Source organism: Sorghum bicolor, chromosome 2 (genome assembly GCF_000003195.3).
Source record: "Sorghum bicolor cultivar BTx623 chromosome 2, Sorghum_bicolor_NCBIv3, whole genome shotgun sequence".
NCBI lineage: Eukaryota > Viridiplantae > Streptophyta > Magnoliopsida > Poales > Poaceae > Sorghum > Sorghum bicolor.
Genome location: NC_012871.2, coordinates 2,117,399 through 2,189,204, shown reverse-complemented (window position 1 = coordinate 2,189,204; position 71,806 = coordinate 2,117,399). Strand labels below are relative to the sequence as shown.

Below are 71,806 nucleotides of genomic sequence, written 5' to 3'. Positions count from 1 at the left end.
TTAGCTCAGTATGGAGACCTTTTCTAGCTTGTTAGAGGTTACCCGAAAGGGCGGAGGGGCTGAACCGTTTTGGGTATAGTGTGGCCTCTGTCTGTATGTGTATAGGCTGCGAGTCATTGTGCCATCGGAAGGGGGGCTCTATATCTGCGCGCAAAGGAAACCTTGCGGCCCTAACATGTTAGACGAACTTTTGAAAGGCTTCATAGTGATCCCTGCCGACCTTCCTTGGAAGTGGGTTAAGAGGCTGATCACCTCGGGCGAAAGGGTAAATCATGACTCATGGGTAAAGATGTGCAACCTCTGCAGAGTGTTAAAAACTGGTATACTAGCCGTGCTCACGGTCAAGAGCGGCCTTGGGGATTCTTGCATCGACGATGATGATTCTTGTGTTATATATGTTCATTATTTATTATTTAATGCTCTACATTATTTATGTCACATTGATCATGAGATTGTGGGAGCTATATAATCTAGTTGCTATACTTGTGGAGTTCGACATGGACTCACTCTTGCTATTTCCCCCACACCTCAGGAGAAGTTTAGGCTTGTGATCAACCAGTCAGTTGGATCCTGTAGAGAGAAGTTAATACCCGAAGTTTGGAGTTGTCTATCCGCTGTTTGCTATCACAGGTTATAACTTTTATACTAAGTACGTTATATATTTATGCATTGTCTTTTGATATTACCCCTTATTTGTAGCTATATGTGGGATTTGACTTCTAAAACTCACATATGGTGCGTATCTGATTTGTCCTTAAAATCGGGTATTACATCCCGCCAAGGAATAACTTTATCGCTTCTCCTTCGTCACAAAATATTTAGCGTTTTAGGTTTGGTCACAGGGGAATAAAAAGTTGTGATGCACAAAGGGGAAAAAACAAACAGAGAGATAGAGATATATAGATGTATTGGGGGAAAATGTTTTAAGAGAAGAGAAATGTGCATTAGAACATAAGTAGGTCGAATAATTGGGACAATTTGAATCCTATATAAGATTGTCTCCAACAGTGTGAGCTTGCACTTGCTCTAATATGATAAATATAGAATAGAGACAGACTCTGTGCGGTGAGAGAGGATGTGTCATGAAATGTATAAGATTATCTCTTTGAGCCTATGCTAGTCTCTTGCCTTTTACACTATTGACTTCGTTAATCTCGAGATCTGTCCGTCCAAGTTGATTCTTTGAATGTGCTCATTGTAGTAGGGTGTGCGTACGTATTTTCATAGGGGTGAGTGTACGCTTGTATATATGAGCGTTTGCGTCTATAACTGAATCTCGCAAAAGAAAACTTCTTCATCTGTTTATAAACTAGATTATTGGAGAGACGCTGTAAGATCAAGTATTTTGAGAAGAAGGGAGTATACGTATTGGCCTGGAGTTAAAAGAAAAGATGAACGACACTTGACCACCAAAACAGCGTAGCATTGCAGAGAGAATGCTAGGTTAACACGACAAGCTAGGTAGTAGGAAGGAAGGTGATGAAAAAAAGCAAGGTGAAGTAGTTTCTTTTGCTCGTGATCGATCATGGATGCGACGTGACGGTATGATCGATATCTGATTTGCACGACGAATGAAGACACAACGACGATGATACGGTGTGGTACTAGCCGTAACCGGCGCTATAGGAGCATGCATTTGGGCAAGCGTGCTGACTTTATCCCTAGTACTAGGCCTTGTGTAGTTCCAAAAAATTCTGCAATTTTTTTTCATATGACGCTATATTAGGGTTGTGGTATAGTATTTCTCGTCACATCGAATCTTGCGGCACATGAATAAAACATTAAATATAAATAAAAATAACTAATTATACAGTTTATCTATAATTTGTGAGACAGATCTTGTGAGTTTATTTAATTCATGATTGGACAATATTTATCAAATACAAATGAAAGTACTATATTGTCTATTTTATAAAAAAAAATTTGAACTAAAGAAAGCCTATATAATAATGTCCTCCTATATTCAACGGCTAGTCCGCTACTGCTACCGCGTGCCCGGTGGTCGTAGCGAAAAAAAGTACCACTAGCAGTACAAGCAAGTCGGTTTTCAGGCTTTGTAGTCAAAATTTTTCAAGATTCTCAGTCACATCGAATCTTGCGGTATATGTATAAAGTATTAAATATATATAAAAATAAAAATTAATTATACAGTTTGTCTGTAAATCGCGAGATGAATCTTTTGAACCTAGTTAGTCTATAATTAGATAATATTTGTCAAATAAAAATAAAAATGTTACAATGTCTCAAAACAAAATTTTTTGAGAACTAAACAAGCAATTGTACGGCAATATCTTAAGAACAGAGATATTACCGGTTGCTAGCTGCTACCAGATCTGCAGATGCATCGGTGTCAAAAGTTTCGTGAAGAAGAAAAAAAAAAACACGCGGTATATGAGTAGACTATGGAAAAAAATTAGAAAACAATATTTTCAGTCATAATTTTTTAGAGACTTTAAAAAGTCATGTGTCATATATGTCGTATTTTTTCTACAAACCAATAACATTTTTCTAAAACAATAAATCAGCGAAATAATATTTTTAGCTATAACTTTTTAGATAAATGAACAAGCTTAAATTAGAGTTTAATGCATGTAGATTGCCATACAGTTCATACGAATCCATTACAACGATAGCAATGCATGCCTAGCTAGCTTTTGTTTCACAAAGCTACTGTATGTAATAAGAACAATAACTGAGGCGATAACAAAACACCGCTTGAACAAAAATCGTCCATGCTCAATGGCTCAATGAGCAAACGTACTGTACGCAGTACGAGAGAGAGAATTCGGAAATAGCCTAGGGGTTTGCATGTAAAAATAACACCCCCTCTCCCTGAGGCCTGAGCTACAGTGGTGAGGGGTGGGCCAGCATGGACGGACGCGGGCCCCGCTGGCTGTCAACTCGAACGTCCCTTCTGTCCCCTCTTAAACTCGGTCAGTACTGCAACTCTTTACCCTTCTCTCTCGTCTGGTTTCTTATAGCTTTTCTTTTTTTTTCCCCTTTAATTACTCTCTTTTTTCCTTCTTATTTATTATTATTATAATGGGTGGTATTGGTTGGTATACAAATACAAATGAATAAAATAAAAACACATACACATACCATGAAAAAGATGGGTTGAGGATGGAGCCACGTATTCTCTCTCTGAATCGGATTCCGGGCCGGCCATGAGAGATGTCGATTTCATCTTCCGGCTGCGATGCATGCAATGCATAGAGTCACCTCGAAAATCAAAAAGTTTTTAAGATTTCCTATTATATTAAATCTTTCGCAACATGCATAAAGCATTAAATATAAACAAAAATAAAAATTAATTGCACAGTTTACTTGTAAATCGTGAGACGAATCTTTTGATCCTAATTACTCCATAATTAAACAATAGTTGTCACAAACAAACGAAAGTGCTATAGTAGCGAAATCCAAAATTTTTTCGCATCTAAACACGGCCCAAGTTGAGAGGATGACCGAAGCATTTTCGTTTATATTTATCAATTGTTATTATTTTATTAATTAACTAGATTTAAAAAATTTATCTCGTAAACTATAGATAAAATATATAATTAATTTTATTTTTATCTATATTTAATACTACATATATACGTTTAAATATTTAATATGGTAAATAATCTTAAAAAAATTAGATTTTGGATGGAACTAAACAAGCCTGATGCCATGCATGAGGAGATATCAGATCCCACCTGAGATTGGACACCATGGTGGCCTAGCTTCCACCTGTCAACCTACAAGTGGCTGTTCAGCAGTGATGCATAAGGCCTTTTTAGTTAGCGAATTTTTTAAATTTGGCTACTATTTTATTTTCATTTTATTTGGTAATTAGTGTTAAATTATAAACTAATTAGGTTCAAAAGATTCCTATCATAAATTACATATAGATTATATAATTAGTTATTTTTTATATTTAATATTTTATACATATATTTAAAAATTCGATGTGATAGAATAAAAATAAAATTTTTAGAACTAAACAGGGCCTAACTGAGTGCTGAGTGTGGCGCACTCAAAAAAATTGAGCTAGCAGCCTTACAAGTAGCAGCACCAGTAGTGGCCAAGTTTTTTTTGGGGTGGGGTCTACAATATTCTCTGCAATGGAATGAAAGTCTCCGTGCACTTTTTTGTTCTTTTATTTATACAATATCCACAAAGAAGAATTCATGTCCATGCGACCATGCACCTTTTTTTTCTGGAGAATTGAAACTTGAGAGGGCATGAGGACATTCAAAACCAAGGCCCAACGGGCGAGACGGAGGCCCATCCCATCCAGGCCCCGCTTCTGCTAAAGCCCACAACATTTCCAAGCGTGCTTTGTTCGGCACGGCCCATTAAGCGGGCCATCCAGAAATTCGAGAGGCATGGACGATTAAGCAGCACGTCACACAGTTGCGCTGCTGGGCCCATTTTACTTTAGGGCTTTTATTTTTTCCCCTCCAGAATTAAGTTTTCTTCCTTTTGTTATTTTATTACATTAGCATCGTTTTAATAAACATTTCAAATAAGTTTTTAGTTTGTTTTTTCTAATTTCCTTTAATTACTCAGTCATTTTCTCTTCGTATTTCATTGTTCACCTGAGATTTATCTCAGAGAAGGATCACTACTACAAAAATGATCACACTGAGACATGGTCTTTTAATTAACGGAGACGCACATAAAGTGCTCTCATTTCCTAAAATATCGAGAGATTTCTGAAGGTAGTTAGATCATTTATGGAGACACAATAAATATAACTGTCTTTATAAATCAATTTACAAGCGACTTCTCTCTGAAAATAGTGGCTATTTTTAAAAGCAAACCTCTTAAGAGGTATAGATGGGCAACAGGCTGGCCTAGCCCCGCCCGGGGGTCAGGCCAACAAGGCATGCCGTGCCTGGCCTTCGGCCTTGGGACACTTTTCGTGCCGGGCCGGCACCCGATGAGTATGATTTAGTAGACCAGGCCCACCCAAGGCCCACCAAATACGAGGAGAGAGCGGGGAGGGCGAGAGGAGGCGCAACCAGTGCGGGAGGTCGTCGCGGCCACCCCGCTGCCGCGCTCGCAAGTCGCCCCAAGGCGCTCAGGGCCGGATCCGCCACCTTCCATAAAGATGCCACCGTTCTTGAGACGTAGGGTGCCGCGCTCGTCGAAGATTTGGCCGTAGGAGGCGGTGGCCGACCACCAGTCCACTGCTGCTGCTGCTCGAGGCGTGCTGGGGAGTGGGGTGGCTAAGTGGATTAGGCCTTTAGGTTAGGAAATGAAAGATACAATATATAAGTGAATATGTGATCTCTCAACAGGCCACTACCGGGCCTTCCTTCTTTTACCGGGCCGTGCCGTGCTAGCCCACGGGCCTGAGGTGTGGCCCAGGCATGGTCTGTTGCCTCCGGGCTGGGCGAAAATACCGAGGCCTTGTTTAGTTCCGAAAAGATTTTGGATTTCGGTACTGTAGCACTTTCGTTTGTTTGTGACAAATATTATCCAATTGTGGACTAACTAGGATCAAAAGATTCGTCTCGCGATTTCCAACTAAACTGTGTAATTAGTTTTTGCTTTCATCTATATTTAATGCTTCATGCATGTGCCGCAAGATTCGATGTGACAGGGAATCTTGAAAACTTTTTATTTTTTGGATGAACTAAACAAGGCCCGAGCCTCGTGCCGGGCTCATGGGCCTGAGCTGCATGTCCAAGTATATTAAGAGGCTAGTCAAAAAATGAGGGGAACAATAGCAGCCTTGCAAGCAGTAGCCAAGTATTGTTTTTTCTAGGTATACAGTAGTCTCGGCGACTAAATTCGTGTCTCCCTACACTTTTTATAATCCTTTTTATATGTTTTTGTTTTTATATCTAGACAAGAATAATGTGTGTGTATACACATGAAACTTGAGACCACATGAGGACATCCAAACCCATGGCCCAATAGGCGGGACAGGTCCATTGAGGTCAAGTTTACGCTAAAGCCCACAACGTATATACTATATGCCACTCTTATCCATACCACGCAAAGAAAAATCATATCCGTTTAAAAACCCATACCTGCCAATCTATACCTATCTATAAAGAGTCAAAATTTCAGTCTGCCAATAGATTTCTTCCGTCACCATGTCCGAGCCATGTCTGTTCTGTACGCAACCAATCCAAGATTGAATCAAAATCAGCAAATCAATCCAAATCCAAATCAACTAGCAGACTAACTCTAGACAAACAACAACTTATTCTGCCTACCTCCACGACAATCACTAGGAAATCAACAGAAATCGATTTCTTCTCTAAAATCAACAAAATCACGTAGGGTGGGCTTGGGGCTTGGGAGCTCACCGGCTTGGCCTCGGCGGCGGCGTCGAGGCTGAGGGCGAGGGGGAAGGGGTGGTCCCAGCCGGCACCTGCGCCCGCGTGTCCCCTGGCAGCGGCGGAGGCTGTGGAGGGGAAGGCGAAGAAGTGCTCGAGGAAGTCGTCCTGAGAGCCTCCGGGCGGCAGCGACTGCCCCGCCATGGTCGGCGACATGGGGGTGGAGACGGGCCCCACGCATCACAGCCTGAAGCGTCGGGCGGCTCGCGACAAGCGGCAGTAGCGGCCGTCCACCATCGGGATCTCAGAGCTGAGGATCAGGACGAGTGGTAGTGGAGGCGTGGAGCCCTGAGATCTCTCCCTCCCGTCTCTGCTTGCTCCTGCCGTCCAACGAGTGGATGGGATTTTGTCTCCGTTTACTTGGCCGGTCGGGATGAGATTTCGTCTCCGTTTACTTGGCCGGTTGGGCTCGGGGTGGGAGGAAAATTTCTGTTTCCGCCTGTCGCTGGAATCCCCTACTTCAACGTTGTTGGAGGAGGAAAAATAAAATAAAAGCTTTTTTAGGGTTCCCAATGCAAAATCGTTTGACAACATCATGAGATGTTGAAAATAAGGCAAATACATCGGTTTATGTGCAAAATGTTTATCCTATTAGTTTACTTTTATTTTATTCTTTAAATCAGCTGAAAATTGATAAATGCTTAGTAATTTATAGAAAAAACTAAAAATTACAACATAAATTTTGTTCAGCTCCACATATGTAGATCCATGCAGTAAACAAAAAATATCATAAATTTTAGTTCATTTTTTTACTGGAGATGTTTGTCTATGCTTTTTAGTGTAAAATTAAAATTATAGTTATCTTGCTCCAATTATTATGAAAATTTTATGGTTGCCTATTTAATGTGATGCTTGATTTGTGGTAAAAGTTTTAGCACAATTCCTACATATCTCACTGATTTACTAATTTACCTAGATTTATGCTTTAGTTTACAATCAATTTAAGTATGTAAAAATAAAAAGAGATGCTTCCACTATCTTTGCACGATGTGTTGTTATGTCATATGAACACATCATAAGCCTATATGTTCATAATCTACACACATTTAACTGATATATTATATTTCATCGGAATCGTAATCTAAATAAAAAAATAAAGCTAGCAACAAACTTCTCATGTTTTAATATAATACTAAGGTATATTAAGAAATAATATTAGAGTAAGATCAGGTTTGCAAAATTTATATTTTTAATATTAAATAAATATGTCTCCAAGCTATATATTATTGTAAATATTAACTATCTAATACCATAGATGTCATGGTTATCAATAAAATAAATTATGGACTTTAAATTTTATAAAAAGAATAAATATACACACATTTAACTGATATATTAATATTTCATAGGAATCGTAATCTAAATAAAAAATAAAGCTAGCAACAAACTTCTCATGTTTTAATATAATACTAAGGTATATTAAGAAATAATATTAGAGTAAGATTAGGTTTACAAAATTTATATTTTTAATATTAAATAAATATGTCTCCAAGCTATATATTATTGTAAATATTAACTATCTAATATCATAGATGTCATGGTTATCAATAAAATAAATTATGGACTTTAAATTTTATAAAAAAATAAATATAAATAGATATGTAACATTATATCATCACACTTATTATGGTCATTTGATGTTTTTCTCCCGTTGCAAGGGCATATTTGCTAGACGCTCATACCCTTGTTTAAGTGGGTAACTGGTACCCGCGGATTGCGCGTGCTCGATAAACCGCGGCTTCATCACTGTGTAGCACAAGTGTTTTGCCTTGGTTTTATAGAGTATGCACAGCTGCAGCTACGCTGACCCAGCGAGGTGGGACTAATGTGCTTGCTACTAGTGAAGCACTAGCAGTAGGGCCTTAAGAGCAAACAATTAGGCCCAAGAGCCAAGCCGGCCCATAATAGGATCGGATGCTTAGACCAGTTCGGCCTCCAAGATGAGAGTCGGCTTGTCCTTTCTATTAATTGATTTCTCTACATTGTTGAATATTTCTCAAATTCTATATATATTTAGATATAAAATTATTTGGTAATACAAAATCTAAAAATTAAAGGATTTATTCTATGATGGAACGGGTTTAAAAAACCCATAGGTTTCCAGGTTTGGATACTGCTCGCTCAGACACATGTCCACAAATCCACTAGGTCTGGCTTTTTGCCCGTTGGGTAGAGAAATTAACCCAAGCTCATGCTGTAATGGGGTAAAAACTCATCGGGTTTTAGGTCTCGGGTACCCATTGCCATATTTAGTTATATGGATATCTGGATCGTTCCGAGCAAAGCATGCATACATAGAGTCATGGACGATTAAGCATGCCACACAGAATGTGCTCGAGACCTTAGCCGCATATGACATATTACGATACTGGCCCGATTTCACTTTAGGGCTTTAAATTTTTCCTAAGTTTTCTTTTGTTGTTTTACATCGACGCATCTATTTGTTTGTGTTAATTTCCACTAATTATTAAGTTACTCTTTTCATGTTATTGAGATCTGTATAAAGTTCTACGGAGTACTATATATTTTAGTATGATATGTACAAATAAGCGTATAAGAGTATAATCTCTCCATCCCACAATACAAGACGTTGTAGGACCAGACACCGATACTAGAATGTTGGCAAAAGATATGTATGCCCCTACTCCACTACTTCCTCTGCATATTATCTCTCTATTCCTCTGCATGGACAATGCCGGGGAGCTGGAGTGGGCAAGTAGGCCTCTTCCCCGTTGGTGTGCAGGAGTGGGTCTGCGATGCTATAGGGACGCCATGCCTGCGGGTTGGGCCATGCCGCAGCCAGGGCCCATCATGCCTACACATCTGGTCATGCCTACGTCAGAGACCACATGGCTGCGCGATCGTTGTGCTCGCAATCCGCCTGAGTGGAAGGTGCCGCCATTGGGGAAGGTCTCGGCGCGGGGGGACCACGTGCTATGGAAGGTGCCATGGCCACCGGCGGGAATGTGGCTACCGCAGCCACTACTGGTGGTGGGGGAAGGGGCCGCCTCCGCTGCTGGTGGTGGTGGCAGAAGGGGCCGCCTCCACTGCTGGTGGTGGTGGCAGAAGGGGCTGCTGCGGGTGAAGGAAGAGGCCAACATGCGTGCCGCAAGCATGTCATTCCTAGGTGCACCGCTGCGATGGGAGGGGTAGGTGCGGTGGAGGAGGAGGCCATTGGAGGGGAGGTGGGAGGTGTAGTGGAGAAGGAGGCAAAGGGAGATGGAGGTGTCGTGGAGGCAGGAAGGGGAACTCACTAACTACCGGTCTGAGATGGGTAGAGCCACGAGCTCCATGAGAAGGTTGAAAGGAAAGGATAAGCCTCCTCCCACTGTATGTTTTTATTTATTTTTTCTTTGTGTGATAGTGGACGATAGGGAGCTAGGGTGGTGAAGGATGGATCGGTGTTGTACAAACAATAGAGTGAGACCCACACCTATAGAAGCTAAAATGTCCTTTCTAGTACATTTTTTGAATCGCAAAAGGTCCTCTATTGAGGGACGGAGGGAGTACCCATCAACAATGATATGGTGGTCTCAAAATGTCCTCCAGCATTTTGCAGATTTCCTTAGAAAGTTGTTAAGGTGGTTGAAGGTGTAACAATGCTCTTATGGTTTGTTAGATCAGTCAAGTCGCCTTTCTGCTTGGCCCTTGAAGGAGATCTCTTTAATTTATTTTCAAGTGGAGTGACTAAAAAGAGAACCCTTGGCGGGCCTGTGCACACCAAACCATTTGATTTCAATAGAATCGTGCATACAATGTTGTTGACCACAGTGCCAGAATGCACAGATCACATAACAATGAACCCTCAGTAGAGTCGTTAGAGAGTTTGAGTACATCACAAACCAACCTTAAAACTGACAAATCTAACAAAGAGAGTGAAATCCATCTCAGACTCGACCTTGGCAGCCCATACCAAATCATCCGGTGCGTGCGGTCCATGCAGGGCTTTCAATTTTGACTATGAACACATTCTAATACTAAACGTAGCCTAATAAGTAAGGATGATATGCTTTCCCAAAAAAAGTACCGAATATGTGCCCAAACTTGATGGAAAAATTAGGGCTATAACACTAATCGAAAGAAGCATTAACTAAATATAACATTCCATATATATTATTTTTCACTATAAAAGTTTTTTTCTTCCTTGGACAGAACATAACCAAGCTTGAATGATCTTTATACCCTTAGGTTCACCTTATCCTCAAACTCACCACTACGCCACGCACCCGCTTGCGCTATCAATTGTTGCCTCCGGCTTTCATGCAAGTATCTGACACCCCTCCCATTTGTGGCCATGCTGCCACCCCATCACCATATCGCCTACCTCACTGGCAGCTGGCGCCCCATCTCTCGCCAACAGCCAACACCTGCCCCTTACCCATCCGTGCCGCCTACCCCATCAATGGCATATGCCCCTCTCTCACCGGCGACCATGCCACCTCGCTCTCTCCCAAGCCACAGTGTCTACCCCACCTGATGCTCTCTTTCATGCTGAACACATTGCCTTCCCTACTGCCATGCCTCTGCTCCACCTCCCATTGGCCACAACACCACCCACTCCATCCACACATTTGCGACACCAGGAGCCACCCCTTCTACACCCACGTGTAGGAGACACTAGAAAGTGGGAAGGGCGACTACACCCGCAAAGTGTGTGAGTTTGACCTAGAGCTGAAGGACAAGTCATGGAAGCAATGGCAGGAATCTATACAATGGACAACGTGCAACATATATGACATTTGCAGGTTAGATTTTAGGGTTTTCTTTTTCGACAAAATTTCTGAAATTTCTCAATTTTCGCTGAGGTTTGAAATTTTTTTATATCAGTCAAATTTTTCGATTAAATTCATGTTTCTCTTCAAAATTACTCCAGACCACAATAAAATGATCCATCATATCTCCTAGTCTTATCAAAGCCTTATTTTTTTTCAAAGTTATTTAATTTTCTCTCACATATTCCATGGCACTAGCATATACAACTCGCCCACCGTCAGCCCGTTGTACTACCACAATCATATATGTTATGTTATTTCGTTGATATTATATAAATTTATGATGATTGATAGATTAGGAAGTTTTTATAGTAAAATGACACCATTTTTTTAAAAAAAATCAATTTGAATTTATTTAAATTTAGTCCAAAATTTCTTATCGGTAGGTGCCAAAAATATTTTCCTACCGTTATACAATCTCGCTAGAGGTGGAGGCAAAGTTGATGAAGTCAAACACGAATGTCACGAAGCTAAATGCTTCCATAATGGACAAGGAGAATGTGCTGCAGAGAGCCTGGCGGAGGAGAACGAGACGACCGTTGAGATGTAGACTGGTAGTAGAACAATGATGGAACTAGAACTGCAATAGAAGAACAAAGATGCAGTGGCGGAACTAGAATAGCCGACACACGACATAAGCCTCTAAGCAGCTGAAAGCTAGTACGTCTACAAGCTGAAAGCTCTAAGCCTCAGCTGAAAGCTATAGTCATTGGCTATGTGTCGTGTTGTATTCTAAAATCTTTGTTTGGTAGGTTTTTGATGGGTATTTTGGTCCATGTTAACGGAGCTTGATGGAGAATGTAATAGAATGGTGTACTTCTAGTTGGTGCTATGATCTTTCAGTTGTACTTTATGTTGGCGGGTTCTTTCAGTGCCATTTTACAATTTCACTGATCTTTCAGTGTTACAAAACCAATTTCCCCATCTCTTTTTTTTTTGCATACTAGAACATGGACGAAGTTTTTCTAGCTATAATCTGTTTCAGCCCACTGTCAATTCCAGTTTCCAATTATTATCTAAGGAATATGTAGAACGAAAACAGCTATTCGTTTGGTCGGCATAGCGACAGCATCAACAAACTTTAGAGGGCATGTGGCAGGACGGTGAGCAGCCAGGGAAGCAAGAAGGGACATATTCTAGTCGTGTTCAGTATGGTCATGTCATGTGGATCCAAAGGGAAAGACTGCCCAAAGCCAGCACATTTATTTACATATAAAAGCATGCAGAGGAACAGATAAAGCAAGAGCCAACGTACGTACTAGACAAAAGAATAAGGAAGACACTGCGTTGATTGAGAGCACTATTTGATCATCCAGTTCCAAAGAGAAACACGTTATTTGGAGTGCGAGTGGGCAGACTTCAAGGCAGCCGGATTGCACAGCCGTCAGTCATCTAGATCAACCTCCACCTTACGGTAAACTAATACTATCAAACACATCATATAGAATTGATAAAGTAGAAACTACATGAGCTTAGTATGTTCTTCTCCTTTAAAAAAAAACAATTTGGAAGACATACAGTGTGTCATGCCATATATATTTGTATATGTTGAGTACTGTTGGGTTTACTGTTCACATATGCACACGTGCTTGTTTAATATTTAATTTATATAATAATGTATGTGCCTCCGATCCATATGATATCCATTTCAGCATGATACAACCAACACTCCTTGTTTATATATAACCTTGATATTTTGGCAATGAGCAGGCCCATCATGGCTGGAGGGAATTCAACTGGAGACCATTGCTCCTACGATGCCCTGTCCTTGTTTGACAAGAGCATGAGACTCAGGTTGTGGCTTGTGAACGCTCTGTTGCTCGCTGGCGCCATCCTTGGCGGAGTCATAGTTGGGATAGGCGTCTTTGGCCAGCGTTACCGCTACCACCGCCTCACCAGGATCATCTTTCTTGGAGCCACCGCCTTGTTCTTGCCTGTCATGTCCACTGTTGTGCCCCTGGTCGCTGGGTCAAACGACTATGTCACAGTGGGGCAGAGTGGCATGCGTAGCCAGTTGGCCGCAAAGTGCGATCCAGGAGTACAATCTACCTTGGTGGTAATATGGGCATCACTTGTTCAGATAATTATGATCAATACCAGTGCAATTGTCGCTGTTGATGACAGAGAAGGTAGAAACATCGGTCCTCCATTCCAGTTGCTTGTTCAGGGGATCTGGACCTTTTACCTTGGTACCTCCTACGTGATCAGTGATGCCATTGGTGGAGGAGACCTCAAATTTGTTCGGTTTACGACTGGAATTGAAGGGATACCTTTTGCTCTCACATGTGCCAAAATTTTCTTCAAATATTATGCATTTGAAAAGGCACGGCGATCTTTCGCTCTCGGAAACAATCCTCATCTTATTTTTGCCTACATGCAGCAACCACCACCTGTACAAGCAGGAACAAGTCATCGTAGAGAAGCAGCAGTAGTAACTGATGATGATGCTCCTCCTCCACCTCCACTACTGGTTATGGGAGAGGGGAAAAGACACATGGAGAAGCAGTCCCATGGGTATGTATGGAAGGGTGACTCAGGGCACGGAAAAGATGGCCTGGTAACCATTGACAGTGTCTGGAAGATGACAGCCTTCCTACCATTCTCAACACTGCAACGAATAAAAGACACATGCTTGTCCTTCGCATTCTTCAAGTTGTTGCGGTGCCGGTTTGCAAGGTACAATATCAACACTGCTAATGCCTCCAGTGACATGTTCACTTTTTTCTGGAGCTTGCTGCTCAAGGATGGAGGCCAGAACAGGGTATTTCAGGTGATCTCGGATGAGATTTCTTTTGTTCATGATTATTATTACACATCCATCCCGATCTCCTATTCCAAGTGCTGGTTGCCCATCGTAGGTATCTTTATCTCACTCTTGACCGTAGCTTATTGCATCTTTGTTGCGGTGATGTTCAGCTCGGCTTTAGTTGAAGAATACCATGCCTTTCAACTTTTGTGTGACATCAGTTGCACTGAAAACCTATTGCAAACAAAACTGGATCGAAGAAGTTACGGAAGCCGGCTCTTTAGTCGGGTGCCACTATATTGGCTTTTGGTGTTAGTTTTCGTTGCTGAGGTGAAGGATATGGCTTCCTTCATCTGCTCCAACTGGACCAAAGTAGCCCTCGTGTGTCACCTCCTAAACCGTGCCTCCTCCTCCTCCTCCTCCTCCTCGAAGAATTCTCTTTGCATCCAGAAATGTGCTGGCCTTTTGCTCCGCTGCAGATGCAAGTTATTGAGGACGCATTGGGATGAGAAAATTGGCCAGTGCTCAGTATTGGTGCTTCAGCCAAGAGCAAGCCTGCTTGGTATTCTCTGGCACCTTTTCCCTTTATTACCAGACAAGAAGAGGAAGGTCAGGGTGCCAGCAGCGGTGAAGCTTTGCATCATCCAAGCGCTAAGAAGAACTAGAGATGATGGAGGACAGCTGAGCAATGGAGCAGCATGTCTCCGCCGCCGCCGAGGCCAGGTTGGTGAAAGCTTCAACTGGGCTTGCAGCAATAGGAGTACATCTTATACCATACTTACATGGCACATCGCCACAAGCATTCTAGAGGTCAGGTACCCACACCTGAATGATGAAGGACAAGGTTCTCCACCACTTTCCAACACTGCCTACAAAATGGTTGCCACCCACCTATCACGGTACTGTGCTTACCTCGTGACATGGTGCCCTGAGCTGCTTCCTGATGACCACGAATGGAGCAGGAGCCTGTACGAGAATGTCAAGAAGGACACTCGGCGTGTCCTTGCTGGCTGCACGGCAGGAGACTCATTGACGTCGGAAGCCAAATGCCAACAGCTGGTCGAATTGCTGAGTACAGAAGCGAAGCATGAAGTAGTCAAGGATGGCGCGAAGCTGGGAGAGCAGTTGGGGGAGCTGGTTCTAGAAGGTGGTGATGATACAGCATGGAAGTTGTTGGCTGAATTCTGGTCAGAGATGATCCTGTATGTCGCGCCGTCAGACAATCTCAAAGGGCACAAGGAGGCTATCGCCAGGGGCGGCGAGCTGATAACGCTGCTCTGGGTGCTGCTCTTCCATGCCGGGATCGTCAGCAGGCCAGGAGAGGACGACGGCGCTGCTGCTGCTACTTCTGCTGCTGGTGTGGTTTAATGGAGTCTTCTCCTATTATTACTCAACAATGCTTTAATTCTTCAGTTTTCTTCTTGCTTTTGATTCTTCAGATAGTGCTGTGCTGGTGGACGTGTTTCTGCAGCTAAGTGCATTTGAGTTGTCACTTTTCTGAATGATTTGTCAACTGCTGCTGATATGATCTGTGTATATCATGGTACTCTTGTCTTGTGTATCAATTGTAACTAGTCTGTTTGGTGTCCTTCCTGTAATAATATTTTTATTTTTTTGAGAGAAAGTAATAATATTTTTATGTAATAAAGACTCTTAAGATTCACTTATAATTTAGATACAAATTGTTTACTGTCTCCACGTACTGTGATGATCCATGTATGTGTAAGCTTTGCTAAAGATGAATTGCATGTTAGAATAACATTTGATGAGTAAGTGCCAAAGAATTTTGTTTAAAAAATGCATGCATGTGTAAGCTTTGGCAAAGAATAACCTCCATCGTTATGATCCATGTATGTCTAAGCTTTGGTAGGGGGTATGGTCAGCTAATGTATTACTAAAGCACATTCACAACCGGTTTTTATAAGGATCCCAATCATTTTTAATTATATTTTCAAGTTAAGAACCAGCAGTGACGGATTACCACTGCTGCTTTCAGAGCAATCGGTGATGATGAGTCAGCACTGAGTGTGAGTTTTATAGTAGTGGCTGAAAAAGAATGAGCTAAGATTTTTGCAAAAGAGAATTAAGGCCGGACCGAGTGCGCCAAAACGGAAACAAGCTACACCGAGTCACCGACGGATCATTTGACTTTATTATGTGCTTTTACTGACCGATCGTCCGAGGGAATTGCTATATATATACCGACCGATTTAGAGGTGGTATAAGTAGAAATAAGGAACGATGATATGTTAGAAATTTATGCCGATCAATTTGTCACTACTACAAAAAATCTTTTACGAGGCGTTTTGCAAAAGGCCTCGGAGACAGGCAAGATTTCCAACCGCCGCGGTAAATGTCTCGAATTAACCGTGGTGGACATTTTTTTTATTAACCGAGACGGTTATCAGTAACCGCCTCGGTTAATCGATTTACTGAGACGAGCAAATTAAAATACCCGCCTCGGTAAATATAGATTAACCGAGGCGGTCAATCTAACGCAACCGTCCTAGTAAATCATTTACCGAGGCGGTTCATTGTAATGCAACCGCCTCGATAAATTAGGTCCAGCCCAATAGCCCACAATCATTCCAATATATAAACAAATAAAAACCCCTACCTGCTCCTCTCCTCCCTCCACTCGCAGCCCCCATGCGCGCCCCCTTCCCTCCCCGACTCTTCCCCTCCACTCGCAGCCCCCATGCGCGCCCCCTTCCCTCCCCGACTCTTTCCCTCCACTTGCAGCCCCCACGCGCGCCCTCTTCCCTCCCTGACATGCGAGCCCTCTAATCTTGGACGACGACGCTCCTCCCCGCGCCTGGGATCTCCACGACGCGCGCCTCCTCCCCCCCTCTCCGACATGTGTATCCCTTCGTCGACGTGCGTGCCCCCTTCCCTCCCTTTCCCGCGCCTGGGATATCCACGACGGTGCCCCCATCCTCCGGCATGAGAGGCCGGATCCGGCGAGGACAGCGCGGATCCATGGCGAGGACAACACGGATCCACTCCTCTCCTAGTCGTGCCCCACCCCCTCTACATCTGGCAGTGGCACCCAACCCCTCTCCCGGCGGCGCCCACCTCCCCTCCTCCGCAGCGGGCAGCGCGCACGCAGGGTGCCCTTCTCCGCAACAGGCAGCGAGGACAGCGAGGTCGACGGCGGCAGCGGCGGCACGCCGGTCGTGGGGCAGCAACAACGGTGGATTGGGCTTAGCAGGCCCATCGATGGGCTCAGCGGGCTCGTCGACAGTCTTTTCATTTTTTTATTTTTTCTGAATTATTTACCGTGGCGGGCAAACAAACGCCTCCATTAATACTTGATTAACTGTGACCTTCTGTTGGAGGCGTTTATCTTGCCCGCCTCGAAAAACTGTTTTTGCCCATCTCAGAAAAATATTTATGTAGTAGTGTGTTGGTTGTTAATATTCTAATCATGCATGGTCCATCAGCCATGTGATGTCTGCGAGTCCGAGACAGATCAAGAAGGTCAGAAAAAGGACTACTAGTGTGTGGTGTGCATGCATAGACCATGAAGCACACGCTACGGGACACAAAAACTTTGCCGGTTATCGGGCACTTTTTCGCACAAAATTCACAACTACACCATAGGTGGAATTCAAACATGAGATTTCTCTCACGCACCTCGCTCCTTAACCATTGCACCACACCATCACTTGTGTCTATATTGCATTTCGGTTCCTTATATATTATACCAAATCACATGTAAATTGATTACTTGATCCTTTAAACGATTTCAAATCAAAATGTTGTCAACTATAAAGTTTCATAACTTTTTAAGATCTATAATTTTTATTTAAGGAGTTTCTCCATCCGAGGTTGTTTACAAAATTTGAATTTCAAATTTGAGAAATTTAAACATAATTTTTGCATGACAAGATGATTTCAAATCAAAAAGTTATCAACTACAAAATTTCATAACTTTTTGAGACCTATAAAGTTTATTTAGGGAGTTTTTTCATCTGAGGTAATTTCAGAAAATCAAAATTATAAATTTTCAAATAAAGATATAGTTTTGCATGACAAGTTGATTTCCAAATAAAAAAGTTGTCAACTAAAAAGTTTCATACCTTTTTGAGAGTTACAAAGTTTATTTAGGAAGTTTTCCCATCTGAGGTCATTTCAAAAAATCAAACTTAAAAATGTTTAAACACAGACGTAGTTTTGAATGATAAGATAAACTCAAATGAAAAATTTGTCAACTATAAAATTTCATAACTTGTCAAGATCTACAAAGTTTATTTTTGTTGTTTGGTCATTTGTTCATCTGACACGGTAATTCTAACATTTTCACTTTGTCAAATGAAGAAATTGCCAAAATAAAGATTGTAGATCTTGAGAAGTTATACAACTTTGTAGTTCAAAACTTTTTGATTTGAATTTATTTAGGGCTTCAAATTTTGATTTAAAATTTTCTTTACCGAGTGTTTTTTTGACACTCGGCAAAGAACCCTCTTTGCCGAGTGTTTTTTTTGCCGAGTGTTCTTTTGGCACTTGGCAAAGAGCTTTTTTGTCGAGTGCACGAAAAAACACTCGGCAAACCACTAGACACTCGGCAAAGAGCCAGATTCTAGTAGTGACGACCACCAATCATAGTCATCGGTTTTTGCTCGAGTTGTGGCACTGGGCACACCAGAAGCGAGGGGGGATTGGCTTGGTTGATTGATTAATTCAAGGGCTTTCAGCTTCACACTTCCCGCCTGCAACCAATCGATGGTCATGATTCGGTAGTTTGCTGGTTAGAACTTGTGCAGAATCATCATAGAGGAAGAGGGTTGGGTCCTTAGCGCATGCAGGGAGGTCCGATTGGACTCTAGAGTAACACCTCTAGGAAGGGAAAGACATTGAAAGATGCCATGAAACAAGAGTTTCTTCGATGATGCCTCCATGAAGGTGAATGTCATCATAATATAATCATCATTAGCCAAGCAAGAGCTTGGCGAGGCTTTTGCCTGAGTCTTATGGAAAGGAGAAATGCATTGGTTGGGCTGAACAAGAAAGCAGCTATAGTTTCTTCAGCTGCACCTTCAAGAAGGAAATCTCTCATTGCTAGCCTAGCCAAGAACTGAGCAGCTTTCTCCCGAAAGCCCCGCCAATGCTTCTGCTCCAGAGCTGACACCCCAATGCCACCACCATACTGTCACAGCCACCGTAGACATAGGCATGGGCAATACCATCGCTCTACCTAGATCTAGATGACGCTCTTTCCTCCCCGCCAAGAGGCAGAATAGGCCCTGATCAGCCACGGTTGGCCAAAAAGAGCAGCATAGGGGAGGGCGCCGGTGGTCACGCAGCCTCGTCGACAACAGCCTACAGCCAAACTACGTGCACTGCATATGCGGACGTAGAAGAACACTATGGCCAGAGAAATAGCTCCACTAGATTTGGGCATAGGGTCAATGGAACCTATGAAGGGGATGCCAATGGTCACACAGCCCCACTGTCGGCAAGCCCATGGCCAAACCATACTCTTAGGGCCCATCGTAAAGATGCAAGCAGGTGCGGGCCGACCTGCCAGCCTGCTCGGTTCGCCTGCAAAAATAGGCCTTGTAGACATTGCAGCCTCCTGCTTCAAGTGATGCGGGCCTAAACAGTCAAGCCTGCGAAGCCCAAGAAACTAAAGCAGGCGCCTGCGTTAGCCTGCAAGGCTTGTGCGTGGGAAGCACACCGGCGCCGCATCGGCCACATGAGCGGACTCCTACTCGAGCGCCATATCCGCAGCGGCGGCGCTAGGGAAGCCGGTGAGAATCACTCATCTGCTGTCGGTGAGAATCACTCATCTACTGTTCTTCTTCTCCCTTGTTCTTCTAATCTGAATCTTCTTGTTTTTGTTGGTGTCACTAGTCACCCTGGACGCCGCCCTACCTCCAGATGGACGCGAGGCGTGGAGCCGCGAGGCCTCCACCGTCGGCACCCGCGCCACGGCGCGCGGGCCGCCGAGCACACAGAGGATGTCCGCGGCTACGCCCTCTAGGGAGCTGGCTGATGTGCGGGGTGAGGAGGAGGAGGAGGCGCAGCAGGAGACAGAGAAGGAGAGGGTGAAGACCAGCTTCAACGACAGGTGAGCTGTCTCCTGCCTCCTCTGACGCTCTGACGCTTCTGTTGCTTGTGCTATCGGGAAGAAAAAAGAAGGGGGGAGGAAAGCCGAGTGCCAGCGCACCACTCATCGCCGGCCAACTTAGCCTTGATAAATAAGCTAGTTCATCTGCGTCTCGGTTTCTCCCCAATCCCAACTTGGATGGGGATAGATGATTCACATACTGTTGTTTGTGTCTGTTCTAACGGGGTTGGTAAATTTACCGGATATAGCCTTTATTCATAGCACCCACGTAAAAGAAAAAAACAGAAAAAGGATAGCTATACTGCTTCGGGAGTTCTGGCTCACAATTTTGGTTGAGAACATGTACATTTCTGAGCCAGGCAACTCGTTGGTACTAATGTCTGAATTTTTGTCGATTGCTAAGAAATCAGAGGTCTCATAGCTTGTTGGTATTCGAAGGTTTGTCTGGAACCGTCAGTTGCTTATTATTCAGAGGTTCAACTACTGCAGTACTGCTTCCTGTTAACTCTGATGACAGTTTTTATCTGATTGGGATTTGTGAAGCGTTAAGTTTAATCTCATGCTTCGTATATCTTCTGAGTTGCAATGCTTCCTCTTGACAAGAGTCGAAACCGCTTTGGATGGCCTGAGTCGCTGTGATCGTGAGGTGCGTGAATACAGACAAAGAGGACCTTGTTGGCGTATAAATGTTTTAGTATATCGTCCGCATCGCGCTGTCCCGCGACGGTAGGCTGCTCGCCATCAAGCATATATATGTTTTAGTATCATTTTTTCACATTGCATTATGCCCAGATACTTGCTCACATATATTGCAGTGATGTTTTTTTCCTTCTATGTTGTGATGTTTTTTTCTATTTTTTTAACTCAATTCAATGACTGATATTATCTCATTTTATACTTTAGCTCTGTTAAAATGACAGCCATGTTACAGCCTGAACAAGAAGTTGGGGCTTCTTCAAAGAAATCAACATTGATTAGCTCTTCCATCACAAAGCGTAAAAGGCCTTCATCCAAGGATCAACAAACATACTCCACTGTAGCAAAAAAGTCAAAGGCTCCTATCCTTCCCTAACCTCATTCTGTAGCAGGAGAGCAGCAAAGCCCTGATCCACTAGGCTCGCACACTATCAGGTCGTCGTCACTCCTCCACGTCCTGCCCCCACGGTAAGATTAGTGTTGCCTCTCCGGCCACCTCTCCATTTAGGTTGTAGATGGATTTTTGATTCTTAGATGATTCATATTATCTCTTTTTATACTTCAGCCCTGTTACCATGGCAACAATGACAATCATATCACAGTCTGAACCAGAAGGTGGAGGTTCTTCAAAGAAATCAGCATTGGTTAGCTCTTCAAGCACAAAGCATAAAAGGTCAAAGACATCTACATCGGCAAAACAACAGAACTCTCCTTCAACATCTCCATTGAAGAGGAGGCCTTCGGAAAAAAATCAACAAAAACAAGCTGCAAAGAGATTTAAGCCTCCAATGGTGACAAGGTCTCCCATGGTTACAAGGTCTCCAATAATTATGTTAATGGTGTCTCCTATGGTGATTGGGCAGAGGTCTTCACATAGTCCAAGGAGCCCTCCAGTATTATCATCCTCACCCCCTGTTGCATCACCACCACAGTCAAACGCACATGATTCGGGTAATTGTCATTGCTTTCTGTTCTTATGTATTTGTTTAGCAATAAGTTGTGTTATTATTTCAGCACATAATTTCTTACTTACATGTAACTAAGCTAATCGGAATTTTTTTTACATTAATGATACAGATTCCACTTTGGCACATAGTAAACCACGCAAGTTAAGATCTGAGATTTGGATTGATATGGAGCCAATTTATCATCAAGGAAAGGTTATACAAGCTCGATGCAAGCACTGCAATGAGGTATTCTCTGCAACACGTAATTGTGGCAATAGTCACATGTTAGAGTCAGCTTTGCCATTCAAGGATGCTTTTCAAGAGTTAGGCCACCTAGATCCCAACTACATTTACTCTTGCGCACGAAGTACTTTTCCCGAGATTCAGGAATGGCTGTAGAATCTAGTCTGGATTTCCTCTCGCCTCTTGTGTAACTAATAAGTTTTTTTTTTCTCCTTTTGCTTCTTTGTTTCTTACCCTCAGCTCTGTAAATAACTTTTTTCCTTTGATAATTGGTTGCAGTAGGGGTACGGTACTCCTCGAAGAGCAAAACTTTCATTGTCGTTGGTTGATGCACTTCGTTTTGGCCATGGGCCGGGGTCGCCGTGTATACATAGCTTCAGATCGCAGCACGATAAGGTCCACCAGGATGTAGCTGGCCCATTGGCATGAAGAAAACGTCCTCGATCTTGCCTGATTATTGATTACAGAGGCGAGGTCGTAGCTCCGGACGCAGTCTCAGTCTGGTCTGGATGCCTTGGTAACCAAACCTTCTCCATCTTGCCGACGACGACGCCAAGCATTCCGAGAACGGAGAGCCGACACTCTGCCGCCCCACCGCTGCCGCATAGCTAGGCTAATATCTTGCAAGCCATTCGCGCCCAATCAAACGAGACATCCATTATTGGGAGTCGTCAAAGCAACCATGCACATACTGCCAGCACGCCACCAGCTAGGGCTTGCAGCTCGCGACCTCGTCGTGGCTACCAGTTAGCATCACTCTGCCATTTCATTTTCATCAGCGGCCCGAATTGTTTACTCAGCTCCTACTGGGGATTCATAATCATACCTAGCATAGAACACCAGCTAGCGCCTCCGAGATATGGACCGGCCGGCCGGCTAGCTTATAGGATATACTACAAAGAAGACATGCATATATGTAAAGGGTGCAAAGCCATAATGTTGTCAGCGTACTTCGACGAATTGTTGAAGCAATCAATCATATCGCCATGAACAGGCGCGCACACACACACACACACATACAAAAAGAAGTACCGGAATGCACCAACGAGTTTTTTCTTGGCCAGAGTTGATGTGATCGTTACAACACACGAAGTACTACGCACATGCTCCAAAGATTAGACCCGTACCAAACAAGCTAGCCACATGCTCCCTCCCTCACTCCTATAAAAATAGCCGCTATAAGATTTATGCTGCTCAAACTTTCTTAAGTTAGATGGGATCTATAGAAAAAATATTAGCAATATTTGTATCTTCAAATATAATTTATTATAAAATATATTGAAAACCATCTATCTAATTATGTACTAACATTATTAATATATTTCATATTTATTGAGTTAGTGTCAAAAATGTTTGTCTTCTCATGAAGTGAGAATGTCACTTTCTATGAGATATATAATGATCGACCACCGTATAATTTACTCCTATATATGGACAGCCATGACACCAATGGCCGGCAATAGGCACAGGGCCCCAGAAGCTATTACGAGTTTCCGGAAAAGGAAGCTGAGCAAACTCCGGTGGATGCTGTCGTCGTACTACTATACCACATCGAGACTATATGGACTACAGGCCGTTTGATGATTGAGTAATAACGAGGCCACGCATCTACTACAATCTAGCTTGGAATTGGATGCCACACGGCCCCGGTCAGCAGCTCTCAACCGTTTCAGAAGAATCAATCACTGCTCTCAACCGGACACAAATAAGCGAATCGTCTGCCGTCAAGCACAGGAGAAGCTCAGTTTCGCTCTCGGCAGTATAGTATCCCTGAGTACGCGCGTCTCCCCGGCCTGCCTGCGTACGTGCTCCAAGAAGCACCTACCATTTTCCCTCTCCGGCTCTCCCCACCTAACTACTACTGCCAAGCCAGTAGATCTCCGACGACTGCTGGCTGGCCATCTTCTCCGGCGAAGGTGGATCGCATCGCATCACAGGTGAGCGAGCACCATTACCATATATACACTCATCTTCCTTCTCTCTGCCTCGATCTGCTTCTTCGTGTGTTTGGTTGGACTTCGGACAGCTAGCAAGCAATAAGCGTTGGAGCCCCAGTTACATTCCCCGCAGGCCAATCGCCTCCTATCGTTCTCGGATGATAACAGGCGCCGGTTGCCACCATGTCGTCCAACCAGGCCTTTTTTTCGTGAACGGGAGTTGAGCCCGTATTTTATTAGGATGAAAGGAGTTTACTTTTATAACCGATTGTTAGACCTACTACTAGATCGTTTGCGAGTAGCAGGCGAAACATTAGCGAGGCTAACAACTCAAGACGAGGAAAAAAACTACTATACGGCCATCGATTGTGCGACCAAGCCGACATCACCAACAGACGTCCAAAAGGAGGCTAGTGTAGAAAAACCCTCGTCGATCCACTGCGCACCTTCATCATGGATACGCTTTGCCACGGCCATCTGAGTAGAGTTCTCATTTCTGAAGGTCCGCGTGTTCCTTTCCTTCCACATCTCCCAACAGACTAGGAGGACCACAGAATCGAACTCCCCCCCCCCCCCCCCCCGCTGTTGCTCCCGAAACTGTAACATATGCCGTAGCTGCCACTCCACCGGCTTACTAACACCCAAATCCACTAAGATGTGGTGGAGGTCGATGCCTTGCAAGACATGCAAGGCATGCAACCAAAGTTCTTTGGTCACCACATAGCTTGAGAAGAGGTGAGTCCCCGTCTCAGATTCTTGACAACATAAGGCACAACCATCATCGTCATGCAGACCATGTCGCTTATGCCTATCCACAGTCCATAACCTATTGTGCAAAGCAAACTAGAAAAATAGCTTCACTTTCAGTGGAGCTCTCGTGTGCAAGAGCTCCTTGGCACCCAGCAGCTTGGTCGAGCCCACGAAGAAGGCTCGGTAGGTGGAAGACACGGAGTAGTTTCCATCTAGCGACCATTTCCAAATGAAACAATCTGACCGCAAGGGATCCAAGGCGGTCCCCCAAACCAACAACCATGTCTTGATGTACTGACACATCACCTGGATTGTCGTAGGCCCAACAATATCCCTAACCCATTGTCGGTTGTTCAGAGCATCCTGAATCGACCGCCCGCACTCAGCTCTCGAGATGCCGTTGTAGAGGAGCGGGACGAAGGAGCACAACGACCCAATGCTGAGCCACCGATCATGCTAGAATCTCGCGCTCATGCCATCCCCAAGCTGAACTGAACAAGAGGTGTCAAACATAGCTGCCACGGTCAGCTCCTGCTTGGCCGGTAGGTGAACCCATCCTCTGTCAGGTTCGACAGAACGCAGTATTCCCACCGAAGGCGCAAAGCGTAGCCAAACAGCCGGAGGTCAATCATTCCAAGGCCCCTATTGGCCGTTGGCAAGCACACCGTCTTCCAGGCTAGCTTGCATTTGCCTCTAGAAACTGAATCCTTCCCTGTCCAAAGGAACGCCCTTCTCCTCTTGTCTATCTGGCCGATCGCCCACTGGGAGAGACACGACGCGATGACAACGTGAACCTGTATGGCTGACAAGGTCACTTTCGTTAGCAGCACGCGTCCCGTGCTCATGAGGAGGCCCGACTTCCAGGTCGGTATTTTCATGGCCACTATGTCGACGAGTGTCTGTTCCTCTGCTCGATGTAGTCTATAAATGGAGAGCGGCACCCCAAGGTACTTGCATGGAAAAGGGGTGATGCGACATGGAAAGGCCCGCCGAACTAGTGCCATCTCTTCAGCAGAGCAACGGATTGGTGAAGCTTGACATTTGTCCGTGTTAGTGACCAGTCCCAACGCTCCCGTGAAGCACTCCAGAATTGCTCGGAGGCAGCGCACATCGCGCGCTGATGGGGAGACGAACACCACCATGTCATCCGCATATAACGACGCTTGGTGCTGGATAACCTAGCCCGGGAACCTAAAAAGGATTTGCTGCATGATCAGCTTCGACGATCATAGAGTTGAGCACCTCCATAACTATGAGAAGAGCATTGGAGACATAGGATCGCCCTGACGCAGTCCACGAGCGTGCAAAATACGGCGCCCTGGCCGCCCATTGATCAGGGGCTTGGGGCTTGCTGAGGACAGCATGATGGACAATAAGTCAGTCCACCGCTGCGGAAAACCGATATGTCGGAGCAGGTCTAGCAAGAAAGGCCAAGCCACGGAGTCAAAAGCCTTGACAATGTCCACCTTGATCAACCATTTGCAAGTGAGGCTCACAGTCCTGAAGTTGTCGTGGATGCATCTCCCTCTGATGAATGCGGTCTGATTTATTTATTTTTGAATTTTAACTATCAGCCAACAATTCCACATCCGTGCCGCAGTATCTATATCTCACATAAGTATGTGAGAATCACAACTAATAATATGATATTTCTTCCTAATTAAATAGTACAAACTGATCAGACCCTAGCTATTCATCCATAACATCACTTTCAGAATTTTCTGAGTTCATTCGAACCTAACTTGGTTTTGACTTTCTTTCATTGTTTTCACATACCTGTAACTAGCTGAGGGACAGTTTGTGGATTAAGAAGTAGAGGAGCTAGGAGTTCCTTGGCTTGCGTGTGCGGGGGAGGGGTCGCTCGGGGTGTAGGAGCTCCTTGATCAATCTGCAGCAAAACTCAACATTAGTCTGTCCATCTTCTTGCTAGCCATCATCATCAGCAGGCAGTCCACCGTCCGACAGTGCACGTCCCTCATAGAGGTCCTGCTCCATATGGGCCTCATCCGATGTTTTGGTCGATCCCTCATGGGACTTCCCTAACGACTGAGGCTTGACACCTGACCCAGGGGAGACGGGATCATCGCCGCTGGAGTTAGAGAAGTAGCAAGGTCCGACCACTGGGCCCACGGAGAGGGAGGACTCCAGGAACATTGGATCATCGTACCTGAGAGGAACATTGGAGGTGCTCGCAGTGGAGCGAGGCCGCCGCTAGCGCCTAGCATCAGCTGCACCATGGAATGATGGTGATACATACGACCCATCATTGGGCGGTTGGCAGCCTGGTCAGGCACGTACTCCATCTCTCCGACCTTTGGTGCACTACTACAAAAATCTTATTGGAGGCGGGCAAAATGGGTTAATAGAGGCGGGCATTGCAACCGCCTCCAATCGATGGCCTCGGTTAATCAAGGCTTAACCGAGGCGATTGCTATGCCCGCCTCGGTTAACCCATTAACAGAGGCAAGCCTATTAGGGTGCCCACCTCTATTAATTGTTTTAAAAAAAATGCTCAAGTGAGCCCAATTGAGCCCGCCGCTGTCGCGCCCACACTGCCGCATCTAGCTCGAGGCTCATCCGTCGTGGACGAATCTAGACCCACTGTTGCCAAATCTAGCCCCACGATGGCTTGATCTGGTCCCGCTGTTGTCGGATCGTGACCAGCCATCGCCAGAGAAGGACCGGCCAACTGCAGATCTGTGAAGAGGAGAGAGGGACGAGTGCGCGAGATGAAGAGAGGAAACCATAGGGAGATGGGGAGAACTGAAGTACCTCCATCTTGTGCTACCCACGGACCCACGCGGCCGCGCTACTCAACCTTGTGTCACTACGCCCGTGGATACCGCGCCCCGTGGACCTATGCCATGGCCCAATGCCATCGTGCCTCATAGATCTGCACCGCTTGTTGCCTGGCCCCGCGGACCAGAGGAAGGGAGGTGGCGCTCATCACGCTTCCGTGCTAGAGAGAAAGAGGGAGAGTGGTGAAGAGAGAGGGAGGTAGTGGAGAGAGGGACCGGAGGAAGGAAGGCACATCTTTTGTTCGAGAGGGAAGAGCGGCGCCTGTGGGAGGAAGGCTGGGAGGGAGTGGCGCTGATGTCTAGTTAGGGTTTAATTTATATATAGTTGACACTAGTATTGAGCCCAGAAATGGTAATGGGCTGGCCCAAATCTTTGGAGGCGGGCCTTACAAAATAACTGCCTCTAAAAATAGATTTATGGAGGCGGTTGTCTTAAAATGACCGTCTCCGTAAATAAACTATTTTTGGAGGCAGTTGTCTTAAACTGACCGCCTCCATAAATCGATTTTTGGAGGCGGTTGGCTTTTGACTACCTCTGCTAATTGATTTTACGAGGCAGACAAATATGACCACCTTCGTAAATGAATTGACTGTCTCCGTTAATTGTTTGGTATTTTTGGAGGCGTTGGGTTTTGTGACTGTCTCGGTAAATGTTTGGACATTGTCTTGCAAAATCATTTGTGTAGTAGTGGTGGTGGGTTTATTGAGTTGTTTGGAATGTTCTGAGATGACGGTGTGTTGGGATGGCTGGCAGAGCAAAATGGTGGGAAAGCTAGGCGGCTGTGGATGCTATCGGCCGAGAAGGTGAGCCAGGAGCGGAAGGTTGTCGCCGGCTGGAGCTTCAGTGGCGTGAGATGTGGCCGAAGCCCTTGCACTTGAGGCAGCGAACAGGGTCCCTGCTCTGTGCAAGTGCCCGGCGAGGCGCCTTTTAAAAAACTCTCGGCCATCCATGGTGTGTCCACGGGCAGCGTCCTGCGCTGCTCGTCTAGTCTCGCGTCTGTAGTGTTCCATCTTGGCGAGGCACAGGCTTCGAGCATTACTATTTATTTTTGGATTTTATTAACAATCAGCCAACAATTCCACATCCATACAATATCTACCTCACATATGCTCAGGGCAGCGCAAATTGTTTTACAAGCCAGCCACAAATGCTCAGGGTGGAAGGCACCGCTGCTGCATCCTTCCCTAATGGATCATATTTCGCCATTTCTATGCATGCACTACTAAAGAAATAGTTTTCATTACACCATTTTCACGTAGTAAGCGTTGGTCACCACATGTCCATAAAGGACCCAACGTTGAAAATCATTTTTGGTTCAGAATGGAACATGGACGGTGGTGAAAATGAATTTGACCACCAGTTCATCTTATGAGCAAACAGTAAACATTCTCACTGCCGGTTCGTGTTGAGAAGAACCGATGTTAAGAGCCCCCTCACATAAGCAAAATTTGGATCCTCAATGTATTTAGTAAGGTTGCTACCATCTGAACTCTATCCTCTTACCATCTCTCTCTCTCTCAACTCAGTGTTATCCTCCCCCCTCTCTCCCAGGCTCTATCCCTCTGTTTCTCCCTTCCCCAGGCTCTCGCCCTACCATCTGGTGTACCAAACCACCCGGCACATGGTAGACACTCGACGGGATGACCCCCTTGGCGTGGATGTGTTGGCCCTAACCACACCCATGCCTGCCCTTGCAACAGGCATGCTGACCCTAGTGGTGGTGCACCTCCCCATTGCGGTGGGTGCTTCCCTTCGCTCACAGGTCCCCCGCCCCCCCAGTGGCGAAGCTAGAGCAAATTAGAGGGTGGTGCACTTGCCTTGTGGGTGCATAGACTTGTGTTATATGTGGTGCATATATGGTAAAATTTTAGAAAAAACCACTGTTTTTTCAAATTTTGGGTGGTGCATTTGCACCCACTAGCTTGTTGCTAGGTTCGCCCCTGCCCCCCCCCCCCCCTCAGCGGGGGCAGAGGAGGCTCTATGGCAGCAACGGTGAGGCGGCGTCCCTACGGTGTTGATCTATGATCGGGTGGACGAGGGCATCAGGGTTTGAATCAGCCAACAGTGTCGAGGGGCGTAAGGACACGACCGGTGCCATGGGTGTGGCGGGCACGCACTTGACCTTGACTTTTTAAAAAAAAAATTTATCGATTTTCATGGCCAGTTTGATACCAACATTTGATGAAGATGGGCATAATCGTCCACTTCCACTGCCAAAACATGAAGACGGTGATGGGGCCTCTCAACCTGTTGGGGTGAAGATTTTGGCATAATTATGGTCCGTACAATGAAAAGGGGTAATCCCACCTACTTCCAGAAATGTCTACCTTGAGTTCATCATAGTTGTTTCTTCTTTTTATTCAAAGTAAAAGAAATTAAATAACCCGTTTTTTGGCTTCTCCATAATCGATTGCAAGAAATATCTATATGTACCATACCAACATATATAAGTATTTACATGTATATTTGAGAGATGATTTTGTTTACTTTTATAGTGACTGAGGTACATCGAATATTTATCGTTCATAATGACACATATGGGTAGGTTGAATGCAAACTTAGGAGGTTATTTTATCTTTTATAATCACAAAGGTGGATAACTTATAAAAACTTTAGGGGTATTTTAAATCATCTTTTGTTATAGAAGATGGGAATTTAGATACAACGTTAGAAGGTTATTTGAAATTATCTTTCATAATGGTTAAGAAGGGTAATTAGATGCAATGTTATGTGGTTATTTGGTAGTATGTTTTATAATGACAAATTTTTGAAATTTAGATGTCAATTTTGGGGGCTATTTGAATTATCCTTCATAATGACAGTTATGGGTAATCTATATACCAATTTAGGAGGTTATTCTGAATGATCTTGTGTAATGGCGGAGGAGGGTAATTTAGATACAAAATAAGGGGGTCACTTTATGTATTTTTCTTAAAGACAATGGTGGGTAATTTTTATTCTAAATTCAATATATCCATTTGCTATTTATCGGTGATGATGATTCAAGTCTACCAAATTCAAGGTCAGATGTTTCTGATTATTATGAGGATTTCTAGGATTTATCTTTTTTCCTAGTGCGCCTAGTGAGAATTAACATGGTGTTTCCGTTCAGGCCTCTAACTAGTAATTGTAAGATAAGATGTACATGCCTCCATAGTCCATATTATTTCCATTTCAGCATGCTACAAAATAATCTGTGTTTATATAACCTTGATATTTTGGCAATGAGCAGGGGCAATCATGGCTGGAGGGAATTCAACTAGAGACCACTGCTCCTACAATGCACTCAAACAATGCTCCTCCCGGATTATATGCGATGGCCAATCCCTGTCCTTGTTCCACAAGAGCATCAGACACAGGTTGTGGCTTGTGAACGCTCTGTTGGTCGCCAGCGCCATCCTGGCGGGAGTCATAGTTGGGATAGGCATCTTTGGCCAACGTTACCGCTACCACCGCCTAACTAGGTTCATCTTTGTTGGAGCCACCACCTTGTTCTTGCCTGTCATGTCCACCGCTGTCCCCTTGGTCGCTGGATCAAACTACAATGTCACAGACACAGATGAGGGGCGGTTGGCTGCAAGATGCGATCCAGAATTTCAATCTCCCGTGGTCATAGTATGGGCATCCCTTGTTCAGATAATCATGATCAATACCAGTGCAATAGTTGCTGTTGATGACAGAGAAGGCAGAAACATAGGTCCTCCTTTTGACCTGCTTGTTCAGGGCCTCTGGACCTATTACCTAGGTGTCACCTACTTCACTAATAATAGTGGCATAAATTCCAGAGATGGACTTATTACTTTTGTTGTGCTTATAATTGGACTTGAAGGGATACCTTTTGCTCTCACATGTGCCAAAATGGTGTTCAAATATTATGCATTTGAAAAGGCACGGCAATCCTTTGCTCTCGGAAACAATCCTCATCTTATTTTTGCCTACATGCGGCAACCACCACCGGTACAAGCAAGGACAAGTCACCGTAGAGAAGCAGCAGCAGTAACTAATGAGGATGCTCCTCCTCCACCTCCACTAGTGGTTATGGGAGAGGGAAAAAGAAACATGGAGAAGCAGTCTCATGGGTATGTATGGAAGGGTGACTCAGGCATGGCTGTGCACGGTAAAGATGGCCTGGTAACTATTGACAGTGTTTGGAAGATGACAGCCTGCTTCTTTCCGTTCTCAACACTGCAGCGACTACAAGACTTATGCTTGTCCTTTGCGTTCTTCAAGTTGTTGCGGTGCCGGTTTGCAGGGTACAATGTCCACACTGCTAATGCCTCGAGTGACATGTTCACTTTTTTCTGGAGCTTGCTGCTCAAGGAGGGAGACCACAACAGGGTGTTTCGGTTGATTTCAGAGGAGATTTCTTTTGTTCATGACTATTATTACACATCCATACCGATCTCCTATTCCAAGTGCTGGTTGCCCATCGTGGGTATCTTTATTTCACTCTTGAGCATAACTTATTGCATCTTGGCTGCAACGTGGCTCAGCTTCCTTTTAGCTGTAAATACTAGTTCACCTCAGCTTTTGTGTTTCATCAGTTGCACTGAAAATCAGTTGCAAACACAATTGGACATAAGATTGTATGGAAGCTGGCTCTTTGGTCTGGTGCCACTACTTTTTCTTTTAGTGTTAGTTTTCATTACTGAGGTGAGGGACATGGCTTCCTACGTCTGCTCTAACTGGACCAAAGTAGCCCTCGTGTGTCGCCTCCTAAACCGTGCCTCCTCCTCCTCATCGAAGCATTCTCTTTGCATTCAGAAATGTGCCGGCCTTTTGATCCGCTGCAGATGCAAGTTATTGAGGAGGCATTGGGATGAGAAAATTGGCCAGTTCTCAGTATTGGTGCTTCAACCAAGAGCAACCCCGCTTGGTCTTCTCTGGTACCTTTTCCCTTTTTTACCAGACCAGAACAGGAAGGTCAGTGTGCCAGCAGTAGTGAAGGTTTGCATCATGCAAGCGCTAAGAAGGACTAGAGATGATGGAGGACAGCTCAGCAATGGAGCAGCATGTCTCCGCCGCTGCCGAGACCTTGGTGAAAGCTTCAACTGGGCTTGCAGCAACAAGAGTACATCTTATACCATACTCACATGGCACATCGCCACAAGTATACTTGAGGTCAGGTACCCAAACCTGAATGACGAAGGACAAGGTTCTCCACCACTTTCCAACACTGACTACAAAATGGTTGCCACCCACCTATCACGGTACTGTGCTTACCTCGTGACATGGTGCCCTGAGCTGCTTCCCGATGACCACGAATGGAGCAGGAGCCTGTACGAGAATGTCAAGAAGGACACTCGGCGTGTCCTTGCCGGCTGCACGGCAGGAGATTCATTGACGCAGGAAGTCAAATGCCAACAGCTGGTCGAATTGCTGAGTACAAAAGCGAAGCATCAAGTAGTCAAGGACGGCGCGAGGCTGGGAGAGCAATTGGCGAAGCTGGTGCTACATGGTGGTGATGATACGGCGTGGAAGTTGTTGGCTGAATTCTGGTCGGAGATGGTCCTGTATGTTGCGCCGTCCGACAATCTCAAAGGGCACAAAGAGGCAATCGCCAGGGGCGGCGAGCTGATAACGCTGCTATGGGTGCTGCTCTTCCATGCTGGGATCGTCAGCAGGCCAGGCGAGAACAACAGTGCTGCTGCTGCTGCTGCTGCTGCTACCTCTGCCGCTGGTGTGGTCTAATGGAGTCTTATCCTATTACCTACTACTCATACATGCATGTTTTAATTCAGGGTTGGTTTGTTATGCTTTCGCCAACAAAAAATCAGCGTTGGTTTTAATTATTTCATACTTTGTCGCCTCGCTGTACGCCTGTCGGCCTGTGAGGTAATGTTTCTGCATGCCGAGTGCATTTCATTTGATGAGGTGCCACTCTGAATGATGTTGTCGTCGCTGCTGATGTGATAATGGTACTCTTGTCTTCTGTATCAATTGTAACTAGTCTGTTTGGTGTCCTGCCTGAAATAATGTTGTAATGAAGCTCTTAAGATTTACTAATAATTCAGATACAAATTGTTTACTGTCTCCACATACTGTGTGATGATCCATGTATGTGTAAGCTTTTGTACGAATGACTTGCATGGTAGAATAACGTTTGATGAGTAAGTGCCAAAGAATTTTTTTTTCTAGACCACGTCGGGAGGCATGTTTTTCATTAAGCAGGAATAGCTTTGAAGGATACAGCTAGTTACACGGTAACCATATGTTGCCGAACATAGAACCAAAACACTCAACAGCAAAGGAACAGGCAGTAGCCAAGATGGCTAAAGAGGAAGCGGGGAGAGGACTACTAAGAAGACACCAAACCTAGAAGAGCCAAGAAGGGTTTAAACCCTGCCAGTTCCCAGACAACAATATCATCCATAATTCTTGTTGCCAGCTGTAACAGTGTCGAGGTGACTGCATCGAAAGTTCTCGCATTCCTCTCCTTCGAAAGCAGCCAGCCCACTAGAAAAAAAGCAAGTCGAATCCACACCGAAGTTGCTTAGGGACTGCCTTCCTGCTGTGAACCCACCAATGCATCACAGGCTCCTCATTGACAACAACGAAGCCCTGCAGGTGCAGCTTGCTGAAGCAAATTTGCCAAACTTCCCTACTGAAACAACAGCCCAGAAGAATGTGATCAATGGTCTCAGGTAGTTGGTCACATATGACACAGGTGGCCGAAGTCTGTAGACCATGGCAGAAGCGGCGTTCTGCGGTCCAGCAGCGCCGATGCATTTTTTTTTCAAAACTACATGCATCTGGATGTTGGTTTAGTTTTCTCTTCTGCATTTTGTAGCCAAATCAAGTCATGAGGCCAATATATTGCCAATTGCTGCCTGCTTCCGTTGCCAAGCAAATATTGTCTCGTGCCTCTCCATTGTCCTAATGGGCCAACAGAGAACACGCTCGCAAATTCAGAAAAAACAATCCTCCTTGAACTACTATCATAGTCCAATTTCTTTTTCGAACATCACAAATGGAAATCTTAACCCCCCCCCCCACCCCCCCCCCCACCCCAACTCTTCAAAGTCTTTTCAATTACTTCCCCGCTCCGTTAGCAGTGCTTCTCAGGAGGACAATTTGGTTCTAAAAATATGATAAGGTTTTTAACCATGAAAACTACGTCTAAGCTTCTAAAATTTTGGGAGAAATCCTAAAGTAAGATTGGTACTTGAAAACCCCAATTAAAATATTTATAAACCCAAATAAAATATTGAGAGCTAAGGAAATTAACTTTAGTAGCTTCCAAAAATTTATGTATAGCTCAAGAAAAAGAGAAAATATCCAAATAAATATGAACATTTTCCATAATTGATGTCCAAATGTGTCTAAGGAATTTCCAATAACAAAAATATGAGATGCAGACGACAAGAAAGCAACACAAATATGATGCTAAATGCATATGCTGCTGATATTGCCCTCATGTTTCCTATAGAAAGTTTTGAAAACGTGTTTATGCATCAATTAGAATATTTTGGGAATTCTACAGATTTCTCTGTTTATTTTCTATTTTCTGAAAAGGTAAATCTATTTTTGAAAGCTTTTAGAGCTACTTTCACGGCCTGTAAATATCCGTAGAGATATTTTTATGGTTTAAAAGTCTTATCTGGCATTTATCACCATTTTTAACTAGGATAGGGAGGTAATTGATTCTGAGAGATGAGGGGGGGGGGGGGGGGTAAGATATGCGGTTTTATAGTTTTAGCAGAAAAATCAGAACACAATGATAGTTCTAGGAGTTGAAGAAGACTAAATTTCCACCGACTGCTTTCTCTCCTCCCATTTTTTGGGCCCAATATGGTCCAACTTTGTATCCCAAGAAGAATCATCAATCAGCCCCTTCATTTAAACCTGCTTCGGCGACAAGTCGGGTGGCTCCGGCCACCATAGAGCCGAATTCACATTCGACACTTCCCTACTTTGTGTGCTAGTTGTCGCGGATTCATAACTGCAAAGCATCATGGTTGTTTGTCGAATATAAGAAGTGTGGGTCTCCGGTGGCTTGGGTACTTAAAAACACAAGATAGACATGACGGTTTATCCTAGTTTTGGCTATCGAGGCCCTCGTCTAGTAGTGTGGTGTTCTTCGTATTCAGGAGCACCCAAATCTCAGGGGGTTTATAATGAAGGAGAATGAGAGTTTGGTAGGGGATTGCTCAGTGCTAGCTTACGGTGTCAGCGGTGAGGGTTCTCCCTAGCGTCACAAAAGTGGAGATTTCTGCTGGTGGAAGACACTCGGTTGTTCCACTTGTTAGCTTATCGGTTTGTCTAAGTCTATCCTCTCCCCCCCTGGGAGCCGACCCTCCACTTACATGTCGAGTTGCGCAATCAACTATTTATAGTTATGGGATCAACTAAAATGATGGGGGGTTTTGTTTTTCCATAGCCTAGCCAGGTGGAGCGAGAAGGAGCGTGCAGTGAACGAACTTGCCACCTCCCGGCCTCTCACCTATTTCTCTTCTCCGCCACCATCGGGGCCCTAGCTAGCCAGTCACAAGCACGCACACCACCGACGCCACCGTCATCGACCTTGTCAACCAAGAGGAAGAAGAGCAGCGCCGCCTTGAAGTACGAGGCCAATGAGCGCTCTGGCTCTGGCGCACTCCTGGACATCTCACGGTAGGGCATGCCAGCGGCGTATGACGCAGCCCCCGCCCTCGATGTTGAGGCTAGAGTGGCGACAAGAAGCAGCCAAGGACTGAGTCGAAGAGCACAGAAGACGAGGCATCACCATAGGCCTCCTCCGGCTCTGAGCCAAATGTGCTCCTCTTCTGCGATGAGTTCGCCTTCTTCGACATCGGCATGTACGAGTCACTGGATAGCCTATTCTGCACGGATGCTATGCAAAGCAACATTGCCTCTGTCACGGCAATGGTGGCAGAGCCGGACCCGGTCATGAGATCTGGGAAAATCAGAGTCCCGCCACACTGCCTCCTCCTCTAGGGACACACGGGGACCACGCAACGCGATGGATGGGCTCCTGAAAGCGGCGCCCCTCTGACACCACCGCCTCGGTCACGTTGCTCCTAGAAGCGGCGCCGCCGCCGGCCGTAGACACTCTTGCTCCCATGCCGTGCTCCAGGTGCGGCATGGAGAGAGGCTGCCCTGGCGGTGGCTGCGAGCTTGTCATCAGGTCGAGCAGCCACAACAATGGCGTAGTGTGCTCCGCGTTCGCGAGTTACGCTAGTGGTGACTAAGGTGTAGGCAAGCAGAGAGGGATGGGGAGGAGGGTTCACCGTCGTATGCAGCCATGCCTCACCGCCAATCGGAGCCATGCCATGCCTCGACGCCGACGACCTCCATGTATTCGCGATGAAATGACAAAGAGGAGGTAACATTACCATGTTGTAAGTCTAGGGTTACCAGATTCTAGTATACTACCAATCAAACACGATTTGAAGTGAGCTCGTCTCTGTTAGAATAGACAACCAAACATATGAGATTGCACCGTTATGACCAGGCTCGAGCTGACCTAGACTAGGCCAGCCAGCCAGGCCATTCAGAGTCGCGTTACCAAACATGCCTCAAGCATGGGCGAATACACCAGGTATTCCTGGTATTCCTAGGAATACCTAACTTTTTGTGCACTAAGTATATATAGGTATATTTATATATATGTATATCAAATATATTAGCATTTCTATATTTAACAAATAAAATTTCTCTCTCATTCTTTTCAAAGGAATTTGTACTAATTTGTTGTTTCTGTAAATGAGAATCTAATTATTTATCTTCAGACCACATACATATTGACCATGTCACTAAATATTAGTACAAATCATATTTTATTTCTAAATTCTTTTCCAACATAAGGCCTTGTTTAGTTCATCCTAAAACCAAAAAACTTTTCAATATATATGAAAATAAAAACTAATTGCACAGATTGCGTGTAAATCGTGAGACAAATCTTTTAAGCCTAGTTACTCCAATCGAAAAACTTTTTGGATCTAAATATGGAAATATGCACATGGCAGCATATATAATAAGGACATGAGTGGGAGACTATTCCATAATCCTCATTCCTAAGGCCTTGTTTAGTTGGCAAAAATTTCCATTTTTGGCTACTGTAGCACTTTCGTTTTTATTTGACAAACATTGTCTAAACAAGGAGTAACTAGGCTCAAAAGATTCATCTTACAAATTACAGGTAAACTGTGTAATTCGTTTTTATTTTCATCTATATTTAATGCTCCATGCATGCAACCAAAGATTCGAAGTGACGAGGAATCTTGAAAATTTTTGCGAACTAAACAAGGCCTAAATCTCTCACCCTAGCCTACCAGGCATGATGTGGTGGCGGTACTGCTGGTTCTCAATGTCCTAAGCTCCTGGCAGCGCGGGACATGCAGCGCGGACGCGACCTCTATCTCTATGCTATGCTTACATGGCGACCGGCGAGAGCGCACGTCGGTCGAAGGTTAGAGGCAACAGCTGAATAACGACTCACTAGACACTAACAAAGGAATACCCAAGATTCAAATCCTGGCTCCGCCACTGACTCCAAGACACCCTGGTGGGCTGAGTGGTTTAGTGGCCATGGTGGTAATAGCTCCGCACGTACCAAGTGGTGTATAGTGGACGGCAATGGTGTGGGAATCATTGATTAGACAAATTTAAATAGAAATGAAGATAGTCGTTGTTTAGACTTGGCCTCTCCATGTATTACTCTGAGCCAAACACACGCTCTCTCACACGCTCGCCACAAGTCACTCGAGCTCGTGCCATTCTAGTCACTCGACTTGCTTCATATCGTCTGTGCAATGGAGAAGGTAATAATGATAGACAAAGGCAGAAATTAAAGAAAAAAAAGACGGAAATCAAAGAGAAAAAGAAAAACGCAGGCGCTGAGGAATAAAGGGGACCTCGCATGCATATGATGATGCTTGATTTAAGGTACTAGCTGCTTTTCTTTTTTCATTGTTTATTCCTTTTTTAAAAGATTAGCAGAACACCTGCTCTTCCATGAATAAAGCAAAGTATATATTCCGATCCACAGCAGATTACCTAGCTAATTTACGTACATTTGAGTGAATGACCAGACTAAAATAAACCCTGGGTTTCCTGCTGTGTTGCAGCGACTTTCAATCTTACTATACTTTTATAAAGCAAAATCTCACTACCTATTTTTTTAACATGTGACAATCCACTATGACACCTAACTACCTATTTCTATCAACATACAAGCTATCCAACTAGACAATCTACTATCACATACAATTAAAATCTACTAACTTATGTAATTATAATATCTGTCAGCAAGTCACATTTCTATACGTTCTAACATTTATATTCCTTCTTCATACCCGCGGCAACACGCGGGGAATCCTCCTAGTCTCCTACAATTCAAAAACACAAGAGAATCATTATTTCATTTTCCTTGTTGAACATGAAAATAGACTGTGTTGAGTCATCAGTTCATACATCCATGTTGCTGTTTCCTTAAAGATTAATTAAAAAGGATTCACAGCAGATTGCATCATCAACTATCTAGAGTAAAACTTAAAACTAAAAGCATAACGACATATACAAACTTCAAAGGTTTGCGATTTTTCCCTGGTGTAGTTTTAGCAGCGCCGAGACAATACTTAGTCCCTGTTTGATTTCTAGCGGTAAACTTTAACTCCTATCACACCGAATATTTGGACACATACATATAAATTAAACCCACCAAGGCGCAGTGCAAATGATGGTAAAACATATATATAGAGTAATAGGTAGATTAATTTATTGCAACCAAATAAAGAATATAGTATTTAAATGGGTACTGTGTTAGAAAATAAAATGAGAGAGTAAAGATAATCATTTGATTAGTTCTACCTACTAAATATGTCCTCAAAACTTCTAATACTTATGGAACATCAAAGATTCTTGGCTGTAATAGCCGTGGGATCATGACCCAATCGTTCCAAAGGTCAGGTTCAACCTCTACTTTCTTCCTCTCGGCATCTCCCATATATACCCTTCTCTAATACGCGTGAGTAGCTAGCAAGCCCAAAACTCCATTACGAAGGAAACCATCCATAAGAAACGCTGAGCGGCTGGGCTGCTGGATTGCGCAGCACCAGTCAGCTGGATCTCGGCCTAAGCTATACCGCCACACCTTAATTAATTCATGTAATTCCTCCACTCGTTTATTTTTTTTCTTCAAATTACTTGCATGTTAATAGTTTCTCGTACATACAACACCGTCTATCTTGCACGAGGTTGCATGTGCCTTGCCTTGCATGGTGCTAGCTAACGACTTGAAGTTTGGCAGGCAGCTGAGCATGGCTGGAGGGAATGGGAAGCTGATCGGAAATTGCTCCAAACAAGCGATGGATCTCCAGACAACCGTCCACGAGAGCATTAGACGGCAGCTATGGGAGGTTAATGCCCTGCTAGTGGTTCAACCTGTCCTGGCTGTAGTACTTGTTGGGATAGGCGCCTATGGTCAGCGGTACCGCCACCACCCCTTCACTCGCTTTGTCTTCCTTGGAGCCAACACACTTTTCTTGCCCATCATCTCCTATCTCACCTCCACCATCAGCCTCCACCCTAATTACATCAGGTTTTCCTCACTGTATGAAGATTATGGTGAGGATTATGGTGATTATGGTGAGCTGGCGATCGTTGCACAATGCAATGCACTTAGCCACGTGGTATTCTTCGTAATTCTGGCATCCCTTGTGCTGGTAGTCATGATCAATACAAGCACAATAGTCTCTGTTGATGACAGAGAAGGCCAATCCAAAGGTCCCCCGCCCGAGCTGCTTATACAGGGGATTTGGACTTTTTACCTTGCTGCCGGTGGTCTCCTTAAGCTCTATGCCGCAGAGGGCTTCATTATAGGACTCATCTTCATCTTCATCACACCTTATGCTCTGCTATGCTCCAAAATAGGGCTCAAATTTTATGCATTCGAAATGGCACGGCGGTCGTCCTTCACACTCGGACGCAATCCAGGACTTGTTTTTGTTTACATGCAGAAGTTACAAGCACAAGAAGCAGCACATCAGCATGTTGATGAACCGCTGGTAGGTGATGGTGCACATGCTCCCCCACTCTTGGTTATGAGAGAATCGGAGGAACAAGTGGAGAAGCATCCTCATGGGTATACATTCAAGGATGACTCTGAAACAATGCTGAACAAACATGTTGGATTGGTGACTATTGATAGAGTTTGGCAGTTAGATAGCATGCTTCTAATTGCAACGCCACAGTTAAAAGATATATGCTTGTCCTTTGCTTTGTTCAAGTTGTTGCGATGTCGGTTTGCACGGTATAAGATCACTAATGGTGGCTCTACTGGGACTCGCAACTTTTTCCGGAGCTTGTTGCACAAGGTTGGAGAAGATGAAAGGGTATTTGTGGTGATTGAGGAAGAGTTATCATTTCTTCATGATTATTATTACTCGTCTCTCCCAATCTCCTATTCAAATTGTTGCCTGCCCATCTTGGATATCATTTTATCACTTTTCACAGTAGTTTATTGTATCTTGTTTACTTTGCTAGTCATAGCAAACATAGTACGGAAGATCTTAGAGCATGGGAGGGGCCAACAACTTCAGTGTAAATTATGGTGTATTCAAGGGAACTTAGCAAGCTACATGTCGCACATCAATATGGGAGAGTGGTCCTTCGATCTGTTGCCAATATTTTTGGTTCTGATGTTAGCGGTGACAGCTGAGGTTAGAAGCTTGGTTTCCTATATTTGCTCCAACTGGACAAAAGTTACCCTTATTTGCTGCTACATCAACCGCAACTCTTCACCACATTCACTATGCATGCGAAAATTGGTTAGTAGTTTGTTACGCTGCAGATGCAAGCTGATGAAACACTGGGATGAAAAAATGAGCCAGTGCTCAGTGTTGGTACCTCAGCCAAAAACAACCCCAATAGTTCTTGTATACCGTCTCCTCCGTGTCCCAGATCAGAGGAGGAAAATGGAGGTGCCAGCGGCCGTGAAGGTTAGCATCCTGAATGCAGTAAGAAATCTGATCAATGGACACCGTTTGAGCAATGGTGCAGAATCTCTACGACAAAGCCAAGTTGGTGGACAAAGCTTTATTGGGGCTTGCAATGGCAAAGGTACATCGGATATCATACTCACATGGCATATCGCCACATGCATCCTTGAAGTGAAACACCCATACCGAGCTGATCATCAAGAACAGGGTTCTCCACCAAATCCCAGCTCTACAGATTATAAGATTGTTGCCAGTCACTTGTCAAAGTACTGTGCATACCTAGTGAGTTGGTGCCCTGAGCTACTTCCGGATAAGACAATGCATGGAGCAAGAGCTTGTACAAGGCTGTCAAGAAGGACGCAGAGCATGCCCTCGCCGGTCACGCAGTAGCAAGGTCATCGGAGCCAGAAGATGAGTATCAAAAGCTGGTCCACTTGCTGAGTGAGAACTCGAAGCATGAGGTGCTCAAGAATGGTGTGGAGCTGGCAAAGCAGCTGGTGGAGAAAATCAATGGTGAGGAGATGGCGTGGAAGCTGCTGGCTGACTTCTGGTCAGAGATGATCCTGTTCGTCGCGCCATCAGACAACCTCAAGGGTCACTCGGAGGCCATTGCCAGGGGTGGCGAGCTGATAACGCTGCTCTGGGCGTTGCTCTTCCACGCCGGGATCGTCAGCAGGCCAGGTGAAGAAGATGGCGATGCAGCAACTTCTTCTGGTGCTGTTTAATGGATTTGTCTTTTCTTCATGCATGTGTGCTTGATTAGTCCGTATGGTCGTTGGTCTTATTCTGCTGTGTCAACTTTGTTTTAGGCGGCCTACCATGGCCGCTTTGCTTTGGATTACTTCATTTACAGTTGTGCGCGCGCGCTGTGTGGTCTTCTTTACCCGTGGCGTGCTTTTGAGATGTCACTTTTAATTTTGCAATGATGTTTGTTGCACCTTTAATTTATATACCATGCTAATTAATCTTAGTTTCTGTTCCAAGACTGTTGGATGTGCAAGCCCTGTATTATATATATATTTTGTCAAGAACTTTGATACAGCTGATTACAAACGTACTATGACTGCAGTGTATTCATTCACTCTCAGTCGCGTGCTCATCATTTCTTCTTCATTTTCTCTGCATTTTGTCTGTACGTTGGAGACCTAGAGCAGTGACTAATGTATTTGGTTAAGCTTATCTATTGAATCTGCCAGCTATTCAGCAGTGTTTTTCTCTCACAATAAATCAGCGAACAATATTTTTAAACAAACAAGTTTGTAATGGTCAAGATCAGCGCCGGTCGGTCCTTTTTTATTTATCTTAAAACAAAAGGCTGTGCCACGCCACCGCCGCCATGGTAATGGATTGACGTGGCAACTTTAGTTTCCTGGAGTTGTACACCTGGGTGACTCTGGCGGCCAATATGTGCTCCAGCGCCGTGACCGTGAGTCCTCACGAGCGTTCTTCGCACAGTCACACCAGTTAAAAAAATAATTTGAGATGTCTTCTATTTTTCAAGGGTGTTCTACATAGAAAACTATTTGCAACTAGCTCCGGAAACACCATACCTTACAAACCATGGTTCTACTAAGTGAACTATCACTGAAAATATATCTACCCCATCTCTAAAAATATATTTTAGGGATGGTTGCTTATGTCAACCGACTCTAAAATGAATGATTTCTAGGTAAGTCAGCCATACTTAGAAATCAAATTTCAAACATGCATGGACCTCAAAAACAGCTATAGCATGAATAATTTATAATTTATTCAAATAAAGTCAGATGAAAAAATTACATCAAATTTATAGTTTGACGGGACCTAAAACTAAAAATTGATGAAATTATAGAGCTCCAGTTCGGTGGCGTTGGGGTCTTGGGACGTGGAGGCGGTGCTAGAGCAGCGGCTATGAGAGAGGGAAGAGTCTGAAATAGAGTGAGGACAAAGCCTTAGGCCTTGTTCGGTTCTACTGGAATGAGGGCCTCGAATAATTCCTAGTTTTGGATTGCTTCACTAATTTGTATAGTCTTGAGGAGATAGAATTGTTCCTGGGCCAAATTCCAAAGAACCAAACACAGCCTTAGTGTTTTCTATTAGGCTAGTGGGCCGATTGTGGTGTTGTATGTTACCACAATTGTGTAACGAACCGATAGTGATAACAAATTTATCACAATAAGTTATTACTACATCAGTGCCAAAAAAATGATATTGTGAAAGTGTTTATTGTGCATTTTTAGGTGGACGTAGTAGCATTTACTGTAAAGATGGAGAAAATGATATTGAGAATGGGTTTTATAGTAGTGTTTATTTTTATTTTTTTTGGGCAGATGTAATAGCATATATGAAAAATCACATGGTCTTGTTATGCGACGCTGCAAATTGGTTGTAGTATAGTACTAAAATTGATCATGCATGTTCCTAAAGATCGTTTCTGTAGTAATTAACGATCAAAATATAAGAACAAAAATATATATGCCTCAGCAATCACATGATTTTATTGACTTATTATGTTTATCAACATTCATAGTATGGTATAAAGTTGACAACAATTTATTTTCACTCCGACCCCAGTACGTATACTTGCATGTATTCAATTCATGCATACGGCACACTACTACGTCTAGTATGGGCTCTGGCCGACGTAGTTGCCCGGCGGGTTGTAGCTGCAGATGATGAAGACGCCGGCGTTGTTGTCGCAGACGACGCGGGCGCAGCCGATGGCCGTGGAGTCACGCCACACCACCTGCGTGTAGTGCCCGCACACCTTGCCGTCCGCGCAGCTGTTGGTGTCGTGGTTGTAGTACTGCTTCTCGGAAACCCACGACGCCACGGCGTCGGACGCCGACCAGTCGGCGCCGGCGGAGCCCCAGAAGATGTTCTCGCCGTAGGGACCGCCGGAGTGGATCAGCTTGCAGTCGCCCTGCCGCTGCGCCGCGTAGCTCTGCGCGTACGCGGCCACCGTGTCGTCCCACGACACCGGGCCGACGCCGACGTCGGCGCGCGCCGCGTTGTGCGGGTTCACGTAGTCCTGCGGCGAGTTCTGCGCCGCGCACGGCGCGACGACGGTGGCAGCCAGCGCCAGAGCTGCGGCGACGAGGCACGCTAGCAGCTTCGTCGGTGACGAGGAGGACGACGCCATTGCCGCTGTTGCTGCTGACCAAGTTATCTGAATGAGCAGAGATGGCGCGCTGTTGTGGTAGATGGATTTTGGTGCATGAGATGTGGCGACTGGCCACGGTATTTATACTGATGAATTTAGTGAGACTTGTCCAAGCAAGATGGCATATACTAGTAAAACACGGTGACTGTTAATTTGCTGTACTTGGCATGGTCACCGTCAGGGTCAATGGTGGAGCCTACAAGAGCTAAAAAAATTCCAAGAAGGGCAAGAATTTCCATGGCATGGGATTGCATATCCGATAGGATCGTCCATCGGCGGGATAAATTTAGATAAACTTGGCTTTCGTTTAGTAGACTTTTAGGAGCAGCAGCTACAAAAATGGCCGGGCACGGCATTCTCGAGAAGGTTTACTTCATCTGGTATCGGCCGGGCCATGACCAATCCGATTCTTCACGCGTGCAAGAGTTTTTTTTTTTTTTTTATCAGACGGTGGGGAGAGATTCCCCACCAAAATTTCATTAAGCATCACTCGGGCAAACGGAGTGGCCAGTACCTGTGCAAGAGTAGTTAGGGTTCCAGAAAAGATTGATTGTCATTTTGTTTTGTTTTTTTTTTTTTTTTGCGACGAAGATTGTTTGTCATTAGGATTTTTCACAGATACGTACTTCGTCCAAACTTCTAGGGCGCGTTGAAGGTTGAAACGTCTGGTACGAAGAAATAGGATGGTGCACGTAGAATTTCCACAGCACAGTACAAGTGTACAACACACAACATGTATGTCGTGTGGAAAAGTCACTGATGACTTTGGACCATTATATCTTGCATTGATTAGTTTCCCGCCAATCGCGGTAGATAATATTGTATTAACATAACTCTTCAGAAAAATATTGTATTTCCAAGCATATTACCATGCTTAAGAAAAACAGCATACTATATCAAAAAATCGTAGGTAAATACATGGTGGGGAGCTTATCGGCAAGAGTTGATGTTGCATGACAATTGCTAACGGCCGTCCCAAATTTTAAGTCGATCTAATTTTCATGAAGAGTCAAAGTATTTTAAGTTTGATCAAATTTATATAACAAAATAATAACATTTATGATATCAAATAAGCATGATTAGATTTTTCATTAATTATGTTTTTATAGTATACCTACACTACTACAAAAAAATCTTTTGCGAGGCGTTTTGAAATAGCCCTCGGAGACGGGCAAGATTTTCAACCGCCTCGGTTAATGCCTACCATTAACTGAGGCGGTCATTTTATATTAACCAAGGTGGTTATGATAACTGCCTCGCAAAATCAATTAACCGAGGCATGCACCTTAAAAATGTCCGCCTCGATTAATATCGATTAACCGAGACGTTTGTTCTAATGCAAACGCCTCGTTTAATATATTAACCGAGATGGACATACTATAAAGCCCGCCTCAGATAATATTGGCCCATTTTAGAGCCCAAACTAACCATCTTGGCCCAATAACGTGCACAACATATAAATACCACACTTAGCCACTTAGGGTTTCAACCCACTCCCTCCTCAGCCGCACTCTTCCCCAGTCCAACGCCCAAACTCGCCCCCTCCCCTTTCCCCTCGCAACGCACAGAGGCGCCTCCCTGTCTCATGTCCGACTCGCCCCCTCCCTTCCCCTTCTCTCCTCCCATGGCACCTCCATCTGAAGCTCCTTCCATGGTGAGCCTCAGCCGGTGCATGGTCTCCTCCCTCTCCCTCCACCCAGCGAGTGGCAGCGGGGGTCCATGGTGGCGCATGGCCAGGCGCCGCGGCGGGGGCATCGTCTCTAGCGCGGCTCCACCACGACCGCGGCAGATCCGAGGTGGAGGCCACGGACGCGACTCCACCACGGCGTTAGCGGATCTAATGAGGAGGGCTCCGCGTGGCTCCACCATGGCGGTGGTGGATCCGGGGAGGAGGGCTCCGGCGCGGCTCCACCATGGCGGCAATGGATCCAGGGAGGAGGGCTCAGTGCGGCTTCACCACGGCGGCAATGGATCCAAGGAGGAGGGCAATGGTCCGGCTCCACCATGGCAGCGCCAGATCTGGCCTCCCCACGACGGCGGCGGCGCGTAGGGGCTGCAGAGCTAAGCCCAGATCTAGGCTTGGTTGGGCTTGATATGGTTTTTTTTGTTTTTTATCTGATTTACTGTGGCGGGCATTGGAACCGCCTCGGTAAATCATTGATTTATAGTGACCTTTCCTTCAAGGCGGTTGCAAAACCCGCCTTGGTTAATCCCTTTTGCCCGCCACGATAAAATTTTTATGTAGTAGTGCTATTTGATATCATAATCTTTTGTATTTTTTATAATTTTGGTCAAACTTAAGATGTTTTGACTCTTCAAGAAAATTAGATTGATTTATAATTTGAGAAGGTAAGAGTAATATATTATGTGCATCACTACGGAAACCGGCAGTGGGTGATGAATTTTTCCGTTGTTTTGCGACACACATAGGAAAAATCATGATTAAAGTATCGGTTTCAAAACCCCGACAAAAAATATAAAAACACATAGGGAAATTTCAAGATTTTTCTGTGTGTGACAATACATACAGGTTAATTGCAATTATGTTTTTTGAGAAATCTGGAGGGGTGTGAACCCCTGCAGCGATAAAATATTAAAAAAATAACAAAGGTAGCGCAAATAGGGAGAAAGAAGATACAAAGAAAGGGAGGAGCAAGAAAGACTACTAAGCTAACGGACTAAAAAACTAAACTGGAGCTAAACTAAAACAAGGTGAAAAATATTAAGGAACAAAAAAGGAGATAAAGAAGATCTGCATCAAGCAGCAATAAGCTCTAGGGATTGAATCCATGAGTCAAGGGCTTGATGTAGGTCCTGCTTCAGCCTGTGACGGATGAGTCTTAGCTCTTTAAAGAAGAATCTTGCACAGTCCAAGCTATTTGATCCATTACCTCTGAAAATGAGTTCGTTTCTTGCATTCCAAATGGTCCAACACAGCAAAATGATGGTTTCCATGAAGAACTGAGAGTTGATTTGCGCTTTGATCAAAGGGATGAGCTCTTCTATATTAGACTGCAGGGGGATGTCAACACCGATCAAATTCCAACACATTCTAGCAAAATCACAATTCAGGAAAAGGTGTTGTGCTGTTTCTTCAGATAAGTAGCTGCATAAGGCACAGCTGTAACAGTTGATGTCCATCTTCTTCCTTTTTAGTAAATTTTTGGTGTTTAGTCTGTCTTTTATCAGAAGCCAAAAGAAGACCTTGTGCTTTGGCTGAACCTTATTTTTCCATATCCATTTAAAGAAGATATTGTTGCTAGTTGCACCTGACAAAAACCTGTAAACTCTTTTTGCTGAATAATGAGCTGCTTGACCCACACAGGTCCATTTATCACTTTCTGAATTTGCTGATCTATTTAGGATTGCTTCCTGGAGGTATTGCAGTTCTGAGAAAGCTTGCTCTAAAAGTGGAAGCTGTATCAAAGAAGAGAGATCTGGAAATTCAAGAGCTCTGGCTGCACTAATCTGCTTGTTTTTTGCATAAGAGAAAAGTTCAGGGTATTTAACTACAATAGGGGAGTCAGACCAAGAATCCATCCAGAAAAGAATAGTAGATCCATTCTTGAAATGAGGTACCGCTAATTCTTTGAACTGAGGCAGCAGCTTCAAAACATCCCTCCACCAAAAGGAGCCCTTCCTAGTGTGGTTTGGTAGCTTGTTGTTGGAGTAGTGCTTTTCCCACACTAAGTCCACCCAAGGAAGGCTTTCTTTGTTAAAGAATTTGTGGAGGTTTTTCAGTATCACGGCCTTGTTTTGTTTTTCTAAATCAATAACTCCCAGCCCCCCTGGTCTTTGGGAACACATATCATTTTCCAAGCTGCCTTTGGGGCTCCCTTTTCGTTGATGGATGAACCCCTCCAAAGACAATGTTTTCTATATTTGTCAATTTGCTTGATGACTGCCTTTGGGAGAAGAACTGAGCACATGAAGAATGTTGGAAGGGCAGACAAGACTGCATTGACCATTTGAAGTCTTCCTGTCTGATTTAGAAACTGGGAGATGAAAGCTAGCTTGTTTTCACATTTCCTAATCATGGGCATGAATTCCTGTAATCTTGGTCTTGGGATGCATAGAGGTAACCCAAGGTAAGTGAAGGGCATTGAGCCAATAGAACATCCCAAGGTTCCTGCCAGAATATTTAGCTTGTCTTGGGTAACATTAATTGGAACAATCATTGACTTGTTGAAGTTCACTTTCAAACCAGTGGACATAGAGAAGGTGTTTAGGAGAGACTTGAGGAAGAACAACTGTTTTGGGTCCCCTTCAGCAATGATCAGAGTATCATCAGCATACTGAATCACTGGAAAGTCTTCTGTGCTTGCCATTGGTATAGGGAGATTTAGCAATCCTGTTGCCCTTGCTTTATTAATCATTGATTGCAGGAAATCAGCAGCCAGAACAAAGAGCAAGGGGGAGAGTGGGTCACCCTGCCTAACCCCTCTCCTGCAGTGGAATCTTTTCCCTGGAGCCCCATTAAGGAGGACTGATGAAGTGCCAGTGTTGAAAATGTCTTTCACCCATTTGATCCATTTATCTCCAAATCCCTTGGCTTTCATTATGATTAACATAGCTTGATGTTCAATCTTGTCAAATGCTTTCTCAAAATCAAGCTTGATGATGACAATTTCCTTCTTGGAATGATGACAGAGGTGAATGTATTCATAAGCCCAAGCAATACAATCCTGGATAGATCTTTTCTTAATGAAGCCATACTGATTTTTGTAGATTAAAGAGGTGATCACTGGCTGTAATATGTTGGCTAGCAGCTTTGTAATCAGCTTTACAGAGGAGTTAAGTAGTGAAATGGGTCTGAAATCATTTACTTTTCTGGCTGCTTCTACCTTTGGGATCAAGGTGATGTAAGAGGAATTTATGCTTGAAAGGCAGACAGAGTGGTTGTAAAAGTCATTACATAGTCTGTAGAAGTCAAACTTAATTACTGGCCATGATTTTTTCATAAACTCATTGTTGAAACCATCAGGACCTGGAGACTTGTCATTGGGAAGAGCCTTGATAATTCCATCAATTTCCTCATTTAGGAATTGGGCTTCTAAACAGAACAGATGGGCTGATGGCTGAACAAACCAAGATGGATCTACCTGAAAACCTGAAAATTCAGATTGCCCCAATCTGTCTTTGAAATCCTCCCAGAGAACTGCTTCCTTCTGGTTATGCTCACTGATTGATAGTCCACTTGGAGTTTCTAGTTCTGAAATTATGCTTTTCCTGAGCTTGATGGTTGCATTATTGTGGAAGAATTTTGTCCCTGCATCACCCAAGCTTGCCCATTTGATGGAGCCTCTCTGCTTCCAGTATATTCTTTGTTTTTCAAGAAGTGAAGAAAGGTGGGTTTTGAGAATATCTTTGAAATTCCATTCTTCAACACTTAAGTCTCTAAAATCCTCAAAACTTTCTAACAGTTGCAAGGCTATTCTGCAGTTAGCAATTGTGGTGTGGAGACCTCTTTTGGCAGCCTGCCACTCCCTCAGCTTCTGCCTTAACAATTTTAGCTTTGCTGTTATTGATTTTGCTGTGTCTTGACTGGTGGCAGGAGCAGACCAAACTGAATTTATAATTATAGGAAATTGCTCATCTAGTAACCAATAGTTTTCAAATATGAACACCTTAGGTTTTGGAATTCTTGTTGCAATGTTAATGAGGCAAGGGGTGTGATCTGAAGGGGTCATGTCCAGAGCTTTGGCTGTAGTGATTGGGTAATTGATATTCCAATTTGAAGAGGTGAACACCCAATCTAGCTTTTCCAGCAGAGGTGAGGGTTGCATATTGGACCAGGTGAATCTCCTACCTTGGAGAGGTATTTCAACAATGCCCAGGTAGCTAATTGCTTCATTGAAAAGAAGAATCTCTGAAATGTTACCTCCAGGTTTATTTCTGTCCTCTAAACTTCTTAGAAGGTTGAAATCACCCATTATAATCCAGTCAAAAGTATCAGGCATTTGGATGCCTTTGAACCAATCAATGAACTGGGTTTTCCCATCTAGGGTGCATGGTCCATACACACAGGTTAGGACCCAAGTATCACAGCTAAGAAGGGAGCAAAACTGGATGGATATTCCAAAATTGTTACTAAAAATTGTTTCCTCCATAAAAAGTGTGCCTTTCCAAACTATGAGAATTTCCCCAGATGCTCCAATTGAAGGGAGGAAATCAAAGCTGTCAAACCCTGCTGGACTGATCTTTCTCAGAAACTGCATATCAAAGCTTTCTTTTTTTGTTTCTTGTAAACAGAAGATATCACACTTAGAATCTATGATTTTATTTTTGAGTGCATCCCATTTGCTACAGGAATTCAGGCCTCTCACGTTCCAGCTCAAAATACCCCAATTTCTCTCATTGCTTCGATTCATTTAAAACCAGATAGAGTGTGGAACGAGCATATTGACAGCGATAAGCTAAGATCAACCAAGTTGATGGTAAATGAACAGATCTAGAACTGATGCTGGCGAAGCTCAACCGGATTGATGGCAAATGAACAGATCCAGGACTAATGCTGACAACTGAAAATAATAACAGTACTGCATAACTGTTTCCAAATATGACATCATTGACGGGGATTTCAAATCTAGGGACATTCAAGTTCCCACTAAAAGGACTGACATAGTTTGACAGCGAATACAACTTAAAGTTCAGACTAACTATTACATAGAGGGTAGCACTCCAGGACACAAAAGATTGGGGGCACAAACCCAGCGTTATCCCATTCTGCATGATCATTATTCCTTGGTTGCTCCATCTTGCCCCACCCCTTCTCCAGGAACAGGCTCCATGGTGCTGACCTTCTCTGTGTCATTTGTAGAAGTGAACTGGGTATCTTCCAGAGGAAGGATCCGAGCTCTTGCCACCGGGTGCTTGGTTCTTTTCCTTTCCTGCAGTGAGATTGCATTAACATCAGTCTCAGCAATGTCACAGAACTTTGAGGCAATTCTTTTGATAGATTCTGAGGACAAGGTTGGTGGAACCACATTACAGACAAAGCAGTTCTTTCCTTTACATCCTCTGGCTTTAAACCCCTGATTGGTGGATTTGAGACGGGGGCTCCTTCTTACCTCTGACTCAATATATATTGTGGTCCTCTTCTGGCTTCTCTTTTTAGGTGGCACCACCATGGCAGACTCCTCAGCCCCGGCAGAATCTTCCACCCTTACTTCTGAAAGACAAGGGAGGTTGAATTGAGGACATTCAGTTGGGACAGAGAACTGAACAGATTCAGAGTTGCATTTATCCAAAGCACTAATGATTCCAGAAGATAACAAAGATCTTATCCAGCCAAAAGAGTTGGGTTTAAGCAACTGAGCTGTCAGAAAATTAACCCAACGAGCAGGCACTGAGACATTTAGGTTGTTAGGGTTACCTGAAGAAAAGAACTTGGCATGAAGCCTAGCAGTTTCTTTATTTATTCCTTGGCCCCTGCCTTGCTCCCTCTCATCTTGGACCCCTAAAGCCAGACTTAATTGGGTAGACTTGTCGAGCTGAAAGTTGTCTTCCACCATAGCTTGGAAGACAGTTAAGTCATCAGGAAAGCTCCTCTGGTTTTCCTCCTGAAGGTCCACATGCTGCTCTTCCACTTGGGGACCCACATTCTGAAGAGTTATGTGGGTGGCCATGTGGGTGGAACCACCAGCCTCTTTTGGAACAGACTTGTCTTTGCAGGTGGAATCACCAGCCTCCTTTGGAACAGACTTGTCTTTGCAGAACAAACCAGGAGAGATGCCAGCTGCTAAATGGGCCACAAGTTGGTGGAAATCTCCTCCCATTCTGCTAGAATCCTGGGCCTCTGATCAAACTTTTGCATACATAGAAAGTGTGACAAAATTCAGTGAAAGCAGCATGATTGAATCGTGTACCAATAGGAAATCAAGGACGGTGGGCGTGTGCTCAATGAACTGATTATGATGTATTTTTTAAATAAAATTGGGAAAAGTCATCACGATTGCTTTTTCTTAATTGCTTACATCGACTTGTAAATTAAGGTCTTAAGCTTGTTTAGATTCAATTTTTTTGATTTAGACACTGTAATACTTTTATTTGTATTTAACAATTATTGTCTAATCACGAACTAATTATGCTCAAAAGATTCGTCTCGCAATTACAGATAAATTGTGTAATTAGTTATTTTTTTGTTTATATTTAATACTTGATGTATGTATCTAAAGATTTAATATGATGAGAAATCCTGTAAACTTTTAAAATTTTGAAGGCATCATCTAAGGAATGATGTGGCAGTTGCTTACGTTAGTTTTAACGGTCATGCGACACGTGAGTTGCTCGGTTGGTACGAAAATTGCATACATGTGGTCAAAACTGCTTTGTGTCAATGTCGCAATTCAGTAACGAATATTTTTTTTCGAATTTGAGCGAAGTACTGCCTCAAGTTAGGCCTGGTTTAGTTTAAAAAAATTTTAGATTTTCCATCACATCGAATCTTTAGACGCATGCACACAATATTAAATATTGATGAAAACAAAAATTAATTGCACAGTTTACATGTAATTTGCGAGATGAATTTTTTGAACCTAGTTTCCATAATTGGATAATAATTATCAAATACAAACGAAAGTGCTACAGTAGCCAAAGCCAAAAATGTTCACGAACTAACCAAACCTTACAAGTAAATGCCACATAATCCCTCACTAATACAGTTACTACTTCAGATGTTGATGTCTTCTCTCACCTGATACAACATCCACGAAATGTTCACGGATGAACAGATATTGTTGACATTGCACACACTCACGGATGAACAGATCGAATATGAAATGATTCACACGTGGCATCACTGATAAACTTTTATTAGTTGATTATAATAAAAAATATTTGCCCTATTTTCACCCCTGTATGCAGCATTCAGCTAGCACTAATAAACTTGTTACTAAGTTTCAAAAAAAATAAACTTGTTACTTTATTAGAAGCAGACTTGAATGTTTTGTCACGATTAGTGGACACAGACTGAGACTCCCATTTAGAGGCCCATTGGGCTTTCCTGTCCCATTCATCATATGCAGCAGTCATTGTCATCGTATCTTTGGGCCACAGAACAAGAGAAGGAAAACAAATTCTAGGCCTTTTTCCCTTAGAAAGGGCAGCACACATGACCCACCAAAAGCAGTGGGATATTGGGTCTGCGCCCATTGCTAACATTCTAAGCTCAGGGCCTTTGTCGGCCCATCATTCAACAACAATGCTACTATAAAAATTATTTTTCTAGACACCACTGTTTTTTGTATAAGCTGATTATATTATAAGCCACTAGTAGGGTATTCTGTAATCCTAATATCAACCACTTAGGAAAACATATTTCCACATATGATTTCTTATGTGAACCATATATGGAAGTGGAATGATTTTACTCACTTAAAGAAATTGCTTGTATAAAAGGTCTTTTTACGGGTGGTTTCACATTGGAGCTGCTTATGAAAATATTTTAAGAAGTTGTATTTTTTTACCTTTTTAATTAGGTTGAACTTGATAGTAGTGACCTTTTGTCTAACAAATCTTTTTAGTATACACATTTTGAGAGTATACACCATTGTGCTAACTTCCATATACACCATAATGACATTATAAACACGTGTAACAAATGTTTGCAAAATAACCACCTTTGAAAATAGTTTTTTACTAAGATCAAAGGAAAATGAAAGGTTATCCCACCCTATCAACATCTCCATGGCGAGAGAAGAAAGTATTGCACGTGGAATGAGGTAGTAGATTACCTCTGTGACCAAGGGTGGCTAATTTTCGTTAGCTTGAGTTTATCAGCTAGAATCAGACATGCTTTTCACCCATGTAATAATGTTTTTTTCACAACAAATCAGCTGTTGCTGCACACCGAATAGAGCTAGGCCCATGTGAGAAATATCTTTTGTGTTTTATGCTATTTTTTAATTCAATTCTACAGGTTGCATCTAAGGAATTGCCTATAAGAATGGTATTTGTAAATACACGATTTGTATGACCCTTGACTCACAACCTTATAGGCGGTTTGTTCAACTCTTTTATAGAGAGGTTATGGACTGCTTGCGCACATACTTTTTTAGTTTGTAGGCTCTATATAAAAAAAAATGGACTCACACAAATTATGGCTTTATCTTATTGATATACCTTTATGGCCAATCTTACAACCCATGCATAAAAGTTGGTGAAACATATTGTGCATCATTGGGACCAGAAAACACAATCCTCGACAGACACTTCAAGAGATAGCGCCAAACGCCACCCGCAAGGACAACAACCCCCGCAAACACTTGATTTCCATGGCAGGATCCAAGATCAAAGTTCGAACCCTAGTCTCAAAGTCATTGCCGCCACAGAGTCGCAACGAGATCGCATATCCATCATTTCATGGAACTTGCGTGCCTAGCTAGTTGTTGAGTTATTTTTATGAAAGTACTTAGCCATTGTGTAGGTGACCTATGCATGTACTTAGTCATCAATCTGTTAGTTAATTAATTAGTGTGGTGAGTAATCTGTGATATATTTCCTTTTAAATTTTGCTTTGTTTAGTCGGACTTTGGGTGATTTTTATCTTTGCTGACGCCACCGTACCCTTTTTGTTTTTTTATCAAATCTGAGCTGTTAATTTCTCATGAGTATTACCCTTTTTTTGTGAATTCTCATGAGTATTACCCTTTCACCCTATCCACTACAGAGTAGACCAATCATCCTAAGTAAAACTGTTTATAGGGAAAGGCTATCACTAATAGAGATCAAAATAGAAGGGTTTATATAAATTCGTCGAAAATTTGCTGAAATTCTCAAAATATCGCCTTTTTCTCGAGGATAAAAGGTTACACAGCCAACATTTTTCAGTTAAGTTCACCTTTCACTCCAAAATTTCAGCAAACCACACATAAACGGCTGTCTATATCCTTTAACTCACCAAAGCCGTAAATTTCTTCAAAATTTGTTTTAGTTTCCTCACTCACACGTTCGACGTCACTAGCAGATGCAGCCCGTTACCAATGCTTTACTTTTTTGATATATTGTGTTATTTTGTTGGTGTTATAGAAATTATGATGCATGGTGGGTTATTAGAGAGTTTTTCGGTGAAATGACGTTAACATTTTTAAAAATGAAATTCTTTAATTTGATCTGATATTTTTTGAAATTCCTGAAATTCCGTATTTATCGCTGGGGCACAGGAATTGTTTTTAATTATACCGATGCTAACAGAAATACTATGTATCACCAATCACATGATTTTAATTATATATTTCGTTTATATATACACACATTAAAGTACATATGATATGCAGCTCACAGTTTTATTTCCTCCGTTGACACACGGTACATATGTATACATGTACGTTCATGCATACGACACACTTACACACGTACGTACGTATAACAAGCATGCATTATGCATGCTGCACAGCTGCAGGCGTATATGATGCATGGCAGTAGTCTAGTACGGGCTCTGGCCGTCGAGGTTCCCCGGCGGGTTGTAGCTGCAGATGGCGAAGACGCCGGCGTTGTTGCTGCACTCGACGGCGGCGCAGCCGATGGTGGTGGTGCCGCTCCACACCACCTGCGTGTACGAGTCGCACCTCTCCCCTGCTGCGCAGGTGTTACTGTCGTGGTCGTAGTACTGCTTCTGGGACACCCACAGACCCACGACGTCGGCGGCCGAATAGTTGCCGCCGGCGGCGCCCCAGAAGAGGTTCTCGCCGTAGGGCCCGCCGGAGAGCGTCAGGTTGCAGTCGTCCTGCCGCGCCGCCGCGTAGTTCGCCGCGTAGGTGGCCAGGCTCTCGTTCCACGACAAGGGCTTGACACCCACGTCGGCGCGCGCCTCGTTGTGCAGGTAGACGACGACGTCCTGCGCCGACGACCCCTGCGCCGCGCTGGGAGTGACAACCACCAGCAGGACGACGACGATGGTTGCTAAGGCCACAGCAAGGGGCGCTAGTTTCCGTGAGTACGCCATTATTGCTGATGAACGAGTCTGTGAAGCTCGATCGGGTGATTTGTACCTTTGTATGTAAAGTGTGTCTGTGACTAGCTTGCAGATCGCTGGGGTATTTATACTGGTACCAAGCAGGAGATCGAGCGGGAGCTCGATGACTTCTTCTCTTCAAGATGTATACAATCCCTCCAAACAAATTAGTTGTTTTGAATTTAACCTTGTTAACTTGTTTGATCAATTGGTCGAAATATAATCCTCGGTCTGACGACCGTCAATGAATAAATCAATTCCATTGGTTGTTTTCAATTTAACTTTGTTAACTTGTTTGATAAAGTTTATGGAAAAAAGTGTTGCGTGTCTAGATTTATATGACACCGGATTAATAACATATATTTTTATAAGATGCTCACTACTACAGAATTGAACATCATTGCCAGTTTAAAATTCCTAGTAGTGTTGGTTTTTTGAACCAGCACAACTAAGTGACACTGATGAGGGGACACATTAGTGCCATTTCTAAAACCGGCAATGATGTAGTTTTCATAAAAACCAAAAAAGTTTAATACTAGGAGAGATATCACTAAGGCACACGATAATTTTTGTTGGACATGATTTCAAATGAAAAAATTGTCCACTATAAAGTTGAATAACTTTTCAAAATCTACAACTTTTGTTTTGGGCATTTCTCCATCTGAGTTCATTTGAAAAAAAAAATGAATTTGAGAAATCAAATGTAATTTTTATTGGATAGATTATTCAAATGAAAAAGTTGTCAACTATAAAGTTTCTAAACTCTACGAGATCGATAACTTTTCTTTTGGTCGCTTCTCCATTCAAGATCCTTAGCTAATGCTAAACACTCACTTGTGGCTATATAGAACATATGGATTTCTTTGGTATTAACTTCTATGAAATCTTGCAAATCAAATACAGAGACACCATAACGACTTCAAATAAAAAAAGTTGTGAACTACAACGTTACATAACTTTTCAAGATCTACAACTACCACTACACACTCACTTGTGACTATAGAGCATGACTTGTTTGGTATTAACTCTATAAAATCTTGTGATATATATTTAGACATCAAAATAATCTCAAATAAAAAAGTTTTAACTATAAAATTATACATCTCGTCGAGTACTACAACTTTGGTATAAAGTTCATCTCTATCGTACATAGAAGAAAGTTATGAAAATTTTTTTTGTGCAACATACCACTGCTAGCTCATGACTAGAACCGACAGTGATAGCATTATTGTCGGTTTTAGTCAAGAACCGGCAATGATATTGGCTAAAACCGGTTGTGATGACCAGAATATCAGTTTTGGTTTGTCAAGTGTTTTTCGCGCAAAAAATTGCGTGACTTAGACTTGCAACGCGCGACCATGTGGTGGAGTCTCTTTTAGTATTAAAAAAAATCTTATTTTTAGTCTGTTTTTTGGGTTTTCTAGAAACCACTCGGTTCAGAACCGGCACTACGTGCCCCTTCATCAGTGTCGCTTTATTTGTGCCGGTTCAAAAAAACTGACATTAATGGGAATTTGGAACTAGATGTTCAATTATGTAGTAGTGATATATAATCTAATTTTGGAATGAAAGATGAACTCCGTACTACGTAGTATGAGTACGTAGGTGATGTGATGACATTTTTTTGCGAGGACCGAGGAGTAGGTGATGACATTTTCAAGCTAGTGCGCGTGCCTTGTTGCTAGTATGTTTTAGTCGTCCACCAATGGGAAATAGATGAGGACACTGACGTGATCGTTATCGAGGTATATGAAGAAGTACGAACGTAATTGTCGGTTCGTCGTCATGTCGTGTTGCTAAACGCATGCATGCAGCTATATAATAATATAGACACCAATTGAGCAGCATGCATGTTGCAATTCTTTTTTTTTTCTTTATTTGGGTCACAGCCTCAATTCATTAAGGCCTTGTTTAGTTCCAAAATTTTTGGCAAAATATGAATAGTACCAATTTTGTTTGTATTTGACAAATATTGTCCAATCATGGACTAACTAGGCTCAAAAGATTCGTCTCGTCAATTTCGACCAAACTGTGTAATTAGTTTTTATTTTCGTCTATATTTAATACTTTATGCATACATCTAAAGATTCGATGTGACGGGGAATCTAAAAAATTTTACAAAATTTTTTAGAAAGTAAACAAGGCCTAATTAGTCAGCCTTTGGATCCAGCGATATATATATATATATATATATATATATATATATATATATATATATATATATATATATATATATATATATATATATATATAGTATAATAACTACAAGTCACCTCTTGATCGATGGCTACATTATATTTGACGACGTGCATGTGATGTACATAGACGTATAAGTTTTAGCCATGTGTCAATCGTGTCTTGTACCCCTGGATATGCATGCATGTATGTGTCAGTCGTCAGAAAGTACCATAGCTGTACATTTTTAACACAAATGGCGAATGATGCGTGTGAGGACGATGCTTAGCTTTTATATCCATTCTCTAGAAAATTAGCGAGGACGATATGGTGGTGTGCTGCCGAAGAGAAAGAAATGGACTTGGATTTAGCGAGGACGATACTGTTTTGGCGTTCAATGTGCATGTTCTACAGCCATAAAATTGTGAGTGAGGTGTACGTGGTTCAAGAAATACTGGATGGATTATTGAACTGAGCCGAGTTTGAGCCGATTTAGAGCGAGGAGGACTTGGTTTAGATTAATAACTAATAATGTTAATTGTTTTTTTATAGCAGTGCGTAGATGGCATATTATCAAGGGAGCTGACATTTCCATGTCCTTCGTTGTAATTAAGCAAGGTCTTAGTCGTGCACCAGTGGATGTTAAAAAAAAGTTACTCCCCTGTTCCTAAAAGTTGCAAGATCTAAAGTTGTCCTAAGTCAAACTTTTAAAACTTTGACCAAATTTATAGAAATAATAGTAAGATTTATAGTACCAAATTAATATCATTAGATTTATCATATAATACATTTTCTGTAAAGTTGGTCAAAATTAAAAAAAAGTTTGACTGACACGATTCTAAAAGTTGAAGCTTTTAGGACACGCGCTCACAATGCAGTAGAGTCTAAAATTAATTATTACCTCGAACAATGTGGACTTAGAGTCTAAATCAGTGGCGAATCTAGGATTTTATCTAAGGGTATGCCGCCCAAAAGTTTTCATATATAATTTGGTAATTTTATTTTAGTAATTCGGTAATAATTGTAAAATTAACAAATTCGCAGATTAAGTTCAAACTGTCCACTAAATAATAGTATAAATAGTTTAAAAACCATATCGATAATTGAAATATAGGCATGTAAAAGAACAAAGAACGAGAGATTTACAATGATATTTTTCTGACTATTTTATTCAATGCTTTTGAAGAGACATAAATGTTTTAATTATATCATCTTCATCAATTTCAAATAAAATATCTCGCTCAAAGAAAGTATCCAGGCCATTAAAGCTATCATCCTATCTCATGTCATCAATATAATTATTATGTAGCTGCAATTCAAATTTGAGCAAATTATTATTTGAGAACTCCCTTGCGTAGAACTCAGCTAGTTTTACATAGCTTATGTGCATCCAAAGAACATAAGATTAGATTTTTGCCTAAGAGAAATAGTGAATCAACGAGTCTCGATGACTGCGTGGCCATGCAAACCGTAGATGCGTGATTGGAGAAGGGCGGGCAGCTAGGTAGAGTGCACCGGTCAGTCGGCAATCAGGACACGGGCGCCACCATCCGTCACGCACTCACGCCTAGCTACCTCGTCGCCGTCAACTCTCAAGGCGGCGGCGGCGGCGGCGGCGGCGGCGGCGTGAGTTCGTGACTCTTCAACCCCGATGAAGCCAAAAGTGAAACGCACATGTATACGTACGAGGAACCTTGCCGCGTGGGCCGCTAGCTTCCTGGGCCTTCTAACTTGCCACTTGTGTGATACGTGATCGAGTGAATATTTTTTCTTTTTTATATAAATACAGATGTGTATAATATTTATATTATATTGTACGGGTATGCCCGGCATATCCGGCATACCTAGACTTGAAGCCTTATTTTTTCTATCTTTTTCTATAATAAATATATTGTCCCATCAACAAAATACCATAAATAATATATAATTAATTGTCTTAGATAGAGTCTTGCCTTGTGAGTACCCTCAGGACAGCAGCGACGACACAAAAAACTTCCGCGCTGGAAACGATTGATAGCTTGACATTTTTAGATTTAAGCTTCATCGTAATTCATGAACTTAATTAGCATGTGATTCGGTTAGGTAGATGCTCAGTTTTAATTTATATGTCTCTAACACGACCTGTACTACCATAGCGATGTGCATAATGACTTTGTCAATTGAAACCAAATTACTTACAAGTGCCTCAGCATGTAAAACGAAAAGTTCAACATGGAAATTTTAGAACACGCTGTGTGTGCAACTTGCAAAACGCATGTTATGTACAACTTGGAAAACGAAAAATTCAATCGATCGTCACGATAATTGTACACGAGCAACTAGCTAGGCAAATTGCGCACTCCGTACTAAACTACTAATTGTACACGAGCAACTGCTAGGCAAATTGCGCACTCCGTACTTAATTTGCTGGAAGAAAAATCATTGAAATATCGCCTTTTTTGCTAGGCCCAAAAAAATTATATGAGCCACAAATTTTCAGTTAAATTCATCTTTCACTATAAAATTGCACCAAACCACACTAAAAATGACTCTCCAGTCTCCACACTAAACCGGCAAATTGCGCACTCTATAGAACCATAAATGACTAGACACTATTGGAGATTAATTTGCTGGACAAATCAACAAAAGAACCATAAATAAAATGGTAGGTCTTTAATTTGAAGATTAAGTTGAAAACAACCAAAAATTATAATATGAACAGTTCAAATGCCATTCTGCTAGTTCAAAATATAGGCATAAAAGAGACAATGATCTAAAAGATTAGGAACAAGTCTATAACCATTCTCCCAGGAAAAAACTATAGAATCATATTTTCTACCCCTTGAATATTCCAAAAGTGGTCGAATAACCCTCCCCCCCCCCCCATTGCTATAGTCATGATGATTTTGTCTTTTTCTTTTTTTATTTTCATTTAATCTTTGAAAAATCATAGTAAATCAAACAAAAATTATAAATAGAAAATCCATTTTTTTTTGGATTCCACATGAGTATAACTACATGGTGAACATATAAAATAATATGTTTTAGTACAAAGTTGTTGTAACTTTAGATGTATGTTTTTTTGTAATTAATTAAAATAATACTTAGATTTAATGCTACAGAAAAAAATTTGTACTAAAGCATACAAATTATATGTTCAAACGTGTACATCTTATCATGTGGAGTCTAACAAAATTAGATTTTCTATTTTATAATTTTTCTATGATTTAGTATAATTTTTCAAAGGTTCAGCAGAAATAAATGAAAAAAAAGATAAAATCATTGTCACTATATCAAAACCTCCATCCAAAACCGCTTGGGGGGCTATTTGATCGGTTTTGAAAAGTTAAGGGGATAGAAAATCCGGTTTTATAGTTTGTGAGGTGAAGTAGTTCACTTTGTATAGTTTAGTGGGTTATGTAGACTGTTTTTCAAAAGATTATATCGCCACCTTACTTTTTAACTTTGTTTTCACTAAAATTGTACCAACAGTGATTTGTTTTGGAACTAATCTAATAATGGAAATCTTGTGTTGCACAATATTCATATTACCGGCTAGTCTATCAAAATTGACTTAGGATAAATCTCAATAAATAAATATTTGCGATCAAAGTAATAAGTATAGCAAACTGGGGAAACAAATTGTAACCTGCTAAGGTTTTATTGGCTGCATTTTAATCTATCCATGTGGATTTAAAGTGCAGCCAAATAAATCCTAGGAGAAGATAGAGGGTTTAAATCACGAGTGAATTTGGCATGCTGAACCTTCCTTGTTCGTTTGACTGATAAATTACAATAGAAAGTATTATTAATTAATTTATTATGAGAGAAAAATACTATAGAATAGCTGATAGATTTAGCCTTTGATTCAATTAATTTGGTTCTCCTTGGCCCTTGCGTATAAGCTTTGTACTTTCTCGTATGTAGCCTTTGGGGGGCTCTTTCATTACTCACCCTTGGATCGAGGTTTCCTGCATATATAAGGGCACTCACAATGCAAGACTCTATCAGAGAGTCCAAGACAATTAATTACATATTATTTATGATATTTTACTGATGTTAGTTATTTTAAGCTCATCGGTCACCCGTCTTGCATTGTAGACTTATATTGTACACATGGATAGTATTACGCCTTCTTTAGCTCGTGAAAAGAAAAAATTTAGTGCCATATCAGATATATTGGCACACATTTGAAGTATTAAATTTAGATTATTTAACAAACAAATTACATAGATTGTCTGGAAAGCGCGAGACAATTTTATTAAACCTAATTAATTCATTATTAACACATGTTGGTTACTGTAGCTTATAGCTAATCATAAACTAATTAGGCTTAAAATATTTATCTCGTGATTTATAATCAAACTGTGCAATTATTATTTTTTATTTATATTTAGTGTCATGTTTATGTCGAAAGATTCGATGATATAAGTGAAAAGTTTGTGGACGTAAAGATAAACAAGGCCTACACGTGATATGAGGTGTACCTACACCTACGTTGATCAATTCATTATCAGCTTCACATTTAGGCCGTGTTTATTTTCTCTTGCTAAATTTTATTTAGCTAAAATTATTTTAGTCAAGACTAACAGGACTAAACTATTTTAACTTTTTTTTAGTTAAAATATTTGGAAGTTTATATTAGCATCTTTAACAGTTTGCCAAAAATTGTTGGGCAAATGTTGTGTTTTAGCAAGTTGCTAAAAAAATATAACAAATTGAAAAGAGACTCTCTCTAATAGTTTTCTATTTTTAACTTGCCAAAATAAAAAAAGAAAGGTTCACCACACAAGGTTGTTGACAAGTACGTACGGGGTTGTTTCCATCGCTTCGTGGTGTTCCTCACGCAGCACGTACGTGAAGCTACGGCGGCGCCGCCGTAGGTCTATCACGACGCCCATCACCTCCACTGCGGTCTCTTCTTTCAAGCTGGCCATCTCCTCAACCAACCTGGTCACGACGGCGGCGACAGGCTTCACGCGGACAGCCTTCGTGCGGAGGTTCCTTGACGCGAGGAGGAACGATGGCCTTTCACGCCAGGACACGCGAGGAGGATCGATGGCTGAAACCGATCTCGAGCGGATGTTTCCTCTTCACGCGACGAGGAAGGACGCAGCCATGAACAAATCGTTGCGCGGACTGATCGAGATATATGGCGGCTAGGTTGCCTCGTGTGGGATGGTGCCGCGGATTTTTCCACGCGCGCGGGGAAGGAAGGCGGCGCCGCATGGGATGCGATACGGAGTAGGATAAGCACGTGTAAAGATAGGCGCGCGGAGGCCCTCGATGGCAAGCTGCTAAAAATACCAACCTCATTTGACAAACTGTTGGAGAGTAAATTTTCTTGTTTTGCCAAATTTTAAAGAATGACAATCTCATTTAGCAAACATTTAGAGATGCTCTAAAGCGACTAAAATTTAGCAAGAAAACGTGAGACAACACGCGAAAAACTTCGCTTTTCTTCAAATGCATTTAATTGTTTTGGTCCGCTGCTGTAGTAATCACGAAGACTGGGCCTCGAGTAGACATCTGTTGGGCTGCCCTGGCTCCATTACCATAACCAGCTAGTACTGCATAAACTTCTGTTTTTTTTAATGAATCAAACAGAAGAGCTATCAATTAAAATAACTAGAGCTGATTTTAGCGAATTGGCGGCTTGGCGGATTCCTGTTGAATCTGCAGAAATTGATCATCCACAGGAGACGAAGCAGGACTTCATTCATGTCATGAACACACCACTTCATTCCTCTGTGAATATACTACCCAGAATTTCATTTTCACCTGTATACACTCCTACTATTCTGTAATACTAGTAAGGTTTTAAATTTCCTGCTGTTTTTGAATTTCCTGATATTTTCAAATCAGCCTGCCAGAAAAAATCAACCTGAGAGCTGCGTCAGAAATCAGAAATGTCTGGTGCCTAAACCAAGTCGCGCCCGGTGTTCTGTGCGACCCACATAAGTTAGTTTTTTTTTCTTTTTTCTTATTCTTCTTATTCCTTTCTTTTTCTTTTGTTTTCTCCATTTTTTCTTTTTGTGCTTCATTATTTTTTTGTTTTATGTGATTTATTATTATTCTTTTCATTTCTTGTATATTTTATTTCTCTTTTACTTCTTTTCTATTTCTTTTTTCTTTTTCTTTATTTTCTTTCCTTTCCCGTTTATTAAAAATTTTATTTCTTCAATTTATTTTGTTTGTTTATTTTTTTTGTTTCATGAGATTTTTTATTATTCTTTTCATTGTTTGTTTTTTTTGCTTTAACTATAATTAATTATTTTGTTTTTTTATTATTTTATTTTTACATTTTATTCCCTTTTGTTTTTTTCTTTTCTCTTTGTATTTATGTCTTTTTTCTATTTTACCTTAATTATTTTTTTCATATCCCATGAGATGCTATATTTATATAGTATACATATGATGTTTTATGATAATGTTCACATGGTATATGCATGTCTTGTTCTATAATATTAATGTAGTATACATGTGATGTTCTATGCTTTTTTTATGATGTTCAAGTGTTCTATATGTGATGTTTTATGATATTTTTTCTAATGTTTTATGATATTTTTTTTGTGATGTTACACATGGTATACATGTGATGTTTTATGATTTTATTTAGATTTCTCTATTTTAGCTAGTCTACCAAAAATTGACTTAGGGTAAATCTAAATGAATATATTCTTAGTCAAAGTAAGTAACAAAATGGCGAAACAATTTTTAAACTGGTAAATTCCTTATTTAGATGCACTTTGATCCATTCATGTGCACTACTAGAGTGACGTCAAACAAATCCTAGAAAGTGCATTTGGTCACTCAATAGTGATGCAGAGTTATTAGAAGGTAAAACAAATTTCATAAGGGGCAAGAATTCCAAGGACGACGCGATCACCCGATGGGAGCAGTAAGAATGACATGGATATCTTGACTTGCTTAAATTAGATCATCAAAACTCATTAGCTCAATTGTTTAGACTCATTTGATGTGGAACCTATAAATATCCCTTCAAATTAAGTTTTTGTTCTAGATGTCGACCTTAACCCTTGCCTCCCTTGCCTTCATCAGTTGGCACTGCCTCAGGTTAGGAGTTAGTCATTCTTGTACACCCTGTCCATGGGCAACAGGGACATGTCCAGTGATTTGTGGTACGTGTATTTGATGGTCAATAAATAATGCAAGTGCAACCTATCAACCTGGAATCCAGTTGTCCTAAATCTAGCATGATCTCATATTTAGATTTATTTTAGAAAAACATGTGCCTTCATCAATCTCAAATATCTTTCTCGGTCTAAAGAATGTGTTTATAGGAGTAGTGCACACATTGATAGGAGTAATGCGCGTATGTACATTTTAAAAATAGCATGTGTTGTTCTCTCCATATATGTTACTTAGGATATATAGGAGCTCAGATTTTCATCAAATGGCATACTCATTTTGAAGTTAGTCGGGCGCCCATGGGAAACAGAGAGATTGGTCTGCCCAGTGTCATCTATTTGATCATCAATGAATAAGGTGTAATTTGAAACCTATCCACTCATATTCGAAGTTTTTGATTTAGATCAAGTGCTCATATTCTTATTATTCTAAAGAAAAGGGTGACATCGTCAATATCAATTATCGTCTCAATCGCTAGAATGTGGTTATAGAGGTAGACTGTGCATGTGTATTTTTGTACGAGTGAGTGTCTGCATATTGTATACAATCCTGTGACGTTAGCTTCTATATGATAGTCCATGTACAAAGCCACTATACAACCTGCAATTGAAAAAAGTCCATTTATTTTTCAAAAAATCAGATCATTCCTTCACAGCCATATTGACCTGATAGCCAAATCTACCAGGTCTCTATACGTTTGCTTACATAATGTTGGTCTATAAACATGATGAAGGTAATAGAAGAGTTTGACTTAGTAGAAAACTAAAACAACACTATGGCTGTGAAGGAATTGTAAACATTTATTTTAAAAGGGCGTGTAAAACACTGAGATAGTACTAATCAATTTATCTTTTCTTTTATGTTTTATTTTTTTAAAAAAAACTTTCTTTTTTTTGACAAGAAAAGAAACCTCTCTTTAAGACCATGTAATTATTACACCTGCTCTATTCCTTGGTATGTTGTTTACTGTTAGACGTGTTTGTTAGCGGACGCGTATATACGCTTTGTACTAGACTTTGTCCAATGCTTTATTTTTTAAAAAAAGAGAAAAACATTCTTAAACTGTTAAACCTGTTCTCTTTTTTTTTTTTTGAGGAAAAGGTCTGCTCTCATTGATTGGACGGAGCCTTGAATTTGCTATTGGGCTATTCTGGTTTCACCAACAACAATCAAAGTTGAGCCCATACACAAGGGTTAGCCCATCTGTCCATTCCTTCTAATGGCCCAGCCCACCCAACTCTGGGAAAAAGACAAGAGCCCACTTGCAGTGTCAGTCGAACGGAAATTATTGATATTATATTTGTTTTTATATTTCTGATTAGATTCGAATATAAATAATGTCAGCCATCTCAGATAAGATAAAATATGATTAAATATTGATATTATAAATATATGATTTAAGTATTTGGAACGTAATATTCGGACTTTCTCCATACTGTTGGAAATTACCGTTTTCATCCCTGCTCGTCGCGGGTGGGTCCCTTCGCCGGCGTCACGCACGCGACTCCAGATCCCCAATTCGGACAGGACAGACACCTGCTCCGCGAGCCATCATGGCCGGCCGCCGCGAAGGCGAGCGCCAGGCGAGCCCGTGGCCGTCCGGGACGGCCGCGGTGGAGGACTCGGGCGCCTTCCCCTCCGCCATCATCTTCTTCGCCCTCGTCGGCGCCACCGGCACCACCGCCGCCGTAAGCAGCCTGCTGCTCTGCTTTGCTCTCCGTGCCCCGCTTCTCCCTTCCCTCGATCCCTCGGCCCGGCGGCCCTGAGTGAGGCATCCGGATGCGTAAACTCGGTGCTTCTCTTTAGTGTGGTTATATTACGCCGAGACAAATCTTCTGAAACGATGGTCCTTTTTTCAACTGTTACTGCTCGTGGATTTCCTGCCGTGTGCGATGATGCATTTGCTTGCATACTTGTAGGTCGGACAACTGCGCCGGACGGTCAGCTGGCTCTACACTCAGGTACAAAAATTTTAGAGGAAAGGTGCTATTTTAGCATTTGCTTTCTGGAGCAGCATTGCCTTGAAGGTGAGTTTTGGGGGAAGATCGGTGAAACCTTTTTCCTCCATTGAAGCTTCGTAGGTCCGAACCGTATGTATTCTGGGAAGACATACCTCGTCGTCGACCAAATCAGCGTGGTGAAGCCTGGGAACGGTATCACCAGAGGATGCGTGAAAGGGCTGAGGATCAAAGGGAAAGAGTGGTCAGTCCTATTAGCCTATTCACTCTACAGCCCTTAGATGTGTTGTTATTATTGAGTTTCTTCTTACAGAATAGAGGATGAACATGAACTTCTGGGAAAAAACATTATTGTATGGATTATTGACTTAGGCAAATGTTAGTATGAAGCAGCCAGGGTCATACATGGCAACAAGCAAAATTTCCTCCTCAACTTTTCTTTTCCCCTTGAGAACTCTAAGCAGAAGAAAACTTTGATTATGTGACAATATAAAGAACCATCTCACTGACAAGTTGGTGTCACTATGTTAGTCACATTTCTTTCATTTCGTGCTGATTCGTTTCAACTCATCCTGATCCAACAGTAGTGATTTCTGTAGGAACGCATACGGCGCATGCAAGATGTATTTGAAAAGGAGAGATGTAAATGCCGGGATTATCGGACTTGGGAAAGCCATAATCCCAACTATTATCAGCATCATCAAAGAGCTGACTGGTACTGGAATGCAGAAACATTTTATGCGAATCAAAGGACAAATTTCAGGGCGATGCCCAGGGAAGCTATGAGTTACACTATGTTACATCACTATTCTGTTTTGGGCCTTGACAGGTATGTACTAACAGCCTTTCATGTCAATGAACATTCAGCTGTATGTGACGATGGCCTTGTTTGTTGTGAACCACTGTCATTCTTGGTCCCCTAATCACCTGTTCTATTTGTGGCAGTCAATATTAGCCAAGAAGCATTGTTACACCACTTACATTTGAATGTGATCAACACAATTTTTCTCACCTTTGTACCTTTTCATTGCACCTGGTAAAAGAAAAGATATCACCCTGCTTTGTAGGGAGAAGAACCAGCCGCTTGATGTTACCCTGAAATTGATGCTAGCATGCCTGTAGTGACCCTGACTAACTGATATCATCATAATGCCCGTAAGGCTGTAACCAAATTTGTTTTCCTTTCCATTCCCCAGGTCAAGATCAGAGCCATTTTCAGATGCTGAAATCAAGGTGTGCCTTCCACCTGTTCATTTTGTGTCTACTGAATATTTTTCTAATGAAAATAGTGAAATATACTTTGTTCAATTCTGTACAAACTACAGTTGAGTTTTTTGCTGAACAGTTCAAAACATAAAAGGGAGCTAAAGTTTACACATTTGAAATTTTGTACAGAACTTGTGTAAGTTAGTCTCTACAATCCTGAAATGGTAACTATGAGCTATAGGAGGGAGGGGAGATGTTCTACTAAATATATTGTGTTAGAAATTTGACATTGGCCTATAAGTGTCCTCTGATGTGCTGGTGGAATAAGCATTTACTCTGTAGTCTGTACTAAGGGCAGATAATTCATGTAAGCAAGATCTGGCTGCCCAAAGAGACACTCCTGTCCAAGTTTTCAATCATCCCCTGTTGTGCGCAAGTCTTTAAATTTCTATGTTCATTAGTCATGTCAGATGGCCAAAGCTTTGGGGCAATTATCTGTCTTGCTTACTTGCTTATCAATGCATTACAGAATGCTTTCAGGAGAAAAGCAATGGAGTATCATCCAGATCAAAACCAAAATAATAAAGGTAAATACAGTTTAGTTGTCTCTCTGCAGTCCCTTATGTAAGGCTAATATGTCCATTGGGTATATATGTGCTTAGAAGCTTCCTCTTTTGACTATTGCAGAGGTTGCTGAGGCAAAATTCAAAGAGGTTATGGATTCTTATGAAGCAATAAAACTAGAACGGCGAAACAGAAGTTGCTGAATGTTCTCACGATTTTTGGGTGCTGGGAGGGACTGTTGTATATACAGCATTTGATATGGGAGAAACTAGATGTAAGGTATAAAACTAGAACGACGAAACAGAAGATGCAGATTCAGACACTGTTGTCTTTGATAACCCACTATTTTCTTCGGTAACCCTTTGATAAAACTACACAGAGCAGAGTAGTTCCTGCTGGCAGAAGACAGAACTTCAGCGTGATGCAATTAATTTCCTGACATTTTCCTTTTTTTTTGTATTTTTCATGTTATTATGGTTAACGGTAGCAAATTTGCATTGGATATCAATAAGATTATACTGGTGCATTTGTTACTGGTTAACACACACTTTGTCTCTACTGCCTGTTTTCGGCAGTTGATTTGGGTTTAGCTGTTTGACTTTGTTCAGCCTGGCAAAGAAAGGATTCCAGAGTTCTTGTTCCATCGAGAGTAAATCTAATCTTTTGAAAGAAAAAAAAACTAAGAAGATAACGAATTCAGATGGGGGAACGAAAGCAGATCAATTCAGCCATTCTTTTTTTTATATAGTTTTATCTTTGTCTGGGGCAGAGAGAGATGTACTCAGAATCTCAGATGAATGAATACGATGGGAACTGGGAAGGGCCATGAAGAAACAAACCTTGCCTGACGAAGACCATCCTGGCAGGCTCAACGTGCCTTGACAGGAGATGAGTCAGGCAAGGGCACCATCCAAACAGGCCCAAATCCAACAGGACAAGCTTGGTTTGAACTGTCGATACGATCTGGCATAGCCTGGTCAGTGCCATCTAAATTCTCAGATCCTCCAGGCTCCATATACACGATTGCGTTCTGCCCGTGTTCCAGCTATAAGATGGTTGCAGTCACAGCAATCAAACATATGGGCATCAATCAGATATTCAGACACGAAAGCTGTTGTGTGCCTGAACAGTTATCTTCAACTGGCCTTCCTCTGAAGATGCATGTTTTGAGCTGTGACAGGCTTACAGCAACGTCAATAGAACTCATGTAAGCTCTGGTCCAAGAAAGATCCATGCTTTGGTATGGCCTTCCATCATTCCATGGGAGTTCCATCACAGGTTGTGGCAATTTTCCCAAAGCAGGTAACAAAGAGAAATATAGCTTAATGCATCAGTGACTGGTCAATCACCGCCTGTATGTTCTGCTGCCATCCATATGGATGCCTGCTGTTCCTGAGACATACAACTCTTGCAATTACCTTGCCCCCCGAGGGGAAGTGGTGAATTAGGAACAACTTATTAATTTTTTCACAAGATAAAAATAAATCATACTATCTTATTGATTAAAGCAAAGCATACATAGGTTGATAGGTATCATACCATCTTATGGTTACTAATTTGTTCCCACGAGACGCACTAGGTTCTATTATTTTTTAAAATACACATCTCTAACATTACAAAAATAGCTTAAAGTGACCGACCAGTGTGACCCAACTTTGACATTAGCTTACCATAGGCTGTAGGCACAGGTAATCGATAAAAAAGTAATCTCGCTTTCCTTTTGCACTTCCTGCTGATTAACGTCCTGATTCAAGATTCCTGGCAGCCTTCTTCTCGATGCTTAAAATCCCACTGTTGACAATCTCGGAGCTTGCCAAGGATGACTCTCCAAGCAACAACTCCATCTCCTCAGGGTTCTGCTGTTGTTCCCATGGATGTTGCATGACCTTCCTCAATCTATCAAGCCTCTCGGAGACTTCCCTCATCGACGGCCTATTGACGCCAGATATCTCCAAGCACTGCTTTGCTAACTCTGCAATCTCTTCCAGAAACTCCATGTTTTCATCATTCTTGATCTGATCATCCAGTATCTCCTCCAGCCTGCCCTCCTTTGTCACATAAATAAACCTCAATGCTAGGCTCTTCTCATCTTCAGGCGCATCAAGGTTAAAGGGCTTTTTGCGTGTGAGAAGCTCTAGGAGAACAACCCCGAAGCTGTACACATCGCTCTTGTCTGTCAAATGGCATGTCTGCATATACTCTGGGTCAAGGTACCCACAAGTTCCTTGAACAAGTGTGACGAACTGTGATTCATCAGTTGGTGCTAGGATGGAAGCACCAAAGTCTGATACTTTGGCTGTGTAGTCTCCATCGATGAGGATGTTTGAAGACTTGACATCTCCATGGAGGATTGGTGGGGATGCCCATGAGTGCAGGTAGGCAAGCGCCTCAGCGGACTGATGAGCGATCTGTACGCGAGTTGCCAAGGAAATCTGC

At 42.5% G+C, this 71,806-nt stretch overlaps 6 protein-coding genes and 1 long non-coding RNA gene across 8 annotated transcripts in view; 4 read left to right on the top strand and 3 right to left on the bottom strand.

Moving 5' to 3' along the window:
• LOC110432981 lies at positions 19,609 to 22,146 on the top strand. Of its 2 annotated transcripts, XR_002450323.1 has the most exons (5): positions 19,609 to 19,633; positions 19,740 to 19,929; positions 20,833 to 21,093; positions 21,191 to 21,576; positions 21,703 to 22,146. It is a non-coding gene; the product is annotated as an uncharacterized LOC110432981 (long non-coding RNA). The 2 variants fall into 2 exon arrangements; XR_002450322.1 differs by lacking the exon at positions 19,609 to 19,633 and having other exon boundaries at positions 19,718 to 19,929; positions 21,703 to 22,145.
• On the top strand, positions 29,483 to 33,284 carry LOC8059914. Its single transcript, XM_021454679.1, has 2 exons — positions 29,483 to 29,598; positions 30,534 to 33,284. Exons 1-2 carry the CDS (start codon positions 29,577 to 29,579, stop codon positions 32,990 to 32,992), a joined length of 2,481 nt encoding a protein of 826 aa, XP_021310354.1. The 5' UTR covers positions 29,483 to 29,576; the 3' UTR covers positions 32,993 to 33,284.
• On the top strand, positions 39,285 to 42,030 carry LOC8086372. The gene is made up of 2 exons (XM_021454776.1): positions 39,285 to 39,409; positions 39,552 to 42,030. Coding segments are annotated over exons 1-2 (2,082 nt in total). The 5' UTR covers positions 39,285 to 39,407; the 3' UTR covers positions 41,632 to 42,030.
• Positions 43,693 to 44,446, bottom strand: LOC8085837 (pathogenesis-related protein PRB1-3). The gene has a single exon (XM_002459265.2). It carries the CDS (start codon positions 44,360 to 44,362, stop codon positions 43,844 to 43,846), a length of 519 nt encoding a protein of 172 aa, XP_002459310.1. The 5' UTR covers positions 44,363 to 44,446; the 3' UTR covers positions 43,693 to 43,843.
• Positions 55,602 to 56,391, bottom strand: LOC8059913 (pathogenesis-related protein PRB1-3). Its single transcript, XM_002459263.2, has one exon. It carries the CDS (start codon positions 56,325 to 56,327, stop codon positions 55,809 to 55,811), a length of 519 nt encoding a protein of 172 aa, XP_002459308.1. The 5' UTR covers positions 56,328 to 56,391; the 3' UTR covers positions 55,602 to 55,808.
• On the top strand, positions 67,112 to 69,911 carry LOC8084310. Its single transcript, XM_002461362.2, has 7 exons — positions 67,112 to 67,330; positions 67,562 to 67,603; positions 67,716 to 67,844; positions 68,200 to 68,429; positions 68,797 to 68,833; positions 69,336 to 69,393; positions 69,494 to 69,911. Exons 1-7 carry the CDS (start codon positions 67,196 to 67,198, stop codon positions 69,571 to 69,573), a joined length of 711 nt encoding a protein of 236 aa, XP_002461407.1. The 5' UTR covers positions 67,112 to 67,195; the 3' UTR covers positions 69,574 to 69,911.
• The window catches only part of LOC8084309 (putative wall-associated receptor kinase-like 16), a 4,196-nt gene continuing 3,235 nt past the window's right edge, over positions 70,846 to 71,806 (bottom strand). Inside the window, exon 4 of the mRNA XM_021452767.1 lies at positions 70,846 to 71,806. This exon is cut by the window's right edge and continues 481 nt beyond it. Within this exon, the coding sequence (XP_021308442.1) occupies positions 71,107 to 71,806 (700 nt within the window). The 3' untranslated portion in view covers positions 70,846 to 71,106.

What these genes read in the sequence shown, in the direction of transcription:
- LOC8059914 (XM_021454679.1), top strand. Translation starts at nt 29,577, where the DNA reads ATGGTCCGTACAATGAAAAGGG. An exon ending in GGTCCGTACAATGAAAAGGG is followed by an intron (nt 29,599 to 30,533) that starts GTAATCCCACCT and finishes GGCAATGAGCAG; the next exon opens with GGGCAATCATGGCTGGAGGG.
- LOC8085837 (XM_002459265.2), bottom strand. Translation starts at nt 44,362, where the DNA reads ATGGCGTCGTCCTCCTCGTCACCGACGAAGCTGCTAGCGTGCCTCGTC.
- LOC8059913 (XM_002459263.2), bottom strand. Translation starts at nt 56,327, where the DNA reads ATGGCGTACTCACGGAAACTAGCGCCCCTTGCTGTGGCCTTAGCAACC.
- LOC8084310 (XM_002461362.2), top strand. Translation starts at nt 67,196, where the DNA reads ATGGCCGGCCGCCGCGAAGGCGAGCGCCAGGCGAGCCCGTGGCCGTCC. An exon ending in CCACCGGCACCACCGCCGCC is followed by an intron (nt 67,331 to 67,561) that starts GTAAGCAGCCTG and finishes GCATACTTGTAG; the next exon opens with GTCGGACAACTGCGCCGGAC. An exon ending in TCAGCTGGCTCTACACTCAG is followed by an intron (nt 67,604 to 67,715) that starts GTACAAAAATTT and finishes CCTCCATTGAAG; the next exon opens with CTTCGTAGGTCCGAACCGTA.